The sequence below is a fragment of the Selaginella moellendorffii genome, unplaced genomic scaffold (assembly GCF_000143415.4).
Source record: "Selaginella moellendorffii unplaced genomic scaffold, v1.0 SELMOscaffold_3, whole genome shotgun sequence".
Classification (NCBI taxonomy): domain Eukaryota; kingdom Viridiplantae; phylum Streptophyta; class Lycopodiopsida; order Selaginellales; family Selaginellaceae; genus Selaginella; species Selaginella moellendorffii.
Genome location: NW_003314264.1, coordinates 3,467,629 through 3,519,434, shown reverse-complemented (window position 1 = coordinate 3,519,434; position 51,806 = coordinate 3,467,629). Strand labels below are relative to the sequence as shown.

Genomic DNA, 51,806 nt, shown 5'->3' with positions numbered 1-51,806 from the left:
CATATCAGGTTTGCAAACCTGGCTCACCGCCAAGGTGATGTATTAGAACTTGACAATTACAAGAAAGTATTGGATGCAACTATCAAGGTGCATTTCAATGATAACTTACGAAAGAGGAACATAATAAGGTCGGGGTTCACGTTTAGCAAAAGGGCCAAACCAAGGGGGATATATGGCAAAGAAAACTTGAAGAAAAGTTTCTCTAAGAATGAGTCCCTGGTTTCGAAAAGGTAGATCCAGTGGCTAACAAGTAAGTACGTGGGGGAATTAAGCAAAAAAAGACAAACCCATGGATAAAAAGGTCAAGTCTGTTAATAGCGTGGTAAACAACATATGCTTCAACTACGGTGAAGCGAGACACTTTTCAAGGGAATGTCCCTACCCAAAGAAGGCTAGAGCCAATATGGCTATTAAATCAGGTGAAATCCAAACTGAGGTACGTGATTTAGTCCCTAGCTCAAAGTTACTCATTACATGAGCAATTTTGGTAGAGAGTCATTCGGATATCTACTAGCCCTTTAAGGGAAGCTTGGAGGTAATTTTGTTAAAATCCTTATTGACATGGGTGCTTTGGAAAATGGTGCAACGGCTAAGTGAACCAAAGACTATAAAGTTTGTTTAAGGTAGCCAATGCACCAATGAGGTATTTCGATAAGCAAGAGTTGAAGTAGGGACATGAAAAATAGATATGGATTTCACTGTATTGGACATAGTGAGATTTAACATAATTTTCAAGATGGATTGGTTCAATTAGTTCAATTGGTTTATGGTAGCCCTGCATGGACAAAATAAAAACTTTGTGGTACTGGTGAATGCCTGAGGAGAATGATCCAAGGTGGAGGCTCAAGATCTAAAGGTAGGGCAATGTAAGGCCAAAGACTCTTGCTTAAGCCTGGTGTCTACGAAAGGACAACTCACTAAAGGAACCAAGGTAACATTTTTGTGCTTACTCTCGGTGAGGAATGATAAAAAGACGGGAATAAAAGAAGTACCTTTAGTGATTCAACCGATGTTAGACCAATTCCAAGATACCATGCCAAAGGAGCTACCAGTAGAGTTACCCCCCGAATGACTGATAGAACATAAGATCGAGCTAATCGAGGGTGCTAAGGCAGTAGTTTGTTCCCCCTATCGGTTGAATGAAAAAGAACTTGAAAATCTCAAACACCAACTTGAAGAGTTGGTGGAAAAAGGGTATGTTAGGTTGAGTAGATCACCGTATGGTGCATTGGTGTTATTTGTGAAAAAGAAAGATGGATCTATACATATGTGTTTAACAAATATACAAAGAAGATCAAATACCCTTTACCAAGAATTGAGGACTTATTTGACAAGTTGGGAAAGGCAAAATACTTTTCAAGGATTGACCTAAGGTTAGGATACTACCAGATCAGAGTAGCAAAAGAAGATGTTGAGAAGACAATTTGTCAGACAAGGTATGGAAACTTTGAGTTTCTAGTGATGCCCTTTGGGCTGTGCAATGCACCAGCAACATTCTCGACACTAATGAACCACATTTTCATACCCTATCTGGATCATTTCGTGGTTGTCTACATTGACAACATCTTGACCTATAGCGAGACACTAAAGGAGCATGCCAAACACTTGAGGAAGGTGTTTAAGAAACTAAAGGAACACCAACTGTATGCTAAAAAGAGCAAATGTAACTTTACTCAACAAGAGGTAAAGCTTCTCGAGGATGTGGTGGGCAAGGATGGGCTCAAGATGGATCTTGAGAAAGTCCAAGCGATCTAAGAATGGGAATGACCATCAAATGTACACAAGTTAAAGGCATTCTTAGGGCTAGGCAACTACTACTGAAACTTTATCAAATATTATTCGAGAGTAACTCTACCTTTAATGAATCAAACGGGAAAAGAAAAGATGATATGAACAATGGAATGCAAAGTAGCATTTGTCCACCTCAAAAGGAAGTTAAGGAAAGCTCCCATGTTAGTGTTACCAAACTTTGGTAAGGACTTTAAGGTAGAAACAAATGCTTCAAATTTTGCATTGGGTGCAGTGTTGAAACAAAACAACCATCTAGTAGCGTTCTTTTCGAAGAAGTTGGACAAAGCTCAATGAAAGTGGCTTGCCCACGAAAAAGAATTGTTTGTGGTGGTTAAGGTGCTCAAGGAGTGGTGACACTACCTTGGAAGACACTTTAAAGTTTACACGGATAATGTGGCAACAAAACACTTCTTGTCACAGCCCGACCTGAGAGGGAAATAGGGTTGGTGGGCTAATGCTTTAGTTGAAATTGATTGCAAGATTCTTTATAAACTTGGGAAGAGCAACATCGTCGTGGATGTTCTAAGTCGAAAAGTGAGCTTGAAGTTGGCAATATCTAGCACAATAGCAACCTTTCAGGATGATGTGCGAATAGCATATAAGAACAATGGTCTAACACAAGAAGTGTTGCTGAGGAACCAAGAGGCGTGGGAAGCTCACCAGAGTGGTTAGTTTCCAACAAAAGAGAAAACAAGCTAAATGAAACGCAATAGACTCATCTATTATACACAAATAAGGGTGTATGTTCCAGAAAGGGAACTAAGAAAAGTAGCCTTAGAAGATTGTCATGATGGACCTCTTGAGAGACACAACAAAGTGCCCAAAACAATGGGCTTATGCAAGAGGAAGTATCACTAGCCAAATATGGCTAAGGACGTCCAAAACTATATAAAGACATGTCCAACATGTCAGCAGGTCAAAGCCGTGACTAAGGTTAGTAGGGGCTTGTTACAAAACATCATAATTCTAGATCGTCCGTAGAAATGTCTTATGATGGACTTTATTATGGGACTCCCCCCAAGTGAGGGGTTTAATGTGATATTCGTGATTTTCGAAAATGGCACATTTCATACCCACCACAACGGAAATGGATGCGGAAGATGTGGCAAAGCTATTCTTTGAACAAATGGTTTAAGCTTTAAGTAGATTCGTGAGGCCTTACAAAATTGAGGCACGAATTGGTAAAATGGCTTACCGCTTCCAACTTCCTCGAGAGATGGGGAAGATGCACCCTGTGTTCCATGTGAACTTACTCAAAATGTACTTTGAGGATCCACTTCGCAAGGACCAAGTAAAACCTTTATTTGAGGTTATCCAAAGGGAAGAGGAATACAATGTCAAGGCCATCTCAATGCGTGCAAGAGCAAGTTACAAAGATGCGAAGTGAGGAATTCTATGTGAAGTGAAAAGGATTTCCATACTGCGAAGCAACATAAGAACTAAAGAAAAACATAGCGAGCATGCAGGAAATTTCTTTTTGAAGAATTTTATGCCATTGATTTGATCACTTTATAATGATTGGCACCTATCATTCTTAGCATAACACCTAATATCTACACAAGTTTCTCACATGTCTCCATAAAATGGAGTTGTAGTACAATAGTTTAAGCACACCCACTTGTGCAAATTAAAACCTTATCCTAGATGTCTTAGAACACACATTGACCATAATAATGACTATGATGATGCCTTTAAATAATTGCATCATTTCCATCATGGGTCATTGAAGTTAGTTATGCAATTGGGAGAGCCTCTTGCTTTGTGCAAAGCTAAATATATTGGAGCAAATCAAATTAGGTATATTATGGCCAACACTTCATCAAAATATTATAGGACTTGTTCATACACTTCACCCTTGCCACTCTTAGTGGTGCTCTTTGATTGATATAACATTATAAAATATCACTTTTCCTACTTGTAGCTATATGTGTTTTAACTTTTATAAAAATTGTGAAGCAAACTCTCTGGAAGTTTGTTTTGTCTTTCTTTCTTCTTGGTACATTTAACTTACATTATTTTTGCAGTTGCAAGTGGAGTTTGAAATTCAACTCACTCTAGACAGCAATAGCCTTCAATTTTTGCCATAGCCCCGAGCTTCCTAGTTAGTCGAACTAGTGCAGGTGGTTTCTCTTGCTGAATGTGATCTAAAGGTTAAACTTTATGCAACTGCCACAATGAGAAGCCTTTTGATAACAAAACCTCTTTCTTTGGTCGCTGCTAGAGGTAAAGGTTGTATCAAAGAATGGCACATGGATTTGTCTTGGAGGTAATTGCTTTTCATGTTTGTATTTCCTTGCATTAATCACATCCTATTCAAGCATTCTCTATATGAAACAAATCTCCCTCCTGCAAGATATAACTGCAAGACTTTCTGGAGCATTTTAAAGCTAGCGATCGTTCCTCAAGCACCTCACCTTGTTCTTGGATGTGATGCAGATAGTTACTTTGCAATCTGGTATTTCTATCTTTAGTTTGCAGTTGTCCAAGAAACTCACTCTCTTCTCACATCTTCTTTCTTCATGCCACATTTCAAGATATACTTTTTCAGACATTCATATCGTAGATCTTTTTTTGGTGGATGATTTCACAAATTGAGACTGCTGTATCTGTCTTCTGACCACTGTCAAAGACAATGCAAAACATCAAAACCACTGGAGAATGGCCCTACTAGAGAATAATGCCTTGTTTGGATCTTGCTAGCAGGTATGAAACTCTACTGGAACTTTTTTGTTCATAACATTTGATTGCAGAATATGCTTAGTAGCCATCATAGGACATTATGGGGTTGCTGGCACTGACAAGGGGCAAGTTTTTCTTTGGGAATTTTCCACGGGAAAAATAGTGGCTAAAATATTTGAACAAGGTATGAAATTGTTGTACTAAAACCAATGTCCAAAGTGTTAATCCCAGCCATTGAGACTTATGTGGAGCAGTTATGCCAATTTATTGGCAACTGTTAGAGAGGATGGGCATGTTGTTCTATATGTGTAGGAGGTATGGCAATACAAGTTTGTAACCCGAGCTTCACTTTCCCTAAATTTTCAGTTTGGAATCTGAGAAAAGCACTTCAGCAATAGAAGTGCTCCATCAAACGTTGCTGAGACTCAATGATCTCAACACAGGTACAGACCTGCATCAACTTTTGGTTCTTTCAAGAGGTTGGTTGGCAGACTTTGATTGGGTTGAGCAAACAAGATCTTTATGTCTTCAAGTGCTGCCATTTCGCTACTATTTCCTACACTAAGCATACTCTGGATGCCGCAATCAAGGATACTGTCAACTTGAAGCAACTCTTCCAAGTAAGTGTGCTTCCTCATTCGATTTTGGTTTGTTTGTTGCTAGTACTAGCTAACTTGATGATTCTAATGCCAGATTCGTGTGTAGGTTGCTGTTGTTGCTGTTCTATGCATCCAGTTGCAGGCAAGCTACAGGCCTTTGATTGGAGACATGGTGAACTCTCTGTGAACACTCTAATCACACTAGTGGTGCTTTGAGGGCAATTGATCCGGTTTATATTCTGAAATAAATTCAGGCTAGGGCTTCCGTCTTTCACAAGATCGTTACTGTTGATCAAATGTGATTCCAGCCATCGATTTGTACTTGTTGGGAAGAAGCTAGGTCAAAAAATTGACAAGCGATCGTAAGAAGAGGAGAGGATGATGATTAACTCTTGCTTCATATTCAATTTGGCTAGAGTATGTTTTAGAGATCCAAAAACTTGAATCTCCTTGCACTTGGAATTTTGTAAATCCAATTACTATCTACCCTTGCCACACCAAAAAGAAAAAACTCTAGCCTCTAATGAAATAGAGCTAAGACAAAGATCAAAATGTTGACATAAAATTTTTTTCAGAAACAAAACTCTAAGAGAATGAAAGTAGCATAGAAGAAACTTCTCCATCCTTTTCTTTAGGTTTTGGAACTTTCTATCTCTCTTGCTTGTAAAAATCCACAGTGAAATATTAATTGAAATTTAAGAAGAGCAATAAGAAGAATGTCAATAACATACAAAATGAATATAAATAGTATAGCATATCTAATATGTGTAAGTGTGACAATTGTAATGTTACTGCTATATGTTATGATGTCCAATGCATGCATGCACATAGATCCAAGGAAGAGTTTTTAGCATATGAAGTCTAATTGTCAATGATGATGTTAGTAATAATATTATACTATGATATGCCAATCCAAGATATCTGATCCAATTGTCAATATGTGTGAAGTATCATTAGTTTATCAAATCTTAAATGTTAGATGATGTCAATAAGAATAATTCTTTAATGACATAGATTCAATTCTTAATACAAGTCAAATTTTATCCATAAGTGTGAAAATTGCTTAATGACATTTAGAGCACATGCCTATAGCTTAGGTTCTTATATAACACAAAATAAATTTATGCCATATGCTTTATTTTGTTAAAGTGGAACTTATTCAGTAAAGTGGGACATTAATTAGCATGTGTCCACATGCCATTTCCTAGTACTTAATTAATATTTATTAATATTTCTATCAGTTTTTTAATTTATTTTTTATATTTCACAATATTATAACACAAAATCATATGAAAAGTTTTTAATTTATAAATTATAAAGCTAAAACTTCAATTTTTTATTGTTGTTATAAAAATGGCATGTGGCCACACACCATAAGTGGGATAATGAAAAGTTCCACTTTAACAAAATAAAGCATCCATCCATATTATAGATTAATATAGTACAACATATTTAATATAATAATGCATCATGCCTTATACTCTTCAAAGTTTCTGTAATAAATCCAAAAAATGTACAAAATATTGATGAGAATGCATCCTTTCTATAAAATTGGGATAGATAAATATCATATCTTGAATAAATTAAACATTGCCAAGTGCTAGTTTATTGTTATTAAAATATTTAAAATAAAGAATCATAAATTGGCATAAAATAATAATGATAAGATAAAATAAGATCTGTGATATACTGATGTGATAATAATGAAACAGATGGCCGAGATTTAAGTTATTTGGAATGAACTGTCAAGATGTGAGATTGGGTTAGGTTTACTAAGATTAGGGTTAGGCATTATTTGTTTGAGCACGTGCGGGAGTGATTGAACACGCAAGAGATTGAGAGTGCAAGTAATTGTTCACATGAGAGATCTAGAGTGCAAGTGATTGAGCATGTGAAAGATCTGAGACAACCCCACACCCTTGTCTCCTGGCTGCAGAGATAACACTCGCTTTCTATTTCCTTCCCGAATTACTGAAGAACAAAACAAGTCTGGAGAACAAGAGCTGGGTGCTGACCACAAAATTCCCGTAGTTAGTATGCATGGCGAGGAGCACATCAGACGCAGTGTCACCGGGATCCAACCCCCAGGTGGCATGGTCCGGAAGGCTCACCTCCTCGTGTGCATCACCCACAGCGCGGCTCCAGCGGGATACTACGGAGCAGCACCTTGGCCTCAGCACACCGCCGGAGCAGCTCCACCACAAACCCGTACTGCTCACTCTCCATCGCCACCCCATGCTAGCAGCTCAGCCACCTGCATAGAACATCCCCCATTTGAGCAGCCCGGTATGGGAGCACGATGCGAGCACCCCGACAGCATCACTCCATTCAAGGAGATCCCCTCCAGCTCCATCCGGTGGATCAGCGCGAGGGCCTCAGACCCATCTCCGTGCTGTGCGCACGCTGCCACCATCCTAGAGACTAGATACTTCTCGTGGTTCTTCTCGAACAGCATCCCACACTTGGCGTGCAAGCTCAGGAGTGCGGACTCCACTGCTGGAGTGGCTCGAAAGCTCAAGTGTTGATTGTCAAAATCCGCAAGAGCCAACAGTGCCGCAAGCGCACTCATGATTGTGGCCTCGTCTGGGTGAGAGTTCATGTCCCGGTACGTAATGATGGTGTCTTTGGTTTGAATTTTTCTTTCTATATATTGAATTTTGTGGTGGAAGGCTGTTTTTGAAAATGTGTTCCACCTGAATGAAGTTTTCTGGAAGAGAAAAGCCCCTTCATCAACTTTAGCAGTGCTCTCATTCTATTCATTCTTTTATTCTTCGTATGCTGTTCACATGTATCTCCAACATCATTGTTCTCAGTCCACCAGCAATACCAATTTCCAGAAAAGCAAAAAAATTAAAATTAACTTCAATTGTTCTTGAAAACTTGGAAGAAAACGATATACTTACCATACTGTTGGTTTTAATAGCTATCCCCCTAAAATCTTTTTCGCGATAAGTCCTTGCCGATGCTAGAAAATCTTCTTTTCACTCCACAATTTGTCATTGTTGCCAAGACCTCCCTGTCAAGACCCCCAACAAGATCAAGACTGGAAAATGCTAAAGACAAAGAGAAAAAGCTAGTGAAAACAAAGAAGAGGCCTTAGACTGGTGTTGATTCAGATTGTGGAGAAATGGAACAAGGCTAACCTATATATACTATAGGTTGATGAAGCTCCACCATTCTTGGATCGAGGACAGCCTAAATACAGCTGAGGTCGAGGAGGCGCCACATCATCATCAAGAATGTGGCTCGAGACTCAGGAATCGGGAAGTGTCTCGAGACTCAGGAATCGAGAAGTGTCTCGAGAGTCAGGAATGTGGTTTGCAGGTCAGGAATCCGGCGAGAGTCAGGAATGTGGCAAGAATTGGGGGATTCCTGACAGCACCCCCTCCTCAAGAACGAGTGGAACGAGGATGTGAACGAGAACGAAGAGGAGGATGGGATGAGCGGCGAGGGATGGGAGAGGGAGAAAAAAAATGAGGACTGGGACGAGAAGGATAGCGGCGGTGGAAGTCCTGAACAAGGTCAGGAGAATGAATCAGGTTGTCCGCAGGTTCCCAAGTGCGTTCCTCAAGTCCGTAACCCTTCCAGTCCACTAGATAGTAGAGTTTAGACCGTGAAATCTTGGAATCAAGGATGTCCTGAACCTCGTACTCAGACCCATCCTCGAGCTGCACTGGTGGAGGCGGAGGAATGACCCGATTTGGAATAGGACTGGGAATATAAGGCTCAAGGAGAGAGGAGTGAAAAATGGGGTGAATTTGATATGAGGAGGGAAGTGCAAGGCGATAAGTGACAGGATTAATGATGGCAGTGATAGGGAAAGGACCAAGGCATTTGAAATCGAGTTTTGGACAGGGCCTGGTGGTGGAGATATTTCGCCTGAGGAGCCAGACTTTATCCCCGATATTGTAAGGGGGACAATCCTGACGATGGACATTGGCAAATGTTTTATGAGATTCCTGAGCACGATGGAGGTGGAAGGAGATGGAGTTGTGGATTTCCTGGAGGTTGGAGATAAATGCCTCAGAGCGGGGATTTGAACGAGAGGATTCAGATGGAGAAGGAAGTGAGAGATTGAATCAGGGATTTCGGCCAGAGTTCGCAAAGAAGGGGGAAACTCGAAGAGAGGAGTGAACAGAGTTGTTATAGGAAAACTCAGCAAGGGGAAGGATATTGAACCAGTTATCCTGATGATAGTTGATGAAGCACCTCAAGAATTGTTCCAACGTCTGAATCGTTCGCTCGGACTGCCCATCAGTTTGAGGATGATATGCCGAAGAGAGGTTGGCCTTCACTCCAAGCAGCTGCAAAAACCGTTGCCAGAAATGAGAGATGAACTGAGGCCCCCGATCTGAAACCACATCTATAGGAATCCCATGAAGTCGGAAAATTTCCCTAAATACCAGTTTTGCCATGTCCTCGCCCAAAAACTCCTTGGTACATGGCAAGAAGTGCACCATCTTTGTGAAGCGATCCACCACGACTAAAATGCTGTTGAAGCCTCCAGAACTCGGAAGATCACTCAAGAAATCCATGGAGATGGATTCCCAAGGACCTGAAGGGACCGGAAGGGAACGAAGCAAACCTGAAGGAAGGTGGCGAGGTACCTTATTCCGGGCACAAGTGTCACAGGAGGTAACAAAAGCTTTGATGTAGTCGTCCATGTGAGGCCACCAAAAGTCCCGTGCAACTAGCTCATAGGTTTTCGCAATGCCGAAGTGACCAGCAGTCGGGCTATCGTGGCACGCCATCAGGACCAACCTTCGAGCATCACCTTCAGGAACGTAAAGCTGCTCCCCACGGTACAATAAGCCATCTAAGAACTCGAACTCGTCAAATCGCTGGCAGTCGGGAGTCACTGGGTGTCCAGCCTGAAGATGGGGGAAAATGTCGCTAGCGAGATCATCGGATTGAAGATCGTTTCTGATTGCATCCATCAAGGAGGAGTCCTGAGGGGCCAGGGAAATTGCCATAACTTGAAGCCGATCAGGACCGAGGATAACTTGATCCTGTTGATCGAAGGCAGGATTACCAGGCCTGAGACTGAGATAGGAGCGCCTTGAAAGAGCATCAGGAAGGCCTTGAAACTTTCCAGGTCTGTACTTGATAACAAAGTCAAACCGACTCAGGAATTGTGCCCACCTTGCTTGACGACGGCTTAAAACTCGGGAAGTGGCAAAGTACTCGAGATTTTTGTGATCCGTCCAGACTGTTGTTTGATGGCTCGCCCCCTCCAAGAAACGGCGCCACTCTCCAAAGGAATCCACGATGGCAAGGAGCTCCTTGTCGTGGATTTCGTAATTGATCTCCGTAGGCTGGAATTTCCGAGAATGGAAAGTGACCGGATGAAGTTTGTGATCCGCTCCGAGTTGAGACAGCACAGCACCAATGGCAAAGTCGGAGGCATCAGCCTCAATGAAGAAAGGTTGTGAGGAATCAGCATGGATCAAGACAGGAGCAGAACTGAAGGCCGCCTTGAGTGTGTTGAAGGCCTGCTGGGCAGCAGCAAACCAAGAGAAGGGAACATCCTTGCGAGTGAGATGTGTGAGAGGAAGGACAATGTCAGAGTAGTGATCAATGAATTTGCCGTAGAAGTTGGCGAAGCCAAGGAAAACCTGAACGTCCGACATTGATTGTGGAGGCTCCCATTCGAGAATAGTCTTGACTTTAGCAGGATCCATCGTGATACCCTCAGGAGTGACAATGTACCCAAGGAACTCCACAGACTGCTGATCAAAGGAACATTTCTCAAGTTTCGCGTATAGGCCGTGTTCTCGCAGCTTCGCTAGCACCTTGCGAACATGTTCGTCATGCTCCTCCTGAGTTTTTGAGTAGATGAGGATGTCATCGAGGTAGACGATCACCATCTGATCAAGAAACTCCCGAAAAACGTCGTTCGCCATGTGTTGGAAAACCGCTGGAGCATTTGTCAAGCCAAATGGCATGACAGTGTACTCGAAGTGGCTATAGCGGGTTTGGAACGCAGTCTTCCATTCATCACCAAGCCGGATCCGGATCAGGTTGTATGCTCCACGGAGGTCGATCTTGGTGAAGAAGCGGGCACCGCCGAGGCGTTCCAACAGGTCCGAGATCAGGGGCAGCGGATAACGGTTCCGAACAGTCACCTTGTTCAAACCTCGGTAGTCAATGACTAGCCGCAAGCTCCCATCCTTCTTCTTGACAAAGAAGACAGGCGCTCCAGCCGGGGACTGCGAATGCTGAATGTAGCCCGAGGCAAGGTTCTCATCCACATACTCTTTGAGGGCCTTAAGATCGGACGGGGATAACCCGTAGATAGGCCCCTACGGAGGTGACGCTCCTTCCTGTAAATCAATGGGACAATCATAAGGCCGATGAACAGGCAGTACACTAGCTTTTTTCTTGTCAAACACATCCCCAAAATCATGATACTTCTCAGGAAGACTGACAGGAGAAACATGCAAAGCAAAAAGAAAAAGAGGTTCTTCATGAAGGAGTTCTTTCATAGTGATTGTGGAGATAGGAGAAGGGGTACGACTAAATGGAATGATGAGACGAGGATACTGTCCAGTGTAAGATGGAAGAGAGGAAAGAGAAGAGGATGAAAACTTCGTAGAGTCAGGAACAGAACCCCGACTTGAGTTTAGGGAACTTTTCCTGATTCGGACTCGATGAACACCAGGGGAAGCCGTGGGAGATGGTGATGTGGGAGAGATGAGCTGTAAGTCCTTCCAACAAATCTGAGGCTGATGTAGTTGGAACCAAGGAAGACCGAGCACCACAGAGGAGGACTTGCTGTTGATGATGTTGAAGGCGATATCGGTGACGGTGGACCCGATGTGTACTCGAACGGGCAATGTTTCCCTAAGTCCAGAAGATGGAGACACAAAATGCCCGCCGATGCCTTCAACCCTCAAATCCCGTATGGTAGGAGAAAGAGGAACGTGATATCAGGCAGCAAAGTCCGTGTCCATGAAGCAGGAAGTTGCACCCGAGTCCAGTAGCGCCAAAGCCTTGAGTCCTGATTGTCCGGTGAAAGAAAAGAGACATGGGACGCGGAAGTTGCGGGAATTGGTGGTGGCTTTGATGAAAGGTGGTGAGGAGCTTGATAAGGAAGAAAAGTGATTTTTATTTGGGGAGTCCAAACAGACAGCTCCTACTCTGTTTGGACAGGGTCGTTTCCCGACTGCAACAGAAGTGGACTTTGAGGCAGAGTGAACTCGAGCAATCGGGGAGGCTTCCTGGGACACACAGCTGCTTTGTGATTAGGATCAGCACAGTAGAGGCAAAGATTATGAGATATTCGACGTTGCCTCTCAGCAGGACTCAACTTCCCTCTAATGAGTCGGGAAGTACCAGAAATATCCATCGGGACCGGAGCAGTAGGTTCAGGACTATGCCCCGAAGACTCAAGCTGGGATTCCTGAGTCTGGGACGGAAAAACAGCGGCGCGGCGACTTTCCTGACGACGTTCAAAGAGACGATTGTCACATCGAACAGCTTTGTTGATGGCGTCCGACAAGTCCTTGGGATCCTCCATGGTGAGCAACAAATCCTTGACACCCTTGTTGAGGCCGAAACGAAATTGGTCAATCAGGGCCTGCTCATCCCACTGAGTGTCCAAGGCAAGGAGTTGGAACTCTGCAGCGTAAATCGAGGCAGGACGAGACCCCTGAGAGAGACGTCTCATCTTTGTGGTAGCAGCCCGAACCCGATCTGTCTCGCCAAAACATGCTTCGAGCTTCTCTTTGAACAATTGAAGATCCATCAGCTCCGGAACCACAACCCCTTTCATGCTCTTCTCCAGAAGAGGAGAAAACCATGACAAAGCTGCACCCTCGAGCAACGTCCCAATCGCGCCGATTTGAGACTCGGGAGTGGGGTACCGCCAATGTTGAAGTGCAAAGATCAGCTCCATTTGGTTCAAAAATCCACGAAGCTCCGAACGCTTGCCTGAAAATTTTGCCGGGAAACTCACCTTCGGTTCAGGAACTTTGCTGGATCCTTGAGCCGAAAGTGAAGCAAGCTCCTGCTGCATGCGAAGAAGGGTCGCCTTCAGCTCGGTATTCTCAGACTGGAGTTTTGCAAGGACTTCGGCAAAGAAATCAGGATGGCTTGGAGACTCCATTGGCAAGAAGAAAGAAAAGAAAAGGGGGAAAAAGACAAAGGCAATCAAATAATCAAAACGAGCTAAAAGAAAAGCAAAAAACACAATCTGAATCAAACTGTCAAGACCCCAACAAGATCAAGACTGGAAAATGCTAAAGACAAAGAGAAAAAGCTAGTGAAAACAAAGAAGAGGCCTTAGACTGGTGTTGATTCAGATTGTGGAGAAATGGAACAAGGCTAACCTATATATACTATAGGTTGATGAAGCTCCACCATTCTTGGATCGAGGACGGCCTAAATACAGCTGAGGTCGAGGAGGCGCCACATCATCATCAGGAATGTGGCTCGAGACTCAGGAATCGGGAAGTGTCTCGAGACTCAGGAATCGGGAAGTGTCTCGAGAGTCAGGAATAGGGAAGTGTCTCGAGAGTCAGGAATGTGGTCTGCAGGTCAGGAATCCGGCGAGAGTCAGGAATGTGGCAAGAATTGGGGGATTCCTGACACTCCCCACTACCATAATGCTTGAAGATCCAAGGATGCACAAGCACAGCATCTAGAGTCACCCTCTTCCTCTGCTCCACAGCTAGAATTCCTTGGATGAGATCCTCTGCTTCACACGATGCAAAACCACTCAGGAATGCTTTGGCTCTCAAAAATCAAATTCAACTCCTTGATACCCTCTCAGCAGCTCGTACGCAATGACTCCCAACCCCCACACATCCACGGCCTCCGTGTAGCTCGCTCATGGTCCTCAAGCTCCATCACTCTTCACTGCTACCACCTCAAGTGCCATGTACTTCATTGTTCCACAGTACTACCACATATCCCACTACTTGTCTGTGGCCATGCCAAAATCTCCAATCACCACTTCATCCATTGCACTAGCATTGAGCCTCTCAAAGATGTTGTGAGGCTTGAGATTGCGGTGGATGACCCCTCTTGAGTGCATCCACTTGAGTGTCTCTACTAGTGTTTTAATAGTCTTTGCTACTTCTTCCTCAGTCACTGCCCCGCCCTAGATCAATCACTTTGCCAAGATATGGCTGCAAAGCTCCATAACAATAGTCCCAAGAGAAATACATAATACAACACCCCCCTCTTTTACGTGGTTGCCCCTTTGCCACGCTCACTCCTTGCTTCCTCCATGGCACGCTTAGTCACACCTTAAATGTTTAACAATTAACTCTAAATTAGTAATATTGAACTTTAATTAGTAGATGTTGTTAATAGATTAATTTTTTAGGAACAATTATATATAGTGATTGTTGGGCTGGTTATTATTCAGAATGGTTGAATCAATTGACCTTTACTCATTATACAATCAACCACTCCTAGAATTTTATTGATCCCGTGACTAGAGTTCATACAAATCATATTGAATCAACATGGAATGCAATGAAAAAATCCCTTTCTTGTTATGGGAAACCAAAATGATTATACAGCTCTTACTTTCAAGAATATATTTAGAGAAAAATATATATTGAAAGAAAGGAAGTTGCATTGTGAGTGCATGGAATATGGAAAGGGAATATAGAAATGTGCATATCAATTAGCCCAAAAACCCTAGCTTATATACAGGAGCGAGTGGTCTAGATTGAAACCAATCTGACAGTTACCAAAATCCCACTATGCTAATATTACTATACGGTATCGTAGCTATACACTTGGCCCTCACATCATCCCCTCCTCTCGGAACAATGAAAGACCATCAAGGTTCTCTTGTAGACAAGCCAGGATCTGGAGGAACGTCAGGAGGAGGCATCAACGGATCTGTAGGTGGTATTAACTGCTCCTGATCCCTTTGTATGAAGTGTTTCAACCACTGCACATGCACAATCTTTATAGGATTAGCTTGCTGGACGTCATGCCGAACCTCATAAACTTGTGGTTCAATTTACCGCAACACCCAATACGGTCTTTTCCACTATGCAAGGAGCCCCTTAGATAAACCACGTACCATAAGATGGGGAAAATGGACTAACACCAAATCATCCACTTTGTACTCCGCAGGTGGATGATGATGGGAGTTGTACCGCCGTTGTTGTCCCACTTGTATGCGGCCTAAGTGTTCGGCAGACTCTGCTCGGACAAGTGGAAGAATGCTTGTCAAATACTAATCCCATGACCTAGCATCCGCACCTCAGGTAAACCCAACTCCATTGGTAATATTGGATCATGACCATATAAGAGTTTATATAGTGAAGCACCGACAGAACTCTGCACCCTTGTGACATATGCATACCAAAGAGACGGCAAATAACCATCCCAATCCGAATGCTAAAAATTCACATACTTCGTAATCATCCCCTTGAATGTCCAAACGAGCTATTCCACCAGACCGTTTGATTGTGGATGATAAGCACTCATGAAAGTGTGGCATATCCCCAACCGAGACGTCAAAACATGAAATGCCTTAGCCATAATGTAAGCGACTAATTTTTCCATTTTACTTTAGTCACTTAACCGCACCTCCGACCACTTGGAGGAGTCTCACTCACAACCTCCGTAAGTCCTATTTTGGACTTGGGCTTACTAGCCTCGAGAATGGCATCCCCGCCACTCAACCTATGCACTTGGTCCAAGTGCTCCACGTGACCGATCCCATGACCAACACCCCAAGGTACCACCAACATATCAGCCTGTTACACTAAGGCCATGTCCATTCACCTTGGTCATAACGATGGTCTGACACCACCTACATCCCAATCCCGTCACTCAAAGACTGGGCCATCCATCCACGAGTGATCATCCCAGATCCACTCCTTAGCATCCTTAGGATGCCCACAGACATGGGGATTAGCCTTCCCCAACATCTTCGTTCCAGTCCCCACCAAGTCCCTTTTCGTCCTTGGCCGTGCTCGCCAACATTGCCACTGGATCAAGGCCCACAGGCCCGACCACTAAGTCCCACTGTCCTCTAGGACTTCCTCCCTGTGTGATTGTGTCCTTGGTCACCACACCAAAGGACTACTCCTCTTCCTTTCCACAGTTTGGGACTTTGGGACGACATTTCGGAACACCGTGGCTCTACGCGGGCCTCGTGGGTACTCTCCCTGCCTTTCACTTTTAGGTGCTCTAGACATGGGCTTAGAGCGAGGTTCCATTGAGCCACATCAGGTATCCAAGTAGGTAGTGCCACCCACACTTGGACTGGGAGCATCGGCCAGACGATCTCCCGGGGGAACTACAGCCGGCTCTTGAACACTTCACCAAGCTACCCCGCTTGTCAGTCCGTGTTCACTCTAGTCTTGGACTTCCCAGTGATCAGCTCATCACCCAACACTGGGTGCAGCCTCTCTGGGCCAAACTGGCCTTTCCCGGCCAAACTGGCTCCACTGCAGTCCTCCCGCTTACTATACTTTTGGAGCTCACCAAACCCCCCAGGGTCTGGGAGACGAATGCTTTGGGCTTTCACCCTCTCAGACTCGAACTCGGACTCGGACTTGGACTCGGACTCGGACTTGGACTCGGACTCGGCCTCGGCCTCGGTCTCGGTCCCGATCTCGGTCTCGGTCTCGGTCTCGGTCTCGGTCTCGGTCTTGGTCTCGGTCTCGGTCCCGGTCTCGGTCTCGACCTTGGACTCCATCTCGGGTCCTTCTCGGACTCCATCTCGGATTCCATCTCGAGTCTATCTCAGACTCCATCTCAGACTCCATCTCGAACTCCATCTCGGACTCTGTCTCGGTCCATCTCGGACTCCATCTCGGACTCCGTCTCGGCCCACCTCGGACTCCGTCTCGGACTCCATCTCGGACTCTGTCTCGGTCCATCTCAGACACTTCCACGTGTCATGTGTTGGTCCTTTTTGGGTCCCTTTTTGGAGCCTTGCTTATTGGTTGCCTCGTGCTCGCTCCTCGAGCACTTTGTTGGGAGTTCCACTCTCGCTTTCGACCTTCTAAGTCGGAGCTTTTAGTCCATATGTGTTACGCTCGTTTGGCTTTCGCTTCGGCCACTACCACATGGCGCCCTTCCAGCTCCACTTTGGGGCCTAGGGATTTTATGTCTCACAACTCCACCACCCATAGACGAAGTTCGATGTCCTCATCAAACGGTAAACCCTCTTATAAAGTAACACCCATATGTATTACCAGTTCCATCCTTGGCACCCAGCCAATATTTGTCTATAGTTTGACACCAAAGGCGCACCATGCCTTGTCCATCCTCTAAGGAGCATAGTCTCTCCAATATAGAGACTCATTCGACCACCTGGGGTGGTTTGCTCCCTTTTATTGGTTCATTTCTCGTTAAACCCATTAGAGACTCCCTCTCTAACTCAATTCCACTACTCATTCTTGAGTAGTCTCAGATTCCATTGACATAACCTTGCACTTTGGAACTTTTAGTTTTGACTTCTCAGAGTCAATTTCCTAGGTGTCTCCGACACCTTACGTTGCACATGGTGCAACTCCACTTCCCTATCCTAGGAAGTTCTTTACTTGAGGATACCATCATCCTCTCTCCGATATCGTGCCACCTTTGACACTAAATTTCAGTTATCATAATTGGTGGTAGGGCTGCCCACGGCCCTATTATTTGGCTACCTTACCGCTCCCCCCTTTAGAGCATCCACTTCGCCAAATTGGAGTGGTTGGGAATCCACCCTTGGGGAAACATTGCCTTTCCCACAATCCATTAACACCCAACACATTAGTGTTCTCGGCTTAACTTTGCCATTTGGATTCTTTCCTGGGATTCCCATGGCTTTTTTCTTAGCCACTAGTCTTTTGCTCCTATCCTTGATTGTTGCACCCAACAACATAGAATCACTACCTCCATTTTTGAGGTTTCCTTTCAGTTCCATAGCAAACACTTTGCTTTGCCAAATCTAGAGGGTGTTCACCCCTAGTACGTCTCTTTAACATTTTCTGCTGTGGGCTCTATCCATGGCCCAACTTTTGAGATCCTTTCTTGGATCTTTTATAGAGACTACCTTCCTCGGACTTACTATGCCACAGCATTGACATAGCTCATTTCCCTTATGTGTTCTTTCCACTTGGTCACCTTGACCAAGCCACACCATTATCAATAGTTCAAATCAACACTTTGAACTCGGAATCATATTCCTTAACCCAAATAAAGACCTTGTCCTTGTTTAGCCACAAGATCACCTAGTGATCTCACCTTGACCCCTTAATAGGTCTACCCATAGGAACTAGGTCTTCCAGACCCCTCTATGTTGTTGACTATGACCCTGGGGGCATCCCCCACACTTGGCGGTGTGCCCAAGCCAACCCTTCCGGCCAAGGATCCATAGCAACTAAGACTGGGTGTCCCCATCTCATTCACCACGTCCTTGGTGCTCTTTGCACCAAAGTGTTCAAATTAGATATGCCGAGCTTTCACTCTAAGCAATCTAACCGTGCATCACGACTCCTAGGCATCCCTCACTTGGCGGTGTGCCCAAACCAGTCTCCTCACTGAGAGTCCATGACCACCGAAATATAAGTGTCCTCATATTCCAAACCATCACCACGCCCTAGTGATTTAGGACTCGAACCCAAGCACTAGAGGGTCGGGACTCGAACCCAACCTCCGTATATGCATCTACGGATGGCATCACGTAGGATGCTTGGCGTGACTCCCCACGCCGGTGCACCAACTTATACTTAAAGCACGCTACAGCTTAAGAACCTAGTTCCTCCACACTGCCAAATCCTCTCACCTAACAATTCTGTGATCATGCATGGACTCCTCCATGCTTGGCCCCATGGCCCACCCTTTTTGAAGTTATCACCTTCAACTAGGGTATTTGTTCCCCCGACTTGCCAATCTCGCTTGGCAAGTCCTCCGACCACTATAATATGGTTCCTGCATAAGCGTGAAAGTCCTTGACCATCGACTTTCGTTCAAAGCCCTCTCTTTGAACACTCGGGAACTACTTCCCTAACCTTGATAGCCTTGCCTCATGGCAAGTTTCAAGACCACACTTCTGCTGCGCCACTCTGATTTTGCGTGTTTCATGAACCATTTACACTTGGCCTTTCTAGGTACTAAGCTACCTAGAATCGTCTTTGGGAACCTTGAAGGAACTCTATCCCTTAGCTTGCTAAGGCCTTCCTTTTTGCAAGCTTTATAGTTGCCATATAGTCTAACATGGACAATTCCATATTTTAGACTCTCCATGGCATCACGGTTGCTAGCAACAACATCCTCGAGCACCCTCTTGATTCTCCACTCCCAACTTGCATAACCACCGTTAGATATGCTCTTCGATTTCTATGGTTCAGTTCCATCCCAATACTACTTGCCTTTTGGCCCCATATGTTTCCTTTGGTTATTCTCCTCCAGACTAGGAGGAAAGCTTTGCATATTTTACTATGCCTTAGCAAGTATTCTTAGGGATGAACCTACCCAATAGCCTAGGGAGTGGTTCCTCAATCTTGGGCATGTTCACCTTATGATCCCACACATTGGGATTAACGTTGCTGCTTATAGGCCTTTACATGCCCATCACTAGCCTTGCCAAAATTCAATTTTTGGCTCTGTCCAATTCGGGTAGACAGTCTTCTCCTGTCTCCATAACCTTGGACATTTGGATAGCACCTACTATCCATCATTCGCTAGGGACTTAGTCCCTTGGGCCTTATCTATTGCCCTTGTGACACGAAACACCACCTCCTGATGTTCTAGAGTGTTTGGGTGTCCCAATGATGGCCTCATGACAATGAGCATTCCCGTTTACGACATTGACTTATTATATCGCAACATAAGCAATTTATCTCCCGTAAAAGTATATCTAACTTCTTTATGCCATTAAGAAGTCTTGGGTAGCTACCTTCTACCCATTTAACCAATTATTTTGCACCTCTTGCTTAGTTGCCCCATAGTTGTCAAGTCTTACAACTCATTGCTTGGTGCTTCCACACCTCTATCATTATTTAGGTCACCACACTCCAACCGCATGCCTTCCAGCTTAAGCCATGCCATTCCCGCTTTCATTGGGATTCCCTTGGCAAGGGGTTCTTATGAACCCACCATCATAACCTCAAGGTATCACACCTTGGCACATTTGGTGTCTCCACACCATTGGCCCCACGAGCCTACCCTTATGACACTACTTATTAGTGTCTAGGACTTTGCCTAAGACCAATATAATTGTTCCTCATGCTAACTATCTATTAGCACCGCACCATAGTGTTTGCACCCAACTTTGGGCCAAAGTTGCTTTCTTCTGGGAACATCTTTCCCACAACTTTAGTATGGCAATTCTACCATCAATGAGATACCTACTGTTCTCATACTTGGATCTTATGATCCTCCCCATACCTCATGGGGCACCATACACCTCAGTCCAAATGCTCTAACCAATCCCTTAGGACCATTCCCTGACTCCGCTTGAGTCATCCAGCATTTTGGACTTTGCTAATCCTACAACTTGCGAGGTCTTAGTCTTAGAGGTGCCAACTCACTGGAATACAACTTCGTGTATTCATGTCCTACTCATAAGGATGATCTTTGCAAGTGTTACTCTGACACTTGATGATTTTCTTGGGGCTAACCTTTGCCCCTTATGACTACTTGTCCATGTGATGAGAATAGCAACTCATCTTTAAGTACACCCCCAACTCCTTGGGTTGTTCCAGCATTTGTTAGAGGTAGCCCCAGCTACCATTTCAAGGACTGGTGTCCTCTTCTGTATTTGACCACCCACGGTCAACAATTCCAATCTCAAATTTATGAGTACCATCTTGTGACTCCTTTACTGTTTTGGAGTCTGCATCTTCCCCGTGATCCCAACTATAGTTGTTTACCACAACTACATTAGCTCGTTTGCTGCGTCAAACGCTCATCTGGATCACATCCTCAGCTCTCTGAGGAAACCCTTATACTGTTCCCAAAATCCCAAAGTCGTTCCCTTACTGGCCCTTTTCCATCCACCATATCGTGCACAAGTTTATGCATGAACTTGAGTGGAGAGCCATGTCCTTTTGACATGCTACTCCTCTAGGATAGGTCCATATCTAGGACCTTCCGATTCCAATACAAGTGGTGATATACTTGGCCACCAATTAGAGTCGGACTAAGGAACAACTCCGATACCAAGTTGTAAGCGACTAATTTTTCCATTTTACTTTAGTCACTTAACCGCACCTCCGACCACTTGGAGGAGTCTCACTCACAACCTCCGTAAGTCCTATTTTGGACTTGGGCTTACTAGCCTCGAGAATGGCATCCCCGCCACTCAACCTATGCACTTGGTCCAAGTGCTCCACGTGACCGATCCCATGACCGACACCCCAAGGTACCACCAACATATCAGCTTGTTACACTAAGGCCATGTCCATTCACCTTGGTCATAACGATGGTCTGACACCACCTGCATCCCAATCTCGTCACTCAAAGACTGGGCCATCCATCCACGAGTGATCATCCCAGATCCACTCCTTAGCATCCTTAGGATGCCCACAGACATGGGGATTAGCCTTCCCCAACATCTTCGTTCCAGTCCCCACCAAGTCCCTTTTCGTCCTTGGCCATGCTCGCTAACACTGCCACTGGATCAAGGCCCACAGGCCCGACCACTAAGTCCCACTGTCCTCTAGGACTTCCTCCCTGTGTGATTGTGTCCTTGGTCACCACACCAGAGGACTACTCCTCTTCCTTTCCATAGTTTGGGACTTTGGGACGACATTTCGGAACACCGTGGCCCTACGCGGGCCTCGTGGGTACTCTCCCTGCCTTTCACCTTTAGGTGCTCTAGCCATGGGCTTAGAGCGAGGTTCCATTGAGCCACATCAGGTATCCAAGTAGGTAGTGCCACCCACACTTGGACTGGGAGCATCGGCCAGACGATCTCCCGGGGGAACTAGAGCCGGCTCTTGAACACTTCACCAAGCTACCCCGCTTGTCGGTCCGTGTTCACTCTAGTCTTGGACTTCCCAGTGATCAGCTCATCACCCAACACTGGGTGCAGCCTCTCTAGGCCAAACTAGCCTTTCCTGGCCAAACTGGCTCCACTGTAGTCCTCCCCCTTACTATACTTTTGGAGCTCACCAAACCCCCTAGGGTCTGGGAGACAAACGCTTTAAGCTTTCACCCTCTCAGACTCGAACTCGGACTCGGACTCGAACTCGGACTCGGACTCGGCCTCGGCCTCGGTCTCGGTCTTGATCTCGGTCTCGGTCTCGGTCTTGGTCTTGGTCTCGGTCTCGGTCCCGGTCTCGGTCTCGACCTCGGACTCCATCTCGGGTCCTTCTCGGACTCCATCTCGGATTCCATCTCGGGTCCATCTCAGACTCCATCTCGGACTCCGTCTCGGTCCACCTTGGACTCCATCTCGGACTCCGTTTTGGTCCATCTCAAACTCCGTCTTGGCCCACCTCGGACTCCATCTCGAACTCCATCTCGGACTCTGTCTCGGTCCATCTCGGACTCCATCTTGGACTCCGTTTTGGTCCATCTCGGACTCCATCTCGGACTCCGTCTTGGCCCACCTCGGACTCCATCTCGGACTCCGTCTCAGTCCATCTCAGACTCCACCTCGGACTCCATCTCGGACTCCGTCTCAGTCCATCTCAGACTCCATCTCGGACACTTCCACGTGTCATGTGTTGGTCCTTTTTGGGTCCCTTTTTGGAGCCTTGCTTATTGGTTGTCTCGTGCTCGCTCCTCGAGCACTTTGTTGGGAGTTTCACTCCCGCTCTCGACCTTCCAAGTCGGAGCTTTTAGTCCAAACGTGTTACACTCGTTTGGCTTTCGCTTCAGCCACTACCACATGGCGCCCTTCCGGCTCCACTTTGGGGCCTAGGGATTTTGTGTCTCACACATAAATGCAAGACCATTATCCAAAAGAATCCACTCTAAACAAGAGTGCTAGAACACCACTCGATTGAGAAGGAAGTATCCAACAGCAGTTGCAGAGGTGCTAGCAAGAGCACCAACTTCCACCCAACGAATCAAATATTCAAAAGCAATAATAATATACTCATTGCCAGCAGTTGACCGTGGAAAAGGTCCCATAAGATTAAACACCACCAACTTAAACGGATGGGAAATTGCAATTGACTCCAACTGTCCTTTGGCAGCTCGAGGGGGAGTATTACGAGCTTGGCACCAAACGCAGATACACACATATCGGATAATATCACGTTGCATTTCCGGCCAATAGAAAGACCTGCGCAATTTCTTGGTTACATGACAATGTCCCATATGCCCACCTAGAACAAGAGAATCATGGTAGGCATGGAGAAACTGCAGAATAAAGATAGAAGGCACTTGTAAGCGACTAATTTTTCCATTCTACTTTAGTCACTTAACCACACCTCCGACCACTTGGAGGAGTCTCACTCACAACCTCCATATGTCCTATTTTGGACTTGGGCTTGCTAGCCTCAAGAATGGCCTCCCTGCCACTCAACCTTTGCACTTGGTCCAAGTGCTTCACATATCCGATCCCATGACCGACACCCCAAAGCACCACCAACATACCAGCCTGTTACGCTAGGCCATGCCCAATCACCTTGGTCACATTGGTGGTCCAATACCACTTGCATTGCAATCCTGTCTCTCCAAGACTGGGCCATCCGTCCATGAGTGGTCATCCCAGATCCACTCCTTAGCATCCTTAAAATGCCTATAGACATGGGGAATAGCCTTCCCCAATATCTCCTTTCTGGCCCTCACCTAGTCCCTTTTTGTCCTTGGCCGTGTTCGCCAACACTGCCACTGGATCAAGGCCCACAAGCCTGACCACTAAGTCCCACTGTCCTCTAGGACTTCCTCACCGCACAACTATATCCTTGGTCACTACACTAGAGGACTACTCCTCTTCCTTTCCACAGTCTGGGCCTTTGGGGCAACATTTCGGAACACCATGGTCTTACGCAAGCCTCGTGGGTACTCTTCCCACCTTCCACCTTTGGGTGCTCTAGCCATGGGCTTAGAGCGAGGTTCCATTGAGCCACGCCTGGTATCCAAGTAGGTAGTGCCACCCACACTTGGACTGGGAGCATCGGCCAATCAATCTCCTGGGGGAACTAGAGTCAGCTCTTGAACACTTCACCAAGCTACCCCACTTGTCGGTCCATGTTCACTCTAGTCTTGGACTTCCCAGTGGGCAGCTCATCACCCAACACTGGGTACAACTTTCCTGGGCCAAACTGGCCTTTCTTGGCCAAACTGGCTCCACTGCAGTCTTCCCCCTACTATACTTTTGGAGCTCACCAAACCCCCTAGGGTCTGGGAGACGAACGCTTTGGGCTTTCACCCTCTTAGACTCGAACTCGGACTCGGACTCGGCCTCGATCCTAATGGTCTCGATCTCGGTCTTGGTCCTGGTCTCAGTCTCGGTCCCGGTCTCGGTCTCGGTCTCGACCTCGGACTCCATCTCGGGTCCTTCTCGAACTCCATCTCGGATTCCATCTCAGGTCCATCTCGGACTCCATCTCGGACTCCGTCTCGGATCCATCTCGGACTCCATCTTGGGTCCATCTCGGACTCCATCTTGTACTCCATCTCGGACTCTGTCTCGGTCCATCTCGGACTCCATCTCAGTCCATTTCGGACTCCATCTCGGACTCCATCTTGGGTCCATCTCAGACTCCAACTCGAGTCCATCTCGGACTCCATCTCAGACTCATCCACGTGTCACGTGTTGGTCCTTTTGGGCCCCTTTTTGGAGCCTCGCTTATTGCTCGCTTCATACTCGTTCCTCGAGCCCTTCGCTGGGAGTTCCACTCCCACTCTTGACATTTCAAATCGAAGCTTTCGATCCAAACGTGTTACACTCGTTTGGCTTTCACTTCAGCCACTACCACATGGCACCCTTCCGGCTCCACTTTGGGGCTTAGGGATTTTGTGTCTCACAGCACCACTAGCCGTAAATGATCATCAAGATCCGTCCCCACAAAATAAAGAAGGCCATCTTTAAGGCGATATTGAGAATGTAAATGCCAAAAAGGCAAGTCATCAACAAGTGATGCAGGATTCTCAAACCCATCTTGAAGCCTTCAAATCCACGGCTCAATCTTTTGAGCCTCGCGAACCTCATCAAGAGAAGGTAGATCTTGCTCTACGCCTTGTGGACACTAAATGTCAAGTACAACAACTGCCGACGGCACAGAATCCTCATCTAGAAAATCCACAGAGGCTGGAACAACAAGCTCATAAGAAACATGAGAAGAGAATGGAGAAGGAAGAAGAGCTCGAGAAAGGGCATCAGCATCAGGCATAGAACTCCCTAGGCGATAAATAACATCAAAATCATATATCTTAAATTTCAAAGCCTATCGAGTAGTACAACTAACTAGGTTCTTCTGCTTTAATAATGAAGTAACAGTAGCATGATCACTTTCAAGTAACATCCGAGAACCATATAGATATGCATAAAGTTTCTTGAACCCCAAACTGCTGCTAAACACTCCTCTGTCGTGGAGTAATTCATTTCCGTTAGTTGTAATATACGGCTTATATATGCAATGGGATGGCGCTAACTAGGCACACTCGAGCTCTCTTGCATCAACACACCTCTAAGACCAATGTCAGAAGCATCCACGCGCAAAATAAAAGGTCAAGTGTAGTTAAGATATGCCAAAACCAAAGGAGTCGTCAATAGCTCTTTGAGATCCCCGAACGCCCGCTCACAATCCGGAGACTAGATGAAAGATGATGTTGATGACTTCAGCAACGCTCGCAACGGTGCAGTGCGATTAGAAAGATGATCCATAAAACGACTGAGATATTGCACCTTGCCTAAGAAGCACTGCACATCATTCACACACTTCAGAGTAGGGAACTTTAGAACAGCCACAAGTTTGTCAAGATCAACTTGCAAACCCTTATGAGGAATACGGTCCCCAAGATAAGTTATATCCTTGGACCCAAATACGCACTTTGACCGCTTTAGCTTTAAGCTAACGTTGCATAGCCGATTCAACACTTTACAAACATCACGAACGTGCTCCTCTCACGTCCCCTCCGAGTGGATCAAGACATCATTAATGAAGTCAATAGTCTCCTCCAACATATCGCAAAGAACCTTATCCATCATCCATTAGAAAGTTGCTGAAGCATTGTTCAAACCAAATGGCATCACCAAGAATTCGTACAAACCAAATGGTGTACAAAAAGCAATCTTAGGAATATCTTCTTCGGCCATTGGTACTTGCCAGTACCCAGAAGCAATATCTAGCTTGGTGAATTAATGACTTCGCCCCAGACAATCCAAGAGATCCGCAGTGTGAAGAAGAGGGTACACATCTAAGATCATCACTTCATTTAACGGACGATAGTTGATGCAGAAACGAATACTCCCATTAGGCTTTGTCACAAGATGAGGTTCACATGCCCAAGAACTCTGCGGCTTCTAAATAACACCCTTTTCCAACATCTCCTTGACATTTGCACGTAAGATCCGGATCTCCTTGGGTGACCGACGATGAATGGGAACCTTGATTGGACGAGCATCCCCAGTTGGAATTGGATGACACGTGGCAATCTTGGCCCTAGACGATAGGTCAAATTCAAAGAGATCAAAATACTCCTTCATGAGCCGGTCCACCGTTGCAACACAAAGATCATCAGAGGGATTGGAAAAAGGAAGAGCAGAACAAGATAGAAACATAGGAGGAAATAACGGGGGAACAAAAGTAATGGAAGCAGAGGTAGAAGTAGAGGGACAAAAAGGTACAGAAGTGAGAGGAATGGATGAAACATAAGGAAGTATGAGACAAGGGGGAGAAGCTTTAAAATCACACTTGGTATGATTGTGCTACAATCAATCCATACCAAAAATGAGGTCAAAAGCTTAACTCGGCACCACCCACAATGACTGCAACTCAAACTCGAGATCGCCCACACGCACAACTAGGTCCACCTCATCCCATGTACATGCATGTGTACGGCCGTTGCCATAAAGAATGAAAACTGGTTCCACCGCATGACGCAAGTGTAGACGGCAACGTGTGGCAACAGGTCGAGCAATAGAAGATAAACTTGAACCTGTATCAACCAACACATAGAGAATAATATGACACCTTTTGTTATAAAAACGAGCTTGGAAAATAAACACTGGATGAACTGGTGCCGAGTAAACCCCTTGATGATACTCCCAAAAGAAAGATGGAGGGGTCACTGACTTATTTGCGCAAGGTCCCTCCATTACTCGTGCGACTCCTCGTTTCCCGAATGTATTTCGGTGTTCAAACCATCCACTGCAGCAGCACCAACAGGACGTTGCTGACGCCAAGGTCTCCACCCAGGAAATGGAGGTCGCCAATCTAGAAAGCATCGACAACGCCGATAAGTATGACCAACTTCATCACATGCCCAACAGCGAATATCACGGCCACGACCACGTCCTCGACCTTGTCCTTAGACTCGAGCAGCAGCAGCATCAACCTCCATTGGAGCAGGACCATCACCCAAAGGAAGTGGAGTTGAAGGACGTATAGCGAGAAGTGGAAGAGGCAACGTCTCATAACGTTGTGCTAAGCTAAGAACATCGTCAAGAGTGGTGGGAGCAAGTGCATGCACAAGTCCGACAAGATCTTGATGAAGTGCTAGCCACAACATTCCTAGCTTGATCCGCTCTAACATATTTGGCTCCGCCTGAAGTAAAAGACTTCGGAAACGAACGCCAAATTGCATCACCGACTCAGATGGCCCTTGGCAAAGATGATGCAATTGTTGGAAGGCATCATCATAGTTGTCGGCATGTCTGAAAGCGCATTTGAAGACATTCGAAAGAACACTCCAATCCTCACGAGTGGCTGTGCTCAGACCATTGTACCATTGCAACACCGTCCCTTGGAGACACATGGGAAACTCACGCAAACATTGAGCATCATCCCCAAGAATGATATATGGCAATCACCGTGAAGTGATCGAACCAATGGTACACATCATCCCCAGGATTCCTGCGAAAGAACTCCAACCGAACGCGAGGATTAGCACCAAAAGCAGAAGGAGTTGTACCACATGCCGTGAACGCCACCATCAACTGAGTTTGGTTGTTTAATTGCAAGCATATAGCATCAAGCAATTGTACCAACTGCTGCTCTAGAGTCAAAGGAGGAGATTGCTGATCTACCATGAAGACGGATGAAGAAAGAGCAAAAGAAGAGAAATGACAAAAAGCGAGAAGGAAATGGGAGATTTAGACAATGCAAAAAAAGCTAAACCAAAATCTTGAAAGGGAAGAACAAAAGAAAGGGAATGGAAAAAAACTAGATTTAGGTGATGCAAAAGTTAGATATAAACCAAAATCCCAAATTCAAGCACTTCTCAAGGACAATCAAATGTGCCCCTCACCTCCACCAATGTGAGTGCATAGGATATGGAAAAGGAATATAGAAATGTGTATATCAATTAACCCAAAAACCCTAGTTTATATACAGGAGCGAATAGTCTGGATTAAAACCAATCCGACAACTACCACTACGCTAATATTAGTATATGGCATCATAGCCATACACTTGGCCCTCCCAGCATTTAATATTCTATGCAGTCATATTAAGCTATACAATCAAGATAATGCTGTTATAGTACTTTTAAATACTTAAAAATAATTGAAAATAATATACTAGAACAATCTTTAATTTATAGTAATGCCATGTAAGCAATGAGGTGGCATGCAAATCCAAATAAGCAAATAGAGCCCACCCTAAATAAAGGGGGGTGCTATATTGTGCATTCTACGCTCCCATAACACCTCCTGGCTTCTCTCTCCCTCACAACGATTCCAGGTAGACACAAGCTTGGACATGAGCCAAGCTTCATTCACTAATTTCCCTGCATACTTCTTGCCAGCCCTGTGACGAGCACTCAACAAATAGACCTGCCCTTCACTGCCAGATCCCAGCTTCTACAGCTTGAGGAGCTCATGACAATTGTCATCCCCAAACTTGCACATCACCATCGCTTGCCAATTTTTTTACCTAGCTTCTCCCTAATGGGTAAACATAGATGGTTGGGATCGCGTTTGATCGACAGTGACGAAGTTGTGACACCCTAACCCCAATTTAAGTGCATTAGAGGCTAATTAATTAAGAATAGTTTTTATTTAAATGTAACCATGCTTCTTTACAAAATTGTTGCATTCTACGCATGGTTACTCACATCCTTTGTTTTACACGCCGTGTTGGGAGTTGGAGTGTGCTGCAGTGGCTCCTGCCTGATCAATCGCCCTCAAAGCACCACCCAGCTCTCAAGGGACCAGGGGGATCAGAGAGTTCACCACGTCTCCAATCAAAGGCCTGTAGCTTGGCTCCGACTGGACGCATAGAACAGCAATAGCAGCGACCTACACACAAATCTTGCGTTAGAATCATCAAATCAGCCAGCACTGGCAACAAACAAACCAAAACCGAAAAGAGGAAGCGCACTTACTTGGAATAGTTGCTTCAAGTTGACCGTATCCTTGATCGCAGCATCCACAATGAGGGGAAGCCTGGTGCGGTCGGTCAGTTGCGGCGTCCTCTTCAGCATGTAGATGACGGTACGCAAACGATACGAGCCCAGCAGCAACGACAAAATAGTTGAAGAGCGTCCACCACGAATAGCCTGCTTTTCTGCCTTCCAAGCAGCCTTGCAATCCCTGGAGCACACACATTCTCACGTTTAACATGTCAAAGAAATCAAAGCTTCTTGCAAGAGCAAACCTTGACACCATCACGAAGAACACCGATGATAATTGCAGCCAAGCACTGCAGCACCCTGAGTTCCCGGTTGTTCATCTCCATCAATTCGCTGGTCTCCTCTTCGTTGGTTGTGGGTGACATCCTGCCGATCAACATGGTTCCGCTTCCACATCAAAATCACCACCACAACCAAGTAGCACTTTGCTCTCGGCTTAAGCCATCCCCGAGTTCCTTGCGAGCAGTCCAGACGGTCGACCAAAACTGAGAATGGAGTATCTCAATCTGCTGATAACGTTTCTCCTCCAGAGGTTGAGGTTGTACTAGTTGGAGCAGGCCATGCTAGTCTCGCGGGAGCACGACGTTTGCACAAAGAAGGCGTCACATTCCAGCTGCTTGAAGCGTCGGATGGAGTTGGAGTCGAGTGAGAAGTGACACCCTCCAAGGCTACGTCCTGGACAGGGGCTTCCAGATTCAAGTGCCTGGTTCTGGGACAGAACTGCCTTCCCGCTAAAGGCATCGGCGAAATATCACAGCAGCTTGCTCGAGGCCTTCCAGACGAATCACTCAAGTTGAGCTCCCGAGTACAAGAGCTGCTTGTCGGATTGATACGTCAAGTCCAAGTACGGGACAATAGTGGCAGTCGAAGGTCCGGAAGCAGCTCGTTTGCTGAGCAGCAAAACAGCTTGGGAAAGCACCAATAGGCCTGCTCGCAGCACTGTTCTCCTGATAGAGCCCCAATCAAGAAAGCTGTCCTGCTCTTGAACGGGACTGGCAATTTGGCAAAGGCGTCATCAACAATATGTGCTTTCCCAGCACCGTCTGCTCTTCGTACGCCCCTGCTGGAAAAGATCTTGTCTCCGTAACATTGATCGGAAGATATTCCGCCAGTTCAGATGCCGACCTTGAGAAAATAGTGAGGTCCGAGCTTGAGGGATGGTTTGGGCGGGAAACAGTAGCGAAGTGGCAGCACTTGAAGACGTACAGGATCTTGTTTGCTCAACCCGATCAGACTCCGCCGACCAACCTCTCGAAAGAACCAAAAGTTGATGCAGGTTTGTACCTGTGCGGAGATCATCAAGTCTCAGCAACTTTCGATGGAGCACTTCTGTCAGGGAGACGAGCTGCTGTAGCGTTCCTTTCAGATTCCGAACTGAAAGTTCAGGGAAAATGAAGCTCGAGTTACAAACTTGTATTGCCATACCTCCTACACATACGGAACAACATGCCCATCCTCTCCAACAGTTGCCAGTAAACGCGACGACGTTGTAGTTTTCACTTGTACGATTTTTTATCCTACATAGCACGCTTGCATAAGAGACGACTTGAAAAACAAGAGTTTCATACCTTGTTCAAACATTTCAACCACTCTTTTTCCGGTGGAAAATTCCCAAAGAAAAACTTGCCCCTCGTCAGTGTCAGCAATCCCATAACGTCCCATGACGGCTGCTGAGCATATCCTGCAATCGAATGTTATGAACAAAACGTTCCAGTAGATTTTCATACCTGTTTGCAAGATCATTGCCAGCAAACAAGTCATTATTCTCTAGCAGGGCCATTCTCCAGTGGTTCTGATGTTTTGCATCGTTGGTCAGAAGACAGACACAGAAATCGTAGTCTTGATCTCTGAAATCATCCACCAAAGAAAGATCTACAATATGAATGTCTGAAAAAGTATATCTCGAAATGTGGCATGAAGAAAGTAGCTGTTTTTTGGAGATATTTCTGTAAGATGTAAGAGAAGAGAGTGAGTTTCTTGGACGACTGCAAACCGGAGATAGAAATACCAGATTGCAAAATAACCATCTGCGTCACATCCAAGAACAAGGTGAGGTGCTTGAGGAACGATGGCTAGCTTTAAAATGCTCCGGAAAGTCTTGCTGTTATACCTTGCAGGTGTACAGAGAATGCCTGAATAGGACATGATTAATGCAAGGAAATACAAACATGAAAAGCGATTACCTCCAAGACGGATCCATGCACCATTCTTTGATACAACCTTCATCTCCAGCAGTGACCAAAGAAAGACGTCCTGTCATCAAAAGGCATCTCATTGCGGCAGTCGCAAAAAGTTCAGCCTTCGGATCACGTTCAGCAAGAGAAACCACCCGCACTATATTTGACTAACTGGGAAGCTCAGGTCTATGAACAGCAAAAGTTCCCAGCAACAGAAGGTTGTCTCCATCTGGAGTGAGTTGAATTCCAAACTCCGCTCGCTGCTGTGAAAATAATGTAAGTCAAATAGAAAGAAACACAGAACAAACCTTCAGAGAGTCTGTCAGTGAAAAGGACTGTAGCAACGTTGCCTCCGATAGCAAGTTGTTGTCAAGGGAAATACGGTATACATATAGTTGTACACCGTGCTTCCCCAGAGGACCACAAGAGACACAGATATCCACCTCCTGACTCCTTGCGTTGAGTGCCACACAAAGAACTGAAAGTTCATGCTCAAAAGCAGTGACATGTCCGTGCTAGTAAGCCGCTTGCTGATGGAACTAAAGCCGGTAAATACTCTCGACTGCTTGTCCAAACCGTTGGCTACGGGATCCTTTTGATCAGCTTCCCACACTTTGGTCCACGTATCCGTAGTAGATACTTCTTGTTCGTTGATGGAACCAGACTTGTGGCCTGAAGCATTGTTGGAAGCATGCTTTTCTTGTTTGGTCGAAGTGTTGTCTCTTCGACTGTATGCTGGATTTTCTAGATCAAGTAGCTCCACATCTCTCAGAATCTGGCACGTTTCTTCAGCTGATGGCTCCCCTGGTACCTTTTCAAGTGTATCAGAACCAGTGTACCGCTTGTTGTCCAAATCATGACAGGATGTCGAGTGAATCTAAATTGTATGTTTCAATATTTTAAAAGTTTGTCACAACCTTAATTCTTTAAATATAGATTTCCTTTGTAATACTTACATTGATTTGTGCTCAACTCAATTTTAGACTATCCCTTGACATAAATTTCTTTAATGAGATTAAGTTATTTAACAGTTTAGTATATCCTCAAGATTACAAATTGAGGAAGATGAATACAATCTCAGTGAGGACGTGCATGATCGAGTTACAAGGCTCGTAGAGGAAATGGTTTTAACAGGACGCGTTAAAAGCCAACTTGCGGAATAGATTTCTCATGGGCAACCTATCCGGTCCATTACCGACACACGTACACTGGCAAGTTCGGAACCTTCTATACAATCGAATCATTCATTCATTCATGCGGAAAAATCCTGTTTTGATATCTCACAAAGAAAAAAAGATGAACAAAAAAATTTACATCTTAAACCGTCCACAGGAGAAGCGCCAGAGCCGCGAGTACGAGCACCAGCACGTAAACATCCAAACACCATTCGTGTTTGAGCTCGTGGACCTTGAGCTCGTTCTGCCGCTTGAGCAGCTCCCTGTGAGTTCTCAACACGCGCTCCTCGTCTCTACACTTGGCAAAGCTCACAGCCTGGCACAACACCGGCAATCCGTCCCTTCCATTCAGATGCTCGCCGCTGCCAACGTCCTTGAGTTGCATGCTCAGCTCCGTCAGCTTGATTTCGATCGACGAGCCTGACGATCGCAGCAACCTACACTTGAGAATTATGCTGCACTCGACTGGCTTCGGTAGACACTGCGAGAGGATCGAGCCGTATCGAAGGATGAAATCCATGTCGGTCGGCCAGTGCCTCTGACCCAAGACCGGCCTCCAGCTCGACAAGTTCGCTGCCTGCTTGCTCCCCTTGTCGATAAGGATCCAGCTCAGTTTCATCCCCTCGCAAATCTCCTTCCAGAGCTTTCCCATCTCCGTGGAAGAGGATGAAGAGCTCGACGGCGTGTCTTCTTCCATTCGACCACCACGATCCTGCTGGGGAAGACACGACGACTCCTGTATCAAGTCCACTCTAAACGGGCAGCTCGAGAACCACTCGGTCGTCAGTTCGGTGCCGGTGCCTGGAATCCCATCCACGAACCTGGAAAACAAAGTCTTCCCCTGGAACTGGACGTCGACGAGCGAAGCAAAATCCGAGGCCTGCGGACTAAAAACCGCAGCTTTGGTCGGCGGCGGTGAACCATCCGGCGAGACGAGCCTGGAGCACTCCGAGTAGAGCCTGTGGAAACCCCCGAGCTGCTGGATGAGTGGCCGAGCACACGATACCGACGGCCACTTCCCGGCACACAAATCCTCCCAGAGCTGCTCGTTCCTGGATTCCCTGTGAAAGCTGGAGCTCACACACCCGGCAATTGCCAGAGTTTCCCCGTCCATCCACCGCATCGCACCGCAGAAAACATCGTCGCAGAGAAGCTGCCGCTGCTGCTCCATAGCCAAAACTCTCTTTTCCTCTTTCTCTCCTTTCCCCTGGCGTCTACGAAACAAAGCCTTCTAGACAAACGACCCCTGCGATCTTTTCCGAGTCAAATAGCCGGCACCTACAACGATTTGACGGCCAGCCACTGTTGCAAGGAAGAATCGCATTCCCTTTCTATCGGCCACCTATCACTGTTGCTAGAGTGATCCATATTCACACCCGTATGGCTGAGCTCGCCACCTGGCCGTCCACGTGGCACTCTTTGGACGCGTAGCACGCGACAAAGCTCTTCTTTTTCTCCTTTTCTTTCTTAATTCCAGGCCCGATCGACTTTGCTGGAGCTGGCCACTGACAGCCGAATTAAACGCTTCCTAGGAGAGAATTGATCCGTCCATCCATTCATCCATCCATTCCATCTAGGCATTCTCCTCATCTTCCAAGTTCTTCTCCATCACAAGCAAAGCCGCTATTCTTGTACCTGGGACGCGAGCGCCGAGCGCGTCCCGGCCCGATCGGAGTGGAGCGATCGAGCAGAGCGATCGAGACGTACCTGTGCTTTCGGCGCGATCGTTCACGCTCCTCCTCCCTCCCAAAAGCCCTAACGCGATTAGCTTAGTACTTAGGGCTTTTGGGTTGCGATGGACAGTGCCGGGATTGCCGCCCGCGATATGGAGCTTCCAGAGCTCGCGGAGAGGAAGAAGAGAGCTCGGAGGCGCGGCTACAGGTAAGCTCGCTTCTTTCTCGCGGGATTGATCGGCCGGCTCAGTCGCAGGCCCGAGATTTACACCCAAGATCACGAGAAGCTGCTGGGGTATGCCAAGGAGGAGTGGAAGCACATTGGACGGATCTATGACAATGAGAACACGAATACCTGTCACCAATGCAGGCAAGAAAGACAAGAAAAACTTTTTTTTTCCCCTTTGTTTAGCTTCTCACTGATTGTTCTTAGGCAAAAAACCAAGGGGCCTCGCAGTTACTGCAAGGTTTGCAAGACAAGGTACCAGTTTTGCGGTGACTGTCTCTACAAGAGGTTCGTCTTTTTCTCTTTTTTCTGATCTTCTTTAGTTCTTTTTTATTTGTGAGCCAGATACGGAGAGAACGTGAACGAGGTGCTCGGGGATGAAAACTGGAAGTGCCCCGTTTGTAGAGACATATGTAACTGTAGCCGATGTCGACGGAGAAAAGGCTGGGCTCCAACTGGTTTGATGGCCAGGCGGGTACGTGCTCGTGTGTTGTTGACTGGCCACCGTGTTTTATTTGTTTGTTTCTCCAGGCAATCGAACTTGGTTACAAGTCGGTTGCTCACTTTTTGATCCTGACACGACGCTCCGGTACTCATATTCTCGATGGTCCTGAGGCTTTAAGATCAGTTGACACCAATAAGAGACCGAAAGTGAGAGGAAAAGAAGTCGACAATGCTTTACAGAAAAAGAATGATCACAGTGAAGGGAAGAAGAGGAAGAAGAAGCGCCAGATGCGCACGGTGGAGATCATCATCGTGGAAGACGAAGATCCCTCTTGATTGAGCAGCGGATGGCGTGAGAGTTGTTCAGTAGACCGGGCATCCTGCGATGACAATGCCTTTCGCAGTTGGACAGTCGGCCAGGGGACAATTGTCGACGTTGTTTCCCCACCAGCTCAAGCTTCGGTTCTCGATCCCCAGGCACAGGTAGAGCAGCACCCCCATGAAAGCCACACCAGCGTCCATGGCCGCCGAGAAGACGTAGTTGTACCGCTGCCACCATCCCTTGTGGTACCGGAAGATGAAGTAGTTGAAGATGATGCCGACGATGCTCCAGGAGATGTAGTTGACGGACGTTGCTGGGGGCATGTAAGCCGTGGCGCCGAGAATCACCGGGAGATTGATGAGAGGAATCCACTTCACGTTTGGGAAGGTCCTGGAAGCCAGCCAGACCAGCACGGGGCCGAGAGCTCCACCCAGGAAAAACCACTGGAGCTCCTTGTACTCGCCGTGGGAGCCAAACATCCTCTTTGGCCCAATGAGCCCCCAGATGACGGATGCGTCGAAGAAAACTCTATCACTGGGACAGGTCCAGGGGCTGTTTGGAGGCAGTAGAGACTTGTCACAGATGTTCTCGATGGAGCCAAGAAGCCACCACGCGCAACACATGTTGACGATCGCAGCGACGATTGTTCCAATGAACTGCAAGTGAACAAAACTTGTTTTGAGATCATCCTTTCTCTTGTGGCTATGTGACTCACTTGGACGTGGAACATGGAGCGGTGTGGAACTTTCATGTAATGGCCGAGTTTGAAGTCTTGCAAGAATGAGATGGCCTGTGTCATACTTATGTAGCCATACGTCTTGAAGCAAACGTTTGCCATGGGCTGGCCAGGAAGGAGATATCCCATGAGGTACTCTGTGATGATATTGAGTCCCGGGGTCTGTAAGTTGACAATTCAAGAGAAGTTGAAAGAAGAAACACGAAGCGAGAGTTAACTCACGATGTTTGTAGTTGCAGTAATGACTCCGATTGGCAGGGTGAACGAAGAAGCCACAACACAAGCGAGCAAGACACCCCACCATGGCAGTTGAAGCTCTGCCTTGTAGTATGCGCAGGTGGCGATTGAGGCGGCGATGCTGATAACCATAAGAGTATGAAACCACCACTGAGGAACGTCTGGGTACTTCCTCATGAGTCGGGTGTGGATGTCTGGCTTCTCAGTTAGCGCAGCTCGGCTACGCTCCCAAATGTATCTGAAAAACAAAAGCTTTAGCATCGAAACGCCATAGAGAAGAGACTTACTTTCCATGGAAACAAGCCACATGAGTCAGTGTAGAGGCTACAGCGGCAAACCCGAGCCCATATGAAAAGGCAAAGAAGGTGCTCATGTGAACCGGGCCTTTGCGAGCATAAGCTTCCAAGTCGAGATCAAAGTTCTTGTCCACGACGCTGGTCACGTCGTAAACCTGGCCATCTTTTGTAAAGAGATAGCTCGAGAACAAAGGATAGATCTTTGCGTCGTATATGTTGCTCCAGTAGCAGGCCGGCGTGACAATGTACATGACGACGAGATAGCCAAAGATAACGTTGCAAATCGCGAACCACGGTGTAACCAGCGGGCTGCCGAGGTACGCTGAGATAGTCGCCCAGTCTAGACTGAAAGAGCCGAGGCCGAGACCTTTTAAACCCGAGCCGAGTTGCTGAGCCAGCACGGACTTTGGAAAAATCCAGCAAACCCAAGACATGGAAGTTAGCATCATAAACATGTACCCTGGGAGTACGTAGTAGCAAAAACTCAGCGTCATGACGATGGCAAAGAATTGGCTCCGAGAAAAGCCCTTTTTTTGCTGCTGATCTTCTTCGTGCAAAGTCCTGGAAGAGAAAAAAAGAATGTTTGCCAGGATTAAGTGGTATGATTCTACCTGAAGAGAGAAACTTGAACCAAGTTTCCAGGCCACCACATATGAGCGGGCTCCACTAGGTGCTTCTTCATGAGTCCAGCCCAACCATATCCCAAAACCTGGCAAACACAGTCTTAGATTTAATGCAATCTCAAAAGTATAAAGCGAAGTATCAAACCTGTGTTGTCATCACGAGAAGAAGTCCCGCAGTAAAGCCCATGCTTCGTTTGTAGAAAGCTCTGGTTATGTTGACAATTCCCATTGCATAGGCACCTCCATTCCCGAAACCGCTTCCCGCGTTCGCGAATATGGTGATCAAAACGTGCTCCTTGACGTTGAACGGGCCCGGATTTAAACTGAAGCTGGAACTGGTAAATGGAACTCGAAAGCTTCTCTCGGGAAGAACGTTGGCCATGAACCTCCCGAACGGCAATGCGACTATTTGCACGGATATCAAGCCGATGATGAATGGTTCTGTTCGGTAGGAGAAGAACTGATTGAGGAACGATAGCAGAATACACGACAGAAGTCCTAGGAACCACATCCGAAACGTTCCCACCGGAAGTGTTGGGTCATCCCGCGTATCCACTGTAAGAGCTACTTCCTCAACTGGAGACTGGTCGTCCCCTTCCGCCTCGACTTGTGGAGCTACAAGGGGCTCGGATTCAGAGCTACCTGCGCCTCCCCCCATAGTTCCTATAGTTGGAGTTTCAGATCTTTACCACGAACAGGAGATAAATCCAAGTTGCAGCATAGCACACGCTCCAAATCCTCACGGTTGGCCACACCTAGAAGGAGAGATTCAGGACCAGCAATGCTCCAGATCCAAATTCACTGTCTCTTACCACGAGAAAAGTGTGTTATAAGACCGGTTTGTCTTCCGACTTTTTTGGAAAGGTAGCCTGACGTGAAACTCTTAACGTTGATATTTTCTACAACGAAAGTGGACGTGAGTGAATCGAACACTCAACCTGTGCCTATGTGGAGCCTCTCGTAACACAAAGCCATTTCCGAGGAGATGAAATATCGTCCCCACCACTTACAGGTATGTGCCACGAGCCCCTCTCGGTTTCCTGCACGAAAAGGAATTCCTTGGTAGGCCAAAGAGAAATATCCCGCTTACCTGGATGATAATTGAGTATGGCGGTGGCATGTGAAACACTGGACCATGCTTTGTAACGTGAAACCGAACCTGCAAAGTTTTCCAAGCTTTAGATTGGACCTCGAATCTAAACTTCTTACCTGGTGCCGCTCTTTCCAAGTGGGAAAAAATTCTCTTCCCAGCAGCTGGAAGATATGATCTCTCATTTCATCGTTGCTAACCAGCAGCGACTTGCACTTGACAGCAGCATACAGCCAGTACCTAGGAACCAAAACAGTAACCAGCAGAAAGCTATCGATAAGAACCTTACCAGTCGTCGTTTGATCCCGCCGGTGCTATGTACAAGGCCTTTGCATTAGACCAGTGCCGCAGTAACTGTTGAGCGTAGCTCGATCTGCCCGAGCCTTTCATCGTCCTTCCAACGTGCAGCACGATAAGAGGCCACTTGCCAGATCGTCGTTGTACATCTGCCACTACGGTCTCCAGCTGCAAGAAATGGTAAGTTTACTGAAGAAAGACCAATCGCAACCTTAGCAGCACCTGTGCAAAATTCAGCTCTCCGTTGAATCTCTGGTTGTAGAACCCCACGTTTGCTCCGTCGACGACTGTTTCGAAAGGTCCATTCCTGTCCAGCCAATCCTGCAAAATGACAAGTCGTGAAAAAGGTTCATATTTGCAACACACATACCTTGAAAATACCAAAACTGTTATTGCTCTCCCTTTTGAACGCCAAGGAGGCAATGCACTTGGCAAAAACGTCGGTATCTTCAGGAGTAATATCGATGGTAACCATTTGTTCGTTGCAGCGGCAGCACACGCCTTCTGCGGTTAGCGACGTATATCCAACGTTCCATCTTCCCTGTCCCAGCCATCCCAAGCCATGCCAGCCCCCTCCTTTCGCAAGAGATGAGCATCTGACGTCAAAGTCTCCCGGCAGAGAATTTCCTGTAACTCTACCAGCGAAATCGCTCTTGAACCATCGCTCGATGACACTGACAGTTGACTGCGAGACATCCCTGACAGTCTCTCGAAGGTGATGGAGGAGTAAATACACTCGATCCCCAAGACAGGCTTTCGAGCTGAGATGCAAAAGAACTTCCAGTTCCGCCTCCTCGGGTTGAACACCATGAACGAGCATGTGGTTGTAAACTTCGAAAGCCTTTTCCGGGTCGTTCCGCTTGAAGTAGACGTACAAAGCAGGACCATAACACCGGAGCTTGGGTGGGATCTTTGCAGCTATCATCGCCTTCACGATTTCAAAGGCCAAGTCACCGTCACGTTTTGCTACTGAAAGCCTTGCAAGAGCTGTGAAAGTTGCTTCATTTGGTGCCACATTCTCTGCTTGCATCTGCTCGAAGATTTCCAGTCCTTTCCTCAGGAACCCGTCCATCATCTCCTTCGTAAATCCCATTAGATTTCTTCCGCTCAGGCCAGCCATGTTGCCGCGCAGAACAACACCATCTTCTTCCACTTCATCTTCCGCGTAAGCTTCCAGTCCATTCTCAGCTTGATTATCTGAAAAATCAGGCCTTTGCCTGCTTTGCTTGCCCGGTGCCAAAACTCCCAATGCTGCGGAGGAACACAGATACAGCAACACGTTGTAGTTGTAGAGGTCGAACTTCACAGCTTCTCTGTTTGAGCTGTAAGCAGACAGAGCTCCGTTGACGTCTCCAAACTTCGAGCAAGTATCCAGCGTAAACCTGACCTCGGACACGAGATTGAACTTTTTCTTTCTAGGTGACGGAGAGCTTGCACGCCTTTCTTGCTCTTCTACTCTCCTCTTCTCTATTTCCAAGTAGAGAGGCCGAGCTGAATTCGCCTGGTCCCACTGAGAGCACACGTCTGGAAAAGTTTCTACTTTCACGTTGCTGAGATTTTCTGGCTTGGAGCTTTCGGTGGCCATTGAATCCATAGCCTGGGAAAGATCGAAGGTCGGACACTTGGAACCTTCAACACTGCACCTGGAAGGAACTTGTAAAGCTGTTCCATTGGTCCCATCAACTAAAACTTGTTCCTGTTTCACCGTACCTTTGGATTCCTGGCCGCTGTTTCGTGTCAAAGACGCGTCCACAGCTGCCTCCTCCAAAGGTAGAGCAGTGGAAGAATCGCAGCTCGAGCTCGAACGAGAACCCTCCATATGGATCGCATCATCCGTCGTACTATCATTGCTGGAAATTAGAATGGCATCCTCCGTCGTCACCTCGGCCATTTGGACACCTTCAAGTTTGTGCCTTTTCGTCCCTCGCTTTCTAGTTGTCTCGGAGCTTTCACTAGATGGCTTCCTTCTTCTGGCAACAGGCTTTTCATCTCCATGAGTGTCCCCGGAATCTTCTTTGCTAAAACTGGTACCATCGTCAGCTGCCCGAGACAAACTTCTCATTATCCTGGAGGTAGGCTTCCTGATCGTTGAGCCTTCTGCTTCTAATAGATTGGATTCGCCATCTTTTCTTGCAGCGTTGTCCTGCACAGTCGTTTCCTGGATTTTTTCCGTGACACGCTTCCTTGATTTTGCTACGCCGCTGCCTAGTTCTCCATTAACCGGTGTACCCGTGCCAGCTTCCGGTTTAGCAGCATTCCTTTTTCTTCGTCCGGGGCTCCTGGATGTCAAGGCCTCTTCCACCTCCCCTTTCGAAAGGTTGGTTTTTGCGACGCTTTTCTCCTCGCCACCCAAAGCAGTTGCTTCCTGGATTTTTTTCGTGACGCGCTTCCTTCCTTTTGCTAAGCCACTGCCTAGCTCTAGCTCTGCACTAACCGGTGTTCCTGCCAGTTTAGCAGCATTCCGTTTTCTTCGTCCGGCGGTCGAGGCCTCTTCCTCCTCCTCTTTCGAGAGATTTTCTCCATTCGCGTTTTTCTCATTGTCATTCACTTTCTTCTTGCTGCTCTTCTTGAAGCTACCATCCACTTCACCGCCTACAATTACCTCTGCAACGATCGTCGAGAGACTCCTCTCTCTCTTCCCTAGCCTGCAACGCTGCAGACCCTGGATACTGGGAATCCTGGATAGCAAATGCTTCCCGCAGAGATTGGACGCCGTCAAAGCTCTAGAAAACAAGCAAATGAGTAAAAACAAGGGAACGGATCACTGCTACAATCAACCTGAGCTGCAAAGGCGCGTGCGCCAATCCACCAAAGACGAGCATCTCCCCGGCCGCCGCGAATCGCCAAGGCGCCACCGATGGAGGGCGCCAGCATTAGGGCTCCAGGATTTCGGGTTTCTTCTTTCCCCGCGCAAAGAATTCGAGAACGAGATCACGGGGATGTAGCTCAGATGGTAGAGCGCTCGCTTAGCATGCAAGAGGCACCGGGATCGATACCCGGCATCTCCAAATTCTTCGCCCTTGCTCTTTTTTCTTTTCTTTTTTTGGATGCTAGAACCTTCTTATCTCTGCCAACTTCACATGGTGTACTTTTGCCTTGGCAGATTAAAGAGAGATGGGCAAATGTGAGATGCCCCATTGTGGCACTTGGCCGAGAACAAACCCCACGAGAAAGGAAGAACACCCAAAAGGAAAAAAGAGGGAGAGAGAGCTATGATTGGGATGTCAGGCCGCCACTTCAATCATCTATCCGGATACCTCTTTCTTTGGGCACAACACAAGCACTACACACAAAGAAAAGTGGGCAATTTTTTGGAGCTATGACAGTGCATATGGTTTTCCAGCACTGGTTTGCGTTGCTTGCGTGCTTCCAATTTGCCCGATTTCCAGTGCTTGACTTCTGGTGCGTAGAGCATGCGTTATGCTCAGGTGTGGGCAGCCAAAAAACTAAACTTTTATCTCGAAAAACTAAAAAAAATGTCGTCTTGGTGCGAGATGCTCATGTCACAGATGACACAAACCCTTGCATTTTACATCCAGTCTCATGCTTCAAGTTGGCCATTGAGAGAATATCAAAACATCGTATAGATAGATAGATGAAAACTCGAATTAAGCATGACATCACGCATTACGCACTAGATTTCCATCCCCTGTCCTTGTTTGTGTTCTCTGGTGCTCAAGCAAATCCAATGCACTAGAAGCCTAATGCTAGTGGGAATATAGATTGTATACTTCCATCATCATACGAGGCTGTCCTTTTGTGATTGAGCATGATTGATCACCAAAACAGCAAGACAAACTATATATATTATACCTGCAAAGGTCACCGCATTGGCCAAGTGAAGCTAATACATACATGTGTATAGTATACCAACCCATGATTTAGATCCCAGCGCGCAACATCACGCAAATTGCTAATCAAGGGAGCAAATGCATCATTTAACCAACAAAGCCAATACAAAACTCGAAAAGGTGGCAGGCAATGAAAATGCCCCCAAAAACTGTCACCCTCATTCCGGTGTTGGAAGTGGCCGTAGTTGATCTCATCGCTCTCTTCTCCAGGCTCGTGCTTGATGCGACCGAGTCTCTTTAAAAATCCTTAAAATACTCGTTGACCCTCCTAACGGAACTTACACAGGGAGGAGAGCTTCTTAGGTTTGTTTGCTGGCCGGAGACGAAGTTTGTCTCTTTACCGACCAGGAGAATGGATTCCTGGCTAGCTAGCCTATGTCGATCCAAAACAAGCCCAATCTCAATTCAGTGGATCAATCAATCAAACTCAAGTTTTCCTCTTTCCTTTTTCCTCAAAAGATATTGATGTGTGTGATCCTGCCGGGGATTGCATTGCTGCTGTTTACGAAGTGATTGCAGTGTGTAGTGTGGGGCTGGAAAACTGTGCTTATTCCACGATCTCCAGATAAAGATAGCTCGGGGCCGCCCCCCCATTTTCGCTTTAAAACTGGAATGAACGGATGATAATAGGCAAAGGCATTTGGAATATGAATGATATGGGTGATCTGTAAAGAATTTGGGAGTGGGAGAAAAGGTTGTCAACCCATATCTATCAAGAGGGAAAATACGATGATTTTGCTGAGAGTTGTATCGTTATTTCCTTCTGGGAGAAACTCTATGGTGATTGCTTGTGTATTCGGCGGATTTGAATCAATCACGTGGGTTGGCAGTACAAAACTGAAACTGATGTTTTTCTGCCTTCTTGAAATGGCTGTATCCCATTCACCTTTCACCACCGTTTCTCTCTGCAGAAATCTCAGGGATTTGAGAGGGGCAGTGCTAATATTGTTGTGAGGGGAACATTGGTGGATGGTGGGGTTTTGTGAGTTGATGGTGGTACCTAGTGGGGCTTGTACTGCCCTTGATTCTGATTCAAAAAAGCATGGCCACAACTTATTGCATACAAAAAAGAAAGGTTAAACAGGAAAAGGAGGGAGAGAAACACTATTAACACAGAAAAAGAAGAGAAAAACAACTGGGGCTGAGCAGGAGTTGAGTGAGTGAGAGACAATTGAGTAGCAGGAGTAGCAGCAGCAGCTGCAGCTGCCAGGAGCAATCCAATCCTCACTGCAAAGTACATGAGAAAGGGCTTTTGTTTTTTAAATCCCAGGTAGAAGAAGCACACAAGCAACCAAAGCTGTAGGTCATACTTTCCCAGCTCCACCTCCTCCTCTATGCTCTCTATGTCCCTTGTCCCACTTGGTTGAGCATCATCTTTGGAGAGCAAGAGCGAAGAGTTGTTAGCTCGTTCTTTTGGTTTTATGGCTTGGGAGTAGCAGCAAGCAGCAGCAGCAGCAGCAGCAGCAGCAGCAGGAGGAGGAGGAGGAGGGTGTGAATTTGCTCCAGCGATTACGGAGCCATCTACAATGTGAGGGAGCAAAATTTGATCAGTTCGGGCAGCATGGCCAGGAGGCATGTGTTGCTCCTCGCCACCTTGATCGTTCTTCAAGCAGTGGCGCAGCTGCAAGATGAGTCTCAAGATGCCCAAGCCCTGCTCGCATTCGCCCACACATTCAACAACACCCTGGGCTGGAACTCTTCCTCGGGCCCGTGTAGCTGGCTCGGTGTCTCGTGCTCGCCAACCACGGGCCGCGTCACCTCTCTCTCGCTTGCGGGGCACTACCTCCACGGCCAGCTCCCGCGAGAGCTCGGTCTCCTCACCGAGCTCCAGTCCCTCAATCTCTCCTCCACCAATCTCACTGGCAGGATACCGCCAGAGATCGGCCGCTGCTCCAAGCTCGAGTTCCTCGACCTCTCCAACAACGAAGTCAGTGGCGCGATCCCAGACACCATTGGCAACCTCCCCCGCCTCCAGATCCTCAACCTCCAGGCCAACCAGCTCGTCGGCCGGATCCCACCTTCGATCAAAGGCTGCTCCAGCCTCGACACGCTCCAGCTCTTCGACAACCGCCTCAACGGGACCATCCCGCCTGAGATCGGCCACCTTCAGAAGCTGAGGATCATCCGGGGCGGCGGCAATGCCGGGATTTCGGGTCCGATCCCGCACGAGATTGGGAACTGCTCCAGCCTCACCATGTTTGGATTCGCCGTGACCAACATCTCGGGCCCGATCCCTCCCACTTTCGGCAGGCTCAAGAGCCTCGAGTCGCTCCTCCTCTACGGCGCGGCGCTCACGGGCTCCATACCCGACGAGCTATGCGAATGCACGGCGCTCCAAAACCTCCACCTCTTCCAGAACAAGCTCACGGGCACCATCCCGGTCAACCTTGGTCAACTCACGCAGCTCCGGCGGCTGCTCCTGTGGCAGAACGAGCTGACCGGCGGCATACCGCCCTCCATCGGCGGCTGCAAAATGTTGACCGAGATTGACCTCTCCACGAACTCGCTGTCGGGCGGTATACCGCCCGAGGTCGGCCAGCTTTCCTCGCTCCAGAGCTTCCTGGTGAGTATCAACAACCTCACGGGCAGCATACCGCCCGAGTTTGGCGACTGCACGGAGCTCGTGGTGCTGGAGCTCGACACCAACCGGCTCTCCGGCCCCCTGCCCGACTCCATCGGCCGCCTCGCCAATCTCCAGCTCCTCTTTTGCTGGGAGAACCAGCTCGAGGGCCCGATCCCGGACAGCATCGTCAATTGCTCCCAGCTCAAGACGCTCGATCTCTCCTACAATCGCCTCTCGGGGCCCATCCCGCCCAAGATCTTCTCGCTGCCATCGCTGGAGCGGCTGCTGCTCATCCACAACCGGCTGTCCGGGGTGCTGCCCGAGGTGGGCGTCACCGACTCCGTGCTCGTCCGGCTGCGCGTCAAGGAGAATCTCCTCGTGGGCGGCATCCCCAGGAGCCTGGGGAGCCTCCGGAATCTCACATTCCTCGACCTCGAGGGGAACGGGCTGAGTGGGGAGATCCCCGAGGAGATTGGCAGCCTCATGTCGCTGCAGAGCTTGATCCTGGTGAAGAACGAGCTCACGGGCCCGGTGCCCGCGTCGCTGGGCCGGCTGCGGGCGCTCCAGCTGCTCGACGCCTCCTCCAACCAGCTCGAGGGAAAGATCCCGCCGCAGATCGGCGACATGCAAGCGCTCGAGTACCTCAAGCTCTCGAACAATCGATTGACGGGGAAGATCCCGGACGATCTCGGCCTGTGCAAGCAGCTCCTCTCGCTGGAGCTCGCCAACAACAGGCTGTCCGGGGAGATCCCGGCGACGCTGGGTGGGCTGGTCAGCCTCTCCATCGCGCTCGACCTCCACTCCAATTCCCTCACGGGATCCATCCCGGAGCGATTCGCCGATCTCACGCACCTCGTCCGCCTCGATCTCGCGCACAACAATCTCTTTGGCGGCGTCCAGCTCCTTGACAAGCTCGCCAACCTCAACTTCCTCAACGTCTCCTACAACTCCTTCACGGGCATCATCCCATCCACCGATGCCTTCCGCAACATGGCCGTCTCTTTCGCGGGCAACCGCCAGCTATGCGCCATGTCGGGCGTGTCGCGCGGCACGCTCGACGGCCCACAGTGCGGTACGGACGGCCCCGGGTCGCCCGTACGGCGGTCCATGCGGCCCCCCGTGGTGGTGGCGCTGCTCTTCGGCGGTACCGCGCTGGTCGTGCTGCTGGGCTCGGTCCTTCTGTACCGCCGGTGCCGCGGCTTCTCGGACAGTGCCGCCCGCGGTAGCCCGTGGCTGTGGCAGATGACGCCATACCAGAAGTGGAACCCGAGCATCTCCGCCTCGGACGTGGTGGAAAGCTTCGGCAATGCGGTGCCAATCGGCAGAGGGAGCTCCGGATCGGTGTTTAAAGCGAAGCTGCCGGATGGGAACGAGATCGCGATCAAGGAGATCGATTTCAGCAGCAGCAGGAGAGCCAGCGCCAACCGCGCGAGCTTCAACTCGGAGGTCCACACGCTGGGATCCAAGGTCCGGCACAAGAACATCGTCCGGCTCATTGGCTACTGCACGAACACCAAGACGGCGCTGCTGCTCTACGATTTCAAGAGCAATGGCAACCTCGAGGAGCTGCTCCACGACGCGGACAAGAAGCGCTCCCTCGACTGGGAGCTGCGGTACAAGATCGCGCTGGGCGCGGCGCAGGGGATCGCGTACCTCCACCACGATTGCAACCCGCCAATCTTGCACAGGGACATCAAGGCCAACAATATCCTGCTGGGCGACTCGCTGGAGCCTTACATTGCGGATTTTGGGCTGGCCAAGGTGCTCGCCGAGGAGGATTTCGTGTACCCGGGGAAGATCCCGGGCACCACTGGCTACATTGCTCCTGGTAAGTTCATCGATCTTTCTCTCTTGCTTCATATGCCCGGCTTGGACATACCGGTTTGCTTGCTTGTGGCTTTTCCATGAGAGTGTGCTTCCTTGCGCTGTTTGTCGTGGAGTTGCGAGTGGTGATTTTGGTTTCATTGGCTTGCGATCCAATTCATGTCCGCCACCTTTTTCTTGTTTGTGTTTGTTGTTAGAGCTGCCGTGCGGATAGATGCCCCAACCGGGGATTTCATTTGTGATTTAAAATGAGGTGGGCATTTGAGTGCGAGCGTGAGATTGTTCGGAGTTTGCCATCATGGCTTCGTAGCTTGGTGGTGCCTGCTGCCAGGGAAGAAAAGTGTGATCTTATTCGTCTCGGGCCGATGTTGGTGATGATTTGATGAGGAGATGAGCGTGGAGAGGAAGAACTCTCTGCTTGCCACGGACATGTCTCTTCTCTTTCTCACGAGTGAGCTTTTGTCACTGTTGGTGGTGGACAGTGGGACACCTCTAGTCTTTCCTTTAGCCGGCTTTTGAGTGTAGAGTGTCTAGAGCTTCTTTTTTGCATCCTATTGCAGTGAATGGCGTGCTCTAAATAGAAGCTTCTTGCAGAGTATAGCTGCCGGGTAAACATCACGACCAAGAGCGACGTCTACAGCTACGGCGTTGTCCTCCTCGAGATGTTAACCGGGCGCCGAGCACTGGAGCAAGACAAGAACGTCGTCGATTGGGTCCACGGACTGATGGTGCGGCAGCAGGAGGAGCAGCAACAGCAGCACCAGCTCCGGGTGGAGGCGCTCGACTCACGGTTGCGAGGAATGCCCGATCCTTTCATCCACGAGATGCTCCAGTGCCTGGGGATCGCGCTAATGTGCGTGAAGGAGTCGCCCGTGGAAAGGCCGAGCATGAAGGACGTGGTGGCGGTGCTGGAGCAGATCAAGCACGTCCCCGAGGAGGTTGCGCACAAGAACAGCAAGAGCTCGTCGTCGTCGGAGGACCACATGGGCCAGGAGTCGAGCTGTAACAGCGGGAGGAGGAAGAACAGGCAGATCAACGAGAAGCTTTTGCTCAAGACGTCGGCAAGCAATCACGAGCGGCTTCTGTCTTCGTCGACTCACAACTTCAATATGAGTGGATTGGAGAGCGAGATGATCGTTATGGACACCACCACCACCCTATAGAATTATATAGCTACTCATCAATCAGTATTTAACTTTTTTGCTTTCGAAACAACAAATAAAAATTCGCGGATACAAAAATTATCAAATTGTTAATGCAAACCAGATTTTCAACTAGGTATATCCTAAGATATTCCTTGATCTAACGGTTGAGATTTTCTGCTGTTAATCAATAATAATTAATATAATTTAAGCAATGGGAATTCTATTAACAAGATAAACACTTGATAGCATTTCCCAAGATTCCCTTCATCATGTGATCACCACAAAACACCTAGGCTTTGAACTTACACCTGACGTACTGTGCCATCTTAGAGTGTTCTAGTGTAGTGCACCTGTGTTAGGCGCCAGCTTTGACTACGTGGTCAACGTGGGTCAAAGGGAGGCTCAAGGGTAGATTAAGGCATGTTAGGGTAAGGGACTTAACCTACCCTAGGGCTCACAGTGGAGCGGCGGCGCAGTGGAGCTTTTGAGGTAGCTCGGGGGTGGTTGGGTGGTGAGGAACCTCAAGAGGTGGCGTAGCATAGTCTAGGGCAACGAAATCTTTGTCTTTTTGCGCCGGATCATAACATTGGTATCAGAGGATTGGTTGCGATGGCCGACCAAGCTGAACGCTGGAATCCTATCATCGATGGTGGTGCCGACGATGGTGCCGACGAAGCTGCAGAGATTTGGACCATTCAAGATGTGGTTCATGAGCTGCGAGCCCTTAATAAAAATCAGCAAGAGATGCAAGACGAGATGCATGGCATGATGGATACCATGCGTGGGCGTGTTGAGGCACTCGAGGCTGGACGGGGTAGCGCTCCAAGTAAGCCTTCTTTGGTAGATCGACTCAAGATTCCAACCTTTTCCGGTGATGGTGGTGTGGACGAGTGTCTTGCTTGGCTAGCCAATGTGAAGAAGTTTTTGGCTGCTAGAGGAACTCCAGATGCAGAGGCTTTAGTGGCTATTCCGATGGTTTTGCGTGATGCGGGTCTTCGATGGTGGAATTGGCTTGAGGAGTCCCGTGTTGCGGATAAGAAATCACCAGTATCTACCATGGATGAGTTTGAAGCTGCTTTCCGTTTACGTTTTGCCCCTCATTACGACGTGGAGAATGCTCGTACAGAACTTCGCCATTTCCAGCAAGGGAAAATGACGCTTGGGGATTATATTGAGAAGCTTACTCGCTTGATTAGTCGTGTTCCAACGAAGGATCCAGATCAGAACAAATCCTACTTCATTGATGGCCTACATAGTGAGAGCATGCGGCAACACTTGCGTCATTCTCAGCCTACAAAGAGTTTGGAGGAGCTCTTTGATGCGGCTCGTCGACTTGATAATGACAAGCACAAGTCTCGCAAGCGTTCGCAGAGTCCTTCTGTCGAGAATCGTCGTGATGATCGCCGTGGACACAAGGATGGGAACAAGCATCACAAGTTGAAGTCGGTGGTGACTACCTCGGATGCAAAGGGGTCCAAGAAGCAGAAGTTCTTTGTGAAGAATTATAGACAGGGTTGTCATCATTGCGGCGAACTTGGACACTACAAGGCTGATTGTCCGCAGTTGAAGAACAAGCAGCAGGACAAGAAGAATGGCCAATCTTCTTCTCACGGTAAGTCCGATACTAAAAAGTTGCAAGCTTTACAGCGTGAGGATGACGAGAACGACCATTCCGGTCGGAGGAAGAGACTTTCGATCGTTGCTCGTCAACTCAACTGTGTGTGGAACAAGATGGAGCTTGAGGATACGCGTGAATCAGCTTTAATGCTGGAGGGCGTGTTCCGTGGCGATCCAGTGCGGATTTTACTGGATAGTGGGAGCGATGACAACTTTGTTTCGGCAAAGTTTGTTGCGGAGCATCGCCTGAACACACGTGGAGTTGTTCCATACACAGTGGAAGGTGCAGCTACCTCTGCTCAGCATTTCGATGCTTGTGTCGAGGGGCTGGAAGTGTTGGTTGGCAAAACCACACTTGTGGAGACTTTTTATCTCGCGGATATCCATCGTGTGGATCTCATTCTTGGGATACCATGGTTGGTGAAGGTGGATCCAGAGATAAAGTGGAGCATTAAGCGTATCTCGCTGGAGTATGGTGGCGTTAAAGATGTGTGGTTTGGCGAGGGCGTTCAACCACCAGTTGTTATGCTCTCTGCTACATCTTTGAAGCGGGCTTGTCGTAATGGAAAAGCACTTTCAAGTTACTTGCTGTTTGTTCGTGACTTGGGGGACCAAGGCACGTGTGGGGGAGAAGCAGCAGTACGGGATGTACTTGATGAGTTTTCTGATGTTTTTCCATCTGAACTTCCTCATGGATTGCCTCCATTACGAGGTGTGGAGCATGGGATTACATTGGAGCCGGGGACGCGGCCAATTTACCGGCGTCCATTTCGGTTAAGTTATGCGGAGGAGCAAGAAGTTCAGCGACAAGTCAAGGAGTTACTTGAGTTTGGATTTATTCAGCCAAGTAAGTCTCCATTTGGTGCTCCGGTCTTGCTTGTGAAGAAGAAGGACGGTTCAATGCGGATGTGTATTGACTACCGTGCTTTAAACAAGAAGACAGTGAAGGACAAGATGCCAATGCCACGTGTGGATGATATCCTAGACAAGCTTGGTGAAACACGAGTGTTTACCAAGATTGATCTGAGGAGTGGATATCATCAGATTGCAATGGATGATGCATCTATCTCCAAGACGGCATTCAACACAAGCTTCGGACATTTTGAGTTTACCGTTATGCCGTTTGGTTTGACGAATGCACCGGCCACATTTACTCGGTTGATGACGGAGGTATTTGGGCGTTATCTTCATGAGTTTGTGGAGATTTTCTTGGATGATATTCTTGTTTTTAGCAAGAATATGGAGGAGCATAGGGTGCATTTGCGCAAGGTTCTTTTGTTACTTCGAGACAGCAAACTTTATGCGAAGAAGAGCAAATGTGAATTTGCAAAGTCGGAGGTGGAATATCTAGGCCATATTGTGACATCTAAGGGTGTCAAGACGGATCCAAGGAAGGTGGCTGTGGTGGAAAACTGGCCTACACCGACTACAGTGGCCGAGTTGCGCAGTTTTCTTGGTATGGCTAGTTACTATCGACGTTTCCAGCATAAGTTTGCAGAGGTGGCTATTCCGTTGACGCGGTTGTTACGCAAGAATGTGCCATTCGAGTGGAAGACGCCACAAGAGGAGAGTTTTGTGGCGCTGAAACGATTGTTGATCGAGGCTCCAGTGCTTCGCATTGCTGATCCATCGAAACCTTACGAGGTGACATGCGATGCGAGTGGTTATGCACTGGGAGGAGTTCTCATGCAAGAGGGACAGCCTATTGCATATGAGAGTCGAACTTTGAATTCCGCGGAGCAACGCTATTCCACATATGAGCAAGAGTTACTCTCTATTGTTCATGCTTTGCGGACATGGCGGCACTATCTTTATGGTGCAGTGTTCGTGGTGTTGACAGATCACAAACCACTTGTGTATCTTTTCACACAGAAGGAGTTGACACTAGGCAAGCTCGTTGGATGGTCAAACTCATGGAGTTTGGGGAGTTTCACTATTGAGCATCGTCCGGGAAAATCAAATGTGTGACGGGTCCCGGCTAGTATGCGAGGTTTTTCCTT

The 51,806-nt window shown here is 47.6% G+C and overlaps 5 protein-coding genes and 1 non-coding gene across 6 annotated transcripts; 3 read left to right on the top strand and 3 right to left on the bottom strand.

Moving 5' to 3' along the window:
• Window positions 1–32,912: 32,912 nt before the first annotated feature.
• On the bottom strand, window positions 32,913–34,057 carry LOC9655353 (probable F-box protein At2g36090). The gene has a single exon (XM_002963373.2). The coding sequence runs from the start codon at window positions 34,031–34,033 to the stop codon at window positions 33,005–33,007; it is 1,029 nt and encodes a 342-aa protein (XP_002963419.1). The 5' UTR covers window positions 34,034–34,057; the 3' UTR covers window positions 32,913–33,004.
• Window positions 34,058–34,643: 586 nt separating this feature from the next.
• On the top strand, window positions 34,644–35,569 carry LOC9643629 (cell division cycle-associated 7-like protein). Its single transcript, XM_024665431.1, has 5 exons — window positions 34,644–34,743; window positions 34,792–34,905; window positions 34,969–35,049; window positions 35,107–35,236; window positions 35,293–35,569. Exons 1-5 carry the CDS (start codon window positions 34,658–34,660, stop codon window positions 35,539–35,541), a joined length of 660 nt encoding a protein of 219 aa, XP_024521199.1. The 5' UTR covers window positions 34,644–34,657; the 3' UTR covers window positions 35,542–35,569.
• LOC9643628 (oligopeptide transporter 2) lies at window positions 35,414–38,344 on the bottom strand. The gene is made up of 7 exons (XM_002963372.2): window positions 38,232–38,344; window positions 37,565–38,174; window positions 37,408–37,505; window positions 36,788–37,357; window positions 36,486–36,738; window positions 36,243–36,425; window positions 35,414–36,183 (listed from the first exon to the last, which is right to left on the bottom strand). Exons 2-7 carry the CDS (start codon window positions 38,075–38,077, stop codon window positions 35,569–35,571), a joined length of 2,232 nt encoding a protein of 743 aa, XP_002963418.1. The 5' UTR covers window positions 38,078–38,174; window positions 38,232–38,344; the 3' UTR covers window positions 35,414–35,568.
• LOC9655352 lies at window positions 38,247–41,695 on the bottom strand. Its single transcript, XM_024665405.1, has 7 exons — window positions 41,585–41,695; window positions 39,177–41,529; window positions 39,029–39,127; window positions 38,799–38,974; window positions 38,629–38,749; window positions 38,510–38,578; window positions 38,247–38,459 (listed from the first exon to the last, which is right to left on the bottom strand). Exons 1-7 carry the CDS (start codon window positions 41,626–41,628, stop codon window positions 38,364–38,366), a joined length of 2,958 nt encoding a protein of 985 aa, XP_024521173.1. The 5' UTR covers window positions 41,629–41,695; the 3' UTR covers window positions 38,247–38,363.
• Window positions 41,696–41,741: 46 nt separating this feature from the next.
• On the top strand, window positions 41,742–41,814 carry TRNAA-AGC. The gene has a single exon. It is a non-coding gene; the product is annotated as a tRNA-Ala (tRNA).
• Window positions 41,815–44,152: 2,338 nt separating this feature from the next.
• Window positions 44,153–48,249, top strand: LOC9655351 (probable LRR receptor-like serine/threonine-protein kinase At1g34110). The gene is made up of 2 exons (XM_002963776.2): window positions 44,153–47,048; window positions 47,639–48,249. The coding sequence occupies exons 1-2, from the start codon at window positions 44,219–44,221 to the stop codon at window positions 48,205–48,207; spliced, it is 3,399 nt and encodes a 1,132-aa protein (XP_002963822.2). The 5' UTR covers window positions 44,153–44,218; the 3' UTR covers window positions 48,208–48,249.
• Window positions 48,250–51,806: the final 3,557 nt, after the last annotated feature.

Excerpts from the sequence above, each read along its gene's own strand:
- LOC9655353 (XM_002963373.2), bottom strand. The coding sequence starts at position 34,033 with ATGGAGCAGCAGCGGCAGCTTCTCTGCGACGATGTTTTCTGCGGTGCG.
- LOC9643629 (XM_024665431.1), top strand. The coding sequence starts at position 34,658 with ATGGACAGTGCCGGGATTGCCGCCCGCGATATGGAGCTTCCAGAGCTC. Across the intron at positions 34,906-34,968 it reads AATACCTGTCACCAATGCAG|GCAAAAAACCAAGGGGCCTC; the intron begins GCAAGAAAGACA and ends GATTGTTCTTAG. Across the intron at positions 35,237-35,292 it reads CTGGTTTGATGGCCAGGCGG|GCAATCGAACTTGGTTACAA; the intron begins GTACGTGCTCGT and ends TTGTTTCTCCAG.
- LOC9643628 (XM_002963372.2), bottom strand. The coding sequence starts at position 38,077 with ATGGGGGGAGGCGCAGGTAGCTCTGAATCCGAGCCCCTTGTAGCTCCA. Across the intron at positions 37,506-37,564 it reads TTCTCGTGATGACAACACAG|GTTTTGGGATATGGTTGGGC; the intron begins GTTTGATACTTC and ends TGTGTTTGCCAG. Across the intron at positions 36,184-36,242 it reads GCTCCATGTTCCACGTCCAA|TTCATTGGAACAATCGTCGC; the intron begins GTGAGTCACATA and ends GTTCACTTGCAG.
- LOC9655352 (XM_024665405.1), bottom strand. The coding sequence starts at position 41,628 with ATGCTCGTCTTTGGTGGATTGGCGCACGCGCCTTTGCAGCTCAG. Across the intron at positions 38,975-39,028 it reads GAGAGCTGAATTTTGCACAG|CTGGAGACCGTAGTGGCAGA; the intron begins GTGCTGCTAAGG and ends CATTTCTTGCAG. Across the intron at positions 38,750-38,798 it reads GCGGGATCAAACGACGACTG|GTACTGGCTGTATGCTGCTG; the intron begins GTAAGGTTCTTA and ends TTTGGTTCCTAG.
- LOC9655351 (XM_002963776.2), top strand. The coding sequence starts at position 44,219 with ATGGCCAGGAGGCATGTGTTGCTCCTCGCCACCTTGATCGTTCTTCAA. Across the intron at positions 47,049-47,638 it reads CACTGGCTACATTGCTCCTG|AGTATAGCTGCCGGGTAAAC; the intron begins GTAAGTTCATCG and ends AGCTTCTTGCAG.